This window comes from Aptenodytes patagonicus, chromosome W (assembly GCF_965638725.1).
Source record: "Aptenodytes patagonicus chromosome W, bAptPat1.pri.cur, whole genome shotgun sequence".
Classification (NCBI taxonomy): Eukaryota; Metazoa; Chordata; class Aves; order Sphenisciformes; family Spheniscidae; genus Aptenodytes; species Aptenodytes patagonicus.
The window spans coordinates 29,985,015-30,057,103 of record NC_134981.1 but is presented as its reverse complement, the minus strand read 5'-3'; the positions used below and the strand labels follow the sequence as shown (position 1 = coordinate 30,057,103).

The following is a 72,089-nucleotide window of genomic DNA, read 5'->3' as shown; positions in this document are numbered from 1 at the left end:
TGCCTACCTCGTGGTTGGCTTCTAATTCTTAACAAAGCCAGAGGTAAAGCTTGTGTCCAATTCATTGAGGTTTCCTGACATATTTTGCTTAACTGAGTTTTAAGGGTGTAATTCATTCTCTCTACTTTACCACTAGATTGAGGTCTATAGGGGGTATGTAAGTTCCAATTAATATCTAATAATCTGCTTATTTCAGTAATTACTTTGGCTATAAAATGTGGACCTCTATCTGATGACATCCCTAGAGGTACTCCAAATCTTGGAATTATTTCTTTCAACAATGTTTTTACTACATCTTTCGCCTTATTGGTGCGACATGGAAAGGCCTCAGGCCAACCTGTATATGTATCCACGAGGACCAACAAATACTTTAGCCCTCCTTTTCTTGGCAATTCAGTAAAATCTATTTGCCAATATTCCCCAGGTGCCTGTCCTTCAGCGGTTTTTCCAAATTGAATTTTATTCTGTGTTTTTGGATTATTCCTACAGCATATTTCACATCTTTGTGTGACCGACTTAATAATTTCTACCATGTTCCTGCTAATAACCGACTTCTGCAAATATTTTAGCAAATTTTCAGTTCCCCAGTGCACAGCGTTGTGTTCCTCCTTTACTAAATTATTCATGAGGGAATGAGGTATGACTACTAGACCTGTAGGTGTAATTTCCCATCCATCCTCTCGTCTTTCTGCTTGTAAAGTCTCGATTAATTTTAAATCTTGCTTATCATAAATAGGGTTTTTCTGGAGGGAGATTCTCTTCTCTGGCACTATAGCTAGCACTTTCTCCTCTATGCCTTTTTCTGCAGCCCGCTTTGCAGCTAAATCAGCCAGCTTATTTCCTTGCTCTTGAGTGGTTCGTCCTGACTGATGAGCTTTACAGTGCATAATAGCTACAGCAGCAGGAGCTTTTATACTTTCTAATAAACTCAAAATTTCTTCCTTATGTTTCACCTCTGCCCCTTGTGTGGACAATAGTCCTCTTTCTTTCCAGATCGCTCCATGCGCATGCACTATTCCAAAAGCATATTTTGAGTCAGTCCAAATATTTACACGCTTGTCTTTACTTAGCTGCAAAGCCCGAGTGAGGGCAATCAATTCAGCCTTTTGGGCAGATGTTTTAGTGGGCAATGCTTGTGCCTTTACCACCGTCTCAACAGCGGTAACTGCATATCCTGATACCCGCTTTCCTTTTTTTCATAAAGCTGTTACCGTCCGTGCATAGTTCCCAATCTGAATTCTGCAAGGGAACGTTCTTCAAGTCGGGCCTGCTTGAATAGACTTCTTCAATGGTCTGCAGGCTGTCATGTTCAAGTTTACCTTCTTGTCGAGCTAAGAGGAACATAGCAGGATTAATTATGGCAGTAGTCTTTAAGGTCACATCATCTGGTTCTATTAGTACCACTTGATATTTTAGCATTCTACTAGGAGACAACCAAAGTCCACCCTTTTGGTCCAATACTGTAGTTACCATGTGTGGAACATAAACAGTTATGTTCTGTCCCATGGTGAGCTTCCGAGCCTCTTGTATTAATACCATTGCAGCCATTGGTCTTAAACATCCGGGCCATCCCTGGCTCACTGGATCCAATTGCTTGGAAAAATATGCCACTGCTCGTTTACATTCTCCCAAGCGCTGGGTTAAAATACCTAAGGCCACTGCTTGTTTTTCATAAGTGAATAGTTCAAAAGGCTTTTCTAAATTAGGCAGCCCTAAGGCTGGGGCTTTCATCAAGGCCCTTTTAAGTTGAATATATGCATTTCGACTTTCATTTGTCCATTGCAGGGGACCTTTCGATGATTTCAGTAACTCATACATGGGTTTTACCATCAGTCCATAATTAGCAATCCATAAGCGACACCATCCCACTATTCCTAGAAAGGTTCTCAATTCATGAACGTTTTGAGGTTCTGGAAGTTGGCAAATAGCTTCTTTCCTTTCATTGCTTAACTGTCTCTGTCCCTTCAGAATTTCAAAGCCTAAATATGTTACAGTTTCTTGTGCAATTTGAGCCTTCCCTTTTGACACTCGATAACCGCTAAGTCCGAGGAAGTTTAATAGACTAATTGTCAGTTCCAAGCATTCTTCTCGGGAGTTCCTGGCTAATAGTATGTCATCAACATATTGTAACATTGCTCCATTTCTATTATTTTGCCTCCAAAATTCTAACTCTTTTGCTAGTTGATTTCCAAAGATCGTTGGACTATTTTTAAATCCTTGCGGTAATACTGTCCAGGTATACTGAGTCCTTCTTCCCATCTCAGGGTTTTCCCCCTCAAAGGCGAACAATTCCTGACTTCCGGAGTCAAGTGGGATGCAGAAAAAGGCATCTTTTAAATCTAAGACTGTAAACCATCCCTGATCTTCAGTGAGAGCAGTTAATCGTGTGTACGGGTTTGCTACCACTGGGTGTATATCCTGGACAATTTGATTCACTGCCCTTAGGTCCTGGACTAACCTATAAGATTTCCCGTCAGCTTTCTTAACAGGTAAAATTGGAGTATTATACTTAGATTCACATTCTCTTAATAACCCATATTCCAAAAACTTCTGTATAATAGGTACCAACCCAAGTTTAGCTTCTAACTTTTAAGGGATACTGTTTCAGTCTTACCGGTGCTGATCCTGGTATAAGGTCTATCCTTACGGGTTCAGCCCTCTTTGATTTTCTGGGTATTTCTCCTGCCCAGACGACAGGAATCACTGCATTCTCAACTTCAGCCGGGATTTTTCTTTCCACCTGCTCAATTTCCTGCAATAACAATATTGAAGCTTAGACAAATTTAGATTCTGGCATTGACACTTCTACTTCTCCATTTCTGAATTTTATTTCAGCTTCTAATTTTTCTAATAAATCTCGGCCTATTAAAGGTTTTGGTGCACCTGGTAGATACAAAAACTGATGCGTTACCCACTGTTTTCCAATTTTAAATTTTAAGGGTTTAAAGAAAGGTCGTGTCTCTGGCTTTCCTGTCGCACCAATAATTCTCACAATATCATATCCTAACTCATGTTTCTTCATGTTCAAAACTGAATAAGTGGCCCCTGTATCGACTAAACATTCTATTTCAGTTTCATCTTCCCCCAGCTTAATTTTAACCAGAGGCTCTGCTGGGGAAGATCCCTCCGGTCTTTTTCAGTCTCTCGCCTCTACAGCTAACGCGGGAGTGTCTTGTTCCCCAAATTTCTGCAAAAATGGGCACTCTTGTTTCCAGTGTCCCTTTCTTTTACAATAAACACACTGTGTCTCTCCTATTGGGAACCTTGGGAATCCTCTACCACGTCCTCTTCCTCGATAACCGCCTCTAAATCCTCCCCTGGGTCCTTCTCGAGGACCATAAGTTCCTCCTAGTACCGCAATCAGTCTAGCATTTCCCTTTTCTTTCTGCTGATCTCTGTTCCTATAAACCACCCAAGCCACATCCAACAATTTTCCCAGGTCCCTGGCATCTGCTCCTTGTAATTTCTGCAGCTTTCTTTGGATATCATCAGCAGACTGCCCGATAAACAAAGTTGCTAACTGATTCTTCCCTTCCTCTGATTCAGGATCCAGAGTGGTATACTTCTGAGCAGCTTCTTTCAATTTATTTAGGAAATCAGTGGGAGACTCCTTTCTGTCCTGCTTAATCTCATATAATTTTGACCAATTTATTGCTTTTGGTATAGCATTTCTTATACCATACAGGACCCACCTCTGATATTGTGTTAATAACAATTTCTGCCCATTATCATTAGGGTCCCAGCCAGGATCTGCCGAGGGAAAATTATGCTCCAACTGTCCTTGTAATGTCCCTGCCGCTGTTTGGGCTTCAACCTGAGTCCTTGTCGTTTTACGAATCATCTCCCTCTCTGTACTATCAAACAATACTTGCATGATAACTTCAACATCTTTCCAATCTGGATCCTGGGTTTTTATCATCATTTCAAAAGTATTAGCCACTAGATCAGAATCATCCCTATAACTACCGGCAGCTATTTTCCAATTATTTAGATCTACAATTGAAAAAGGCACTTTCACGATAACCGGACCATCATTCCCTACTGCTTCTCTCAACGGAGCTTGCAATGCGGTTCCCTGTCGATTACGAGTTCTCCTTGCCACCGGTGTGGCCCCTGCAGTGTCTCTCTCGGGCTCATCGTCCAATCCACCCTCTGCCCCTAAGGGTTCAAGTTCATGGTTCTGAGGCCTCTGTCTCAACCCTGGAGCCACTAACATCCCAAAATCCTCTTCCTGCTCATTCTGGGTCAACTTCAAACATCTCTGTCCAATACTGCATGCCGGACAACACCTCTTTAACCCTCTCCCTTTTTCTCTCTCTCGTTTCTCCTTTTCCAATGCCAATACCAGAGGATCAGTTGGGGCCAAATTAATTCCACACTCCTTTTGCCACTCAGGATGCTGCCTTAATGTAAAGAACATATCAGCATACAATACCTCATCCCATTTTCCTTCTCTCCTTAGAAACAGCATTAGTTGTAACAGAGTATTATAATTCAAAGTACCATTCCTTGGCCACTTTTCTCCATCTTCTAGTTTGTATAGTGGCCACCATTGATTGCAATACTTAATTAGATCATCCCTTTTTGCGACCCCACCAGAGGATCCTGCAATTTGTTTCCAATACTTTAAAATACAACCCAAAGGTGATTTCTTTAAAATTCCCCCACCAGTGGATGATCCAGCACCCATTTTATATACAGGGAATCACACAAACAAGTCTTTCGTACAACAACAACAATACAAATAACTACAAACAAATACTTACAATAATGGAATCACACACATAGACGAGCCTTTTGTACAGCAACAATAATACAAATAACTAATTACTATATGAGACAAATACTTAAAATAATAGACAAGTATTTACAATAACTGTTACCACGGTTGCTCTTGATGTTTATCTTGAGTGGGGACTCTAACCCCTAGTGGGGACTCTAACTCCTTCCAAGTGGGGACTCTAACCCCTAGCCCGGGTCTTATACCCAACCCTGCGGAGCTTTTGCTGCGTCTGACGGGCAGGTAGCGGGGACTCTAACCCCTTTGAGTGGGGACTCTAACCCCTTCCAAAATTTCTAAAAAGAATGCCTTATTACTCACAAAGCAGTGTTCTTCGCTCAGGGGCTCTTCGGTCCGGGGATCGGGAGAAGTCCTCTCCGAGAATCCCTCGGTGCCGGCTGAGGTTCCACGATCCCAGGATCCGTCGAGGCTCAAGAGCAGTGTCCCATCTGGGTCGCCAAAACTGTTGCCGTAAGTCGGCAGATGAAAAACTCTCTAAGACTCAATTTGGAGTTTTAGAAAGCAGGCATTCTTTATTGCGGCGCCGGGCGCGCAGGGGATCGCTCCACCTAGTGTGCGCGCCGGGCTGCTCAACTATGGGAGTTATGTACAATCAGAATATACATATTCATTAGATTTCTAAGAAATGATTAGCATATTCATGTTATTTCTTGGAACTCATTAACATATGCAAAAGTCTTGAACGCGTGCGCTCTTATGTTCATTGGTGGTCTTCCAGGGTCCTCTGGTGGTCGTCGATAGTCTTCCTCACTGTGTCCGCTAATTGAACTCAGTCTTTTCACCTAGTTGCAGTAGCTGATTTCAGCATAACTTCCTTATCCATTCCACCCCTGTACACAGAGCTTCAAGGATTCCTTTTATCTATGGAATGTCCAGTCTACGGAACATTTAGCTACTTCGCTTCGACAAAGAAAACCGTATGTCTCCTTAGTATTTCGGTATCACTTAAAAGTAAGTTTTGTTGCCAATTTGGCCAGCTAGATGTCTACTTTGTCAGGTTGTCAAATAACTCATCCTATATACAATAGAACCCAGGTGCTATATACAATAGAACCCAGGTGCTCTGGTTATGGTCTAGAGGGTCCAGAGAATAGGAACTTCAAGGAACTCAGCCCCGGATAACAAGTAGCACAGCACCCATACATAATGCTAACATAAAAACTAACTTATTAAAATCAAGATGTTCTTATAGTTGATTATTTCACAACCAAACATAGAAAGATTCAGTAAAAGTTAAGATAATCTTCAACAATACAAAAAAAAAGCTTCACTTGCATAGTTTTAGTTATTTGTCAATGGAGTTGATGGTGGGACATTTCGAAACATGTAACTTCTTGCCTGACAAGATTAAACAGGCCTTTAGATAGCTCGTTAAGCTTCCTGTGTCAATCACTGATAACAGGAACTCAGGACAATTGTGTCAAGATAAGTGCCAAAAAACTAGTTTAAACTGACCCCCTTGTCATCCTGGAGTGGAAGGACTGATAAGCTAATTCAATGACTATGGACAAAGGAAGCCCAAAGTTCAACTAGGGGACAGACTGAGGAAGACTATGGATGACCACCGGAGGGTGAAAAGACCCTAACCCTAATTTTACTGCGCATGCTTGGACTATGTAAATGAATTCTGGGAACTCATCACCATAAGATCACCTTTTCCAGGAAATCTGATGAATATATATGATTTTTTCATATATAAACTGATGTACTTTGCTAACCTGTTGGAGCACTCATGGCGGAGCTATCCCCAGTGCTGCCCAGCGCTGTATTAAAGAATGCCTGCTTAATAACAAACTAGTTGTTATTGAGTTATTTATCTTAGAAAACTGTCCCAATCGGGCCTCCTCCTGTGAGGAGCGTTGGAAGGTGCAGGCTGGGTACCGACTTTGTTTCAGTCTGACCCTGTCCTCTATGCAGTAAATAATCAAGTGTACCTTGCCATCGAATCTTGTTAAACCACTGTCACATTTACCATTGAATTTTGTTAACTCGCTGTTTTATATCAATAAAGTGTTTTGTTGCTTCTCTCTTACGAGTGAAGTGCAGTCTTGCTCCATCCGTGACAGAGGTATGGGGGAAGTAAGCAGTTGTGTAACTTATTTGCATCTTACTATTTCTTTTATTGGCATGAGCATCTGTGATAGCAAAGATGTCAGAATTTGTTTTTCTTTGAGGACTGGTATACACTTTATATGCATCAAATCATAATTCAGTATGTAAATAAATTCTTTTTCAAGCTTTTCCATACAGGTGTCATTTTCCAGTCCTAATATTTCTTTGCAACAAGTTGTTACACTATCAATAAAAGGCAAGCTGTTAACATACTTTGCAGTGTTATTACCTTGCATAATAACACTGTCCACCAAACTGAATATTCTTAGAAATATTTTTATCTTTTGTTTTCTCATGTATTATTTTATTACATGAAAATAATAATATGAAGGCATTTAAGTTTTCACACAACACACGGGGTTTCTGTTGCTGGAATTGCAGGATTTTTACTGAAGACAGGCTGGGGGAGTGGTACAGGATCAAATACAAGACATTTCCTTCAGGCTAGTTCAGTCAACTGTCCAAAAAGATGCTAAATTTGAATAAAGGTAGAGGCACTTGAAATTAGATTGTTGCTCTGATTTGTTTTTACTGCTGTTTCAGTCTCTTGATACTTTCATATACTATATAATCCTGTCTGATTGGTTCAGCTGAGTTTCTGTGCCTGCTCCTAGAAGAGCTTGATTGGGGTTTTGTTAGTGGTCTTTTTCCACTTGTAAGCATCCCAGGTTACTAACAAAGTTTCCTACACAGTACTGCTATTCTGTGGTTCCTTTCCACTTTTTTTGTTTTGCCATTAACTGTTGGCATCCATTGCCGAAGTCTTCCTCTTTACCTTTAGAAGTCCTTTCAGTACCAATTGGAAAGTTACCTACTCCACTTACAGATGATTGTCCTGCTCCCTTTCCCCATTCCCAAATCACAGGAATAATAGGATAGTATTTAATTGTAGACTGCCTTCACAGAATTCTCTGATTTCACACCCTTCTTAATCGGTATGATGCTAAGAGAGATTTAACATGTCCTGTTTAGAGGAAACAGCTCAGTCTTGCAGCAGCTTCTTGAGGTGACAGCATGCCAAAAATGTGTCACTCTGCCTAGACTGTTATGAGTTAGTGTTTCATTAGACTCTAAACCTTTACCCACTTTTTTCAAGTTGTTTTAGCCAAAATTTTCATAAGATTGTTTCACCACAAGCTAAATGTTTTCTCTAAGTCAGTTTTCCATTAAAACCATTATTACTTATCCTTACCAGTTTCTACACTGACATTTTGTTCACATTTTGCACAGTGTTTCAAACTGTGCTTCTCCTGTTTCCTTTAAATATTTCCATTTTCATTTTGTCTATGACAGATGATCCACTGGTTTTATCCGACAATGCTATATCTGTTGTCTTATTGTAGCTTCTGTGATTCATTTAAATATGCTAAATATTTTACATATATCTTTTCAGGTTGGTTACTCTGAAAACAAGATGATAATCTGATTCTGTTCATGTTAAGTGGCTGAAAAATGTATCAGTTGTTATTCATCTTTTCCCTTCTGTACACCTTTAAGCTTTGGTGGAGAGCTAATGTAATGTCCTCAAATAAATGTTTTCTTCTTAATTCCAACTAAGGTATTATTTTATATTTATACACTTTATCATCTGGTACTAGCAACGTATTTTGTTCCACACAAGAAGCTGAAAAGATAAAACACATTAGGGGAACCAGCATTTATGGGACTTTTTAAAGACTACTCTTTTTTTCATCACTGGTATCATCATGGTAATTTTTCTCACTGGATATATAACAGTGTGATAGAGAAGGCTTTTGACTGACATGAATTAGTGTTTAAAGCCCTTGCTATAAAATTGAGCCTTTAAGAGTGATCTGAATGAGGAGGGGGAAAGATTTGTATATGCTAGGGATAAAGACGCTTTTTCAGGAATGTGGAACAGCTAAAAATGTTGCTGTAAGGGACGAGGCCCACGTGGCTGTGCTGTAAGCACAGACAATGCCCCAGGAAAAGCTCCGGAAGCCAGCCATGGGGAGGGGCCCGGTGTCACTCTCCTTGACTGACTAATGTCTCAACCACTCCTGGAGCTGGGGTGAGAGAAGACTCTAGAAACCTTGGGCTGGAGCCAATAAATAGGGGCGCACGTGAGCCCCCGGGGACACTCTCCACACCGACCCCCCCTCCCGTTGGCAGGTCCGACGCTGGATCGGTGATTTCTTTGTCTCTCTCTCTACCTCTCTTCTGCTGCTCAGTTCTCTCTTTCTCTCTCCTCCTTCTCCTTCTTGCTCTCTGTTCTTGATGTTGTTAAGTAATACAAGGCCTACCTCAACTCACCACAAAGCCGCTTAACTTGTGTTATATATTAAGACATAGAGGGTTGATGCTTATAGAAGCGTTTGTGCCATTAAAGTTGGAGTTTGTTTTTGGACCTTGAGTGTTATTTCACCTTAATCCACACCAAGGGGATTTGCGGACCTTAGTCACTCTCCCCTTCCCGCAGGTGGGGCGTGACATATTAATTGGCATCATGAACAGGATCCCCTCAGTGTTGGAAGGTCCTAAGGGATACCGACTCTCCACCCGGTGAGTGCGGGCGGGGAGAGCCGGGAAGTGACTTCTCAGCTATAAGCCGGGAGAGGTTCGAGCAGTGGCAAGCCATGGCTGCCTGGGAAATGCCGGTGCTTGACTGTCTCCCTGTGGTTGAAAAGTTAAAGGAATGTAAGGCATGCCCTTCCCCACCAGGGATGGCATGGGCCTATACTAGTTGGTACGACCCAGAAGCTGTAGCGGACAAAATCACAACCCTCATGAAAGAACAAAAGGCTCGACCGGGAAAAGGGAAAGCCACGGTGTGTGCTGTGTTGGGAGCAGCACTAGTGGCAGCCCAGAAGGAGAGGCACCTGGTTAAGCGAACCAATGATGAAATGGTTGAATCTTTACAAGAGCAAATAAAAACCCTGCAGGGTCAACTAGCCGCTGAACGCAACACTACTCAGCGACTCCATGCGGCCCTGTCAGATGCACTGGACCGAGAAAAAATTTTGCGGTCCGAATTAGAGGAAGGGGGACAAAAATCTCCTGACCGGACAGATCTTGTTTCTGTTCCAGATAGTGTGCCAGGATTTACAAGCTTGGCACAGATGGCCGAAAAGCAAAGCCTAAGACCTTTGTACCCAAGTGAAGAGCTAGAAATCAAGCGAGAAATATTTTACCCCAAGAATGGGGAAGTGGTGATGAGGCCGGTGATTAAAACGGAGACCACTGATGACGGCCAAGGTGGGGGAGCTCCGCAAATCACCACCCGAACTGTGCCGTACTCGGTGGCCGAAATGTCAAAAATCCAAGAGAAATATACTAGATTGGCCCAAGAAACTGAAATGGAATATGTATGGAGGGTATCGCTAACCAGTGGTGACCGAATCCTGTTGTCAGAAGATGAGGCCCAGGGGTACTGGGGGCCAGGGGTTTTCCTAACTACCGATGACCCCAGGGAGCTGTGGTCATTAACTCAGCGAGCTGCCTATTGGGCAGGGGGTCTAGACCCCTTGGAAAGGGGAGATCCCGTGTGTATTGAAACCCCGACCACAAACCACTTGATCGAGAGTCTGCAAAAGGCTGCTTGTCTTCAATTAATGCATGATAGGCGTTTAGTCCCTCAACAGCCTTCCCCAATGTTATTAATTGCTAACCCCAACAGAATGACTCCCCTAATCCGAGGTTTACCTGATTCCTTGAAACTACATGCAGTGCAACTGCAAGACCGTTTGCGGGATGCACTAGCCCCACGAGGAGGGAGATGAGCCCGAGGAGGGCCCATGACTTGGGGCGAAGTAGCCCAAGAGTTGATAAATTATGGTAGGAAGATGGGAATCACGGGGGGAGCCACCAAATCGAAAACTGCAGTGCGGAGAGCGGAACAGCAGGAGGACCAACCCCCGCCCCCTGCATGAACCTTGGGGGCAAAGAGAAACCTATTGTGGGCTGAGGGAATCGAAAAGGGGATTCCCCGGGTCGTAATGGATGGTATGCCCACTATGGCCTTAGAAAAACTCATCTGAGCCTGGAAAGACAAAAAGAAAATGCCCCCCAAATTTGAACAGCCCACTCGGGGGAATATGAGGGCAGAACCCCAATTTGACAATAGGGCAATGATTGCCTCTAAGGCTCCTACCGCCCCCGAAAAGGATTTGATTGACCTGGGAGTGGGAAACTGGATGCGCCGTCCCCAGTAAGTGAGCTGGGGGACGGCCAGTGGGTCCATTTAAGAAGGCTCACAGAAAATAGTAAAGGGGACCTATTGATAACATTTCCCCTCAGTCCCTTCAAAACCCCCGTTACATTCCTAGTAGATATAGGTGCTCAAATGTCAGCACTTCAGGCGGACGTCGCTAACCGCAATGGTATAGTCACTGACAAAAAGCAAATCTGGGTCACGGATGTGTTCGGAAACTCCAAACCGCAGCCCACAGCTCGAGTCAAGTGCTGGTTGCCGGGGGACACATCCCCTATTGAGGTTACGATGATACTGGGTGTATTGCCTATGAATATTTTGGGACTTGATGTATTGAAGGGGTGAGCCTGGGTAGACTCGAAAGGGAGGGAGTGGAAATTTGGACTCCCCGCAGCTCTCATAAGACTTTTACAATCGGCACCCGTGCTCCCCCCCTCCAAAATTGTTAATGTAAAACCCTATGCCCTACCATTAGGAGCAAGGAAGGGAATAGCTCCTGTGATAGCCGAACTGCGAGAACAAGGGATAATCATCCCCACTCGCTCACCTTATAACTCCCCGGTATGGCCAGTCCGTAAACCCAATGGAAAATGGCGATTGACAATTGATTATCGGCGTTTAAATGCCAACATGGGCCCCTTGACAGCCGCAGTGCCTAACATGGCCGAATTAATCGCAACTATACAGGAGCAAGCCCACCAAATTTTAGCAACCATTGACGTGAAAGATATGTTTTTTATGGTCCCCTTACAGGAAGCAGACAGAGATCGCTTCGCCTTTACATGGGAAGGTGTGCAATTCACCTTCACACGCCTCCCCCAAGGATATCGCCATTCGCCGACCATTGCACGCTTCGCACTGGCACAAGAGCTTGCCCGAGTCACTCCCGGAGAGGGGGTCAAAATATATCAATATATCGACGATGTATTGATCAGCGGCTCTGATGCCACGGCGGTGGGACAAACCCAATCTAAGATAATTACTCACCTAGAAAATTTGAGGCTTCAGATTCCGGCGGAAAAGGTACAGCTCCCATCTTCCGAGGTAAAGTTCCTGGGTATTTGGTGGAAGGGAGGAACAGTGTGTATTCCTCCCGAAACCTTGACTACCCTTGAACAAATATGGATGCCGGGAAATAAAAAGGAGCTGCAACATGCCCTAGGCTTATTGGTATTTTGGAGAAAGCATATCCCAGGCTTCTCCATCATAGCCCGCCCCCTTTATGATTTAACTCGCAAAAGGGCCACCTGGGACTGGACCCCCATCCATGAAGAAGCCTTAAAGTTGTTAATCTTTGAGGCTGGGGTATATCAGGCCTTGGGGCCCATACACCCAACAGACCCGCTTTATATTGAATGGGGTTTTGCAATCCATGGACTATCTATACATATGTGGCAGCGTGGACCGGAAGGTCCGACCCGTCCCATCGGGTTTTACTCATGCAGCTTCAAAGACGCAGAAAAGCGTTACTCAGTTTGGGAGAAGGGTCTCTTTGTGGTGAGTTTAGCCCTACAGGAAGCTGAAAAAATCATACGGCAACAACCAATCATTCTTCAAGGACCCTTTAAGGTCTTGAAGCTGGTACTGGCCGGAACCCCACCCCCTGCGGGGGTTGCACAGCGAGAAACAATAAGAAAGTGGTATGCGCAATTAGATCATTACTGCCATACGCGCCAGATAGAGGAGGGAGCACCTAAAATGCTCCAAATACAAGAACCTCCTGACAACCAACCAAATCAGGGACCACCCCCCTCTCATATAAAACCTGCCCCTCCATTCAACCCCCACCAGAAAAACATGTGGTTCACTGATGCGTCCTCTAGGGGAGAGGGAAAGACGTGGAAATACCGGGCGGTAGCCCTACATGTTGATTCCGGGAACCGAATCGTAACAGAAGGGGAGGGAAGTGCTCAAGTGGGAGAATTGGTAGCTGTGTGGAGCGTGGTTGTTAAAGAAGCTGAGACTAAAGAACCAGTGTTTATTTACACAGACTCATACGCTGTATTCAAGGGATGCACCGAATGGCTCCCGTTTTGGGAACAGAATCAATGGGAGGTCAATCGGGTACCAGTGTGGCAACGAGAAAAATGGGAAGAAATCCTAAATATCACCAAGCAGAAACCCTTTCTAGTAGGGTGGGTTGCTGCACACCAAGCTGGGAATCACCCAGCTCACCTTCTGAATAATCAGGTGGACTCATTAACCTGTTTAGCAGGAATGGCTGTAGAAGGTGAGGGGGAAAAATGGGAACACCTGTTGGAATGGTTGCATGTAAAACAAGGCCATTTGGGAAGTAAAGATCTATTTAGGGAAGCAATTAGCAGAGGGTGGTCTGTAACCAGAGAGCTGTGTAACACTATTATTTCCGTGTGCAGCTTATGTTGCACCCGATTAGGGGAGCACAACCCCCTTAAGGACCCGCCTCTGCACATAAGAGATAATAAAGGGTTGTGGGACACTTGGCAGGTGGACTACATTGGTCCATTTCGGATGTCTGAGGGAAAACAATATGTACTAGTAGGAGTTGAAGTGGTGTCGGGATTGACCCAAGCAGAAGCAGTACGACGGGCGACGGGAGATAATACTGTAAAAGGTTTAAAGTTATGGTTCAGTTATCTACCTAAACCCCAATCAATCCAATCGGATAATGGAAGCCACTTTACTGCCGGGGTGGTTCAAGAGTGGGCACGAAGCGAAGGAATACAGTGGATCTTCCACACCCCATACTACCCCCAGGCAAACGGCATTGTCGAGTGCACCAACGGACTCTTAAAGCGAGCTCTGAAACCGCACAAACCTGGGTGGGCACAGCGACTATCAGATGCAGTATAGAAAGTTAATAGCCACTGGGGAATTAACGGGTGCCCACGACTCACCGCATTCTGCCCGAAGCCTCCGTCCATACTCCCTGGAAAAAGGGAGGCTAAAGACCCAGTGAATCCGCTCAATTATCCGGGACAACCCATCCTGGTGGACCTACCGATGGTGGGAGCGGTGCCTTTAACTTTAAAAAAACTGCTAAATCTCTATACCTGGGTGGCCACCGACGCACGTGGGAAGGGTCACCGAATCCATACCCGATGGATTGTTCCATCCTATTAATCATTGTTCATCTTTATGAATATATTTTGCAGGTTGTCAGAAGCCTGCCGTGGGACTTAAGCTTTCGGTTGTTGAGTGGGTCATTCTTTGCATTGTTTGTCTGATTTTACTAAGCTTGCTCTGTTTCTTTACTAGAGAGAGATGGTGTGGGAGAAGTTTATATTCTTACTTTGTGAATGTACAATCTTGTTTCAACCAACTGGGAATTTGAATGACCAACCCAACTTGGCATGGGAGTTGATTACTGGCTTTACCCGAATCTGGAATCGAACAGACCAAGGTCTTTGTGTGGACCTCCCCACATCTGCGTCAGCGGGATTTAAATTTGCCATTATCTGGTTAAATTTTTCATGAATTCTAAATTCAAAGCTAGAGATACTAAACCAAAAGTGCATCCAAAATCCACATGAGAAAGGAAAATGTTTGTGGGGAGCAGATCCATTCCCATTCCAAGAATATAGCGGGACAACTTGGTATACACCCTCTCCAGTGGCCTACCTATTTCCAATTAACAGGACCTGGAGAGACATGTGGAATGCTACCTGTTGGAAGCAACAACTTTGTAAGGGAACTACAAGCGCTGCCTTTGCAGCCCGAAAGAACTGGACATTATGTCCCCAGGAAGTGAAGATCCCTTGCATTCTTGTACTGGAATGGACATGGTGTCCCCGAGAGGTGGAGATCCCCTGTAATTTGGTATGGTGGTGGGACTCCCTGCCTCACGGTGAACCCCTAGACCACAAATATAATGTCCCATTTTCCCCCGGTTGGTGTATTCAAATTCCTAGTAAATGGGGTGGCTACGCCCACCATGATCGTTCTCGTTATGAATATGCTTGGTCCTTTAAACATTTCCTATCCAGCCCAGATAGTATAGTTGATACGCGAGAAATAGATCCCCTACCCTATGAGGATACTCCTCTAATGAACTGCTCACGAATAATTAGCTGTGATTCGTTATCATGGGATCCAATAGAAACCTGGTATGTACCAGAACTACGAACCTTTATCCGAGATATGTGCATTTGTTGGGGTTTCTCAGTACCAGGATTTAAGCCTGGAGACCCCATGTGTTATGGAAACATTATCAATCAAGAAACTGCGTTAAAATGTGGAGTTACACTTACCCATGAAACAAAGTGGAATCTTGCATGGGAAGGGGAAGCCAAACTAGCCAAATCTCACGACCCATCAACATGTTCCATTGCTAAATATCCAGCCCCTCAAGGTACCTTTTGGGCATGTTCAGATGGGAAGATGTACTCACACCTACATGTACACGAAATGGCAGGTTTACGCTGTGCCATCGGGATTCCATCAATGTGCCCTTCCAAAACATTTGATTTTATTAATTCTGGGTACAACCGAAAGAAATGAGATACTCAAACACCCCAATCTGCACCTGAGTGGGCAGTGCATGGAGTCCAAATACCTGACTATTATACTTGGGGCATGACAACATCTCTGATGTTAGAAAATATATTTACCCCATATGTAACTCTTAAAAGACACCAGTTTGTGTTAGAAAATTTAACCTGGCAAATGCATGTTTTAAGTAATTGGACCTCACACGCTTTTGGAGAATTGAACTTACAGGTTCAGCAGGTGTCGAAGATGGCCTTGCAAAACCGCTTAGCCTTGGACATGCTGCTAGTTAAAGAACAAGGTGTGTGTGGAGTACTAAACCATACGGCTGGAGAATGCTGCATTACCATACACAATGCTATGACCACGATCGAGAAAGCCCGTCAGAGGATGCAGGAAATCACAGCCAAGACAGGAGACTTGTTCCACTCAATGTTACCAAGTGATTGGACGGGAAATTGGAACCCAGCCTCATGGATTTAAACTTTTCTCAAAAGCCTCAGACTTACGGGATGGTGGGATTGGATAGTAGAAGCCTTAGTAATGTTTTTGTTAATATTAATCGGTCTAGCTATCGGCTTTGCTGTACTGAGGTGCCTGATTCGCTGCTCCTTTTCTTCTATCTCTTCCTCTCTGCGCTATGTTCAGATCACCACCATCGAAGAGGACCTCGGAGTGTTTGAGCCACGGGGTGGTGTAAGGGACGAGGCCCACGTGGCTGTGCTGTAAGCACAGACAATGCCCCAGGAAAAGCTCCGGAAGCCAGCCATGGGGAGGGGCCCGGTGTCACTCTCCTTGACTGACTAATGTCTCAACCACTCCTGGAGCTGGGGTGAGAGAAGACTCTAGAAACCTTGGGCTGGAGCCAATAAATAGGGGCGCACGTGAGCCCCCGGGGACACTCTCCACACCGACCCCCCCTCCCGTTGGCAGGTCCGACGCTGGATCGGTGATTTCTTTGTCTCTCTCTCTACCTCTCTTCTGCTGCTCAGTTCTCTCTTTCTCTCTCCTCCTTCTCCTTCTTGCTCTCTGTTCTTGATGTTGTTAAGTAATACAAGGCCTACCTCAACTCACCACAAAGCCGCTTAACTTGTGTTATATATTAAGACATAGAGGGTTGATGCTTATAGAAGCGTTTGTGCCATTAAAGTTGGAGTTTGTTTTTGGACCTTGAGTGTTATTTCACCTTAATCCACACCGAGGGGGTTTGCGGACCTTAGTCACTCTCCCCTTCCCGCAGGTGGGGTGTGACAGTTGCAAAGACTGGAATAGGAAATGGAAGCAATCTTGTGTTCATTCCAGCTTCTTGAAGGGAAAGAATGATAAAAGAACCAGGGGGAATAGTGGAGGAGCGTTTACCTTGAGCCAAGTATCTTCTACTTTTTGAAATGCAACAAGCTGGAGATAAATACAGCATTACTTACCTGATCTTTCATCTTCAGAAGACATCATAAACAAACATATTCCATTAATTCAGATTATTAAAATTGGGATATTTTTGTCAGAACGTTTTTTTAAGGATGGCTTTCTTTAATATCTGACTTCAGTTGGCAAGTATGTTTCAGGAGGAGATCTTCAGGAAAATAAGAACATTGCCACCGTTAATTTTAAAGTGTCACCCATGTGGTTCTTTAATAGCAAAAATTCAGCTCTAAATGCAAAAATACATAATGACCTTCTTCAGTTTGGTTGCTAATGAGTCCCACTTAAGTTCTGGAGTGGGAAAGTGGCATTTAAAGAAAAACTGTAACACTTTTAGATATGTGTAGTTTGTGGTTGTGTTTAATAGAGCTGCTGTATGTGCCTGAAAGGGTGTGGCTCCTCCAAACAGGAAGGGCTCCTGTCACAGGGAGCAGCTTGAAGGGGAAGTTTAGGAGTGAATGTGCTTCCTGCATGAGAGTAAAGCTGAAGTTGTTTACGAGTCAGCAGCTTGGGGTGGGAAGAAAGTACCTCTCTATGCTTTTCCAATAATAAATACATGTTAAGTAATTTATGCCAGTATCACACTTGGATTCTGCTTGTTTTAATCTGGCAAAAGTAAGACCACAGGATCATGCTACAGAGGGTAAAATTTGCTTTGTTTAGTTTTTTTAAGATCAATTTAATATCTAGACAATTTACCGTAAAATTAGAGCCTATTGAAGGGTTCAGCTATTTACTTTCATAAGCAACAAGGGAAGATGTCAGAAGTTCACATATCAGAAGTACCTGCATGCATAAGAAATTATTGATGGCAGTAATTGAGTAGTAAAAGCTTGGTAAGTTCTATTAGTTGGATGCCATGGCTCTACAAATTAATGGGAGGAAAAAAAAAGCATGAATTTTACCCTGAATTAAACAATAGGGTTTTATTCAAAGCTTTTAATTGAAGCCATCTGTTTCTAAAAGATGAGCTTTAACTCAAACAGAAGTTTTGAATTTGAGCTAGAAATTACTGTGAAAGATTCTATGGCTTGTCTCAAGCAGGAATGAGGACTAAATTAACAAGTCTTCTGCAATTTAAAAATCATTCTATTTCTTTTAATGTAATAGTCTAGTGAGCAGTATTTTGTGTTTAAGGCAGTATTGTTTCTTCTGACAGGATAACATACAGGCATAAATCTCATGTGCATGTGTAAGGTACTAGCCTTTACCTGAAGCTGGTGGTGTTCAATTATTTCTGTAAAGGAGCTTTTAAGAGAGTATGTTTTTAAGTTAATAAAAAAGTAAAATTTACTGTCTCCAAACACTGATGGAGTTACAGGTGGCTTTATTTTGTGAGTGTGGAAGGTCAACCACTTTATAGGAATATAAATCTTCACATTTTTGATAAGTATGTTGTTTTCTGAATAAGTATAAAATACTTATTAAATAAACACAGCAAATGAATTCCACAAATTATTTTTGTATTGTTTAGCTGGAACTTAGAAACAAATATATGATTTAAATTCTTTTTTTTCAGGTATTAAGTCTTACAAGAGGTACTTGTTTTCAAGAAGTACTATGGACAACATGAAAAAAGTTGATAACAGCTCTTGTAATGATGGAGTTCTACTTAGAATGGGCCTCAATGATAACAAAGCTGGAATGCAAGGTTTGGATAAAGAGAAAGTCAATAAAATCATCATGGAAGCTACCAAGGTTGGTTTGATTACTTTTTTTCCTGGTGCTTTATCTGTTGCCCAGTATCATAAGGCTCCCTTTCTCCCTTCCCCAATTTTTATCCCTCACATGTGTAAATGGAGAGCAGCTTTTAAGAAGAAATGCATGTGTGGGGAGGAAAGGGAGGGACTGTAGGTTAGGGTACCATAGGGTACTGTTGGATTCATCCACAGGGATATGGAGGAACCAACTGAATAGGTCCTTAGGTGCACCCTTTTTGCCCGAAGCAGTACATAAATAGCACTGCATTGTTCAGAGGTAACTGTGAAGGTTTCATTTTTCCCCCTTTGCATTCCTTTTGCCCGCCCCATCTTTAATCAACCAAGCAGAGCTACCTCTATTGGTCACCTTCCCATAACTGATGAAGTTGATGTGATCACATTTTTCTAATACTTTCAGTAGAATTCCTTTGTGCTTACTTACTGCTTGTTGTCTTGTCTGCCTTCTCAAAAGGTATTCAGAAGAGGTTACAAAGTTACACCTACAAACACTACCCACAATTGTATTACAACAAGATCTTATAGCATTTCAACTGTGAAATATTGCAAGAGATGTGTAAAAACAACAACAACAAAAAAAACCCCAACACCACCCCCCCAATCAAATAAAAAAACCCCCAAACTTCAAATGAAAAAAAAACCCCAACAAAACTGAAAAACAAACAAAAAACAACCTAGCTTAATAAAAATCTTAAATATTGGGTTGCTTCCCACACCAACATTTTGGTACTTATTTCTTTCAACAAGTCTCAACAAATCGTGTTTGATTGCAGAGGGGAGAAAAGATGAAATGCATGTCTGATATTCAAAGAAAACATACTCTAATTTCTTCTAATTAGATAGAACTGGGACTGTTCAGCCTGGAGAAAAGGAGGCTGAGGGGAGACCTCATCGCTCTCTACAACTACCTGAAAGGAGGTTGTAGCGAGGTGGGTGTTGGTCTTTTCTCCGAAGTAACAAGCGATAGGACGAGAGGAAATGGCCTCAAGTTGCGGCAGGGGAGGTTTAGATTGGATGTAAGGAAAAATTTCTTTACTGAAAGAGTGGTGAAACATTGGAACAGGCTGCCCAGGGAAGTGGTGGAGTCCCCATCCCTGGAGGTATTTAAAAGACGTGTAGATGAGGCGCTTAGGGACATGGTTTAGTGGGCCTGGTGGTGTTGGGTTGACGGTTGGACTCGATGATCTTAGAGGTCTTTTCCAACCTCAATGATTCTATGATTCTATGATTCTATGATTTCTTCTAAGCAATGAGACATGACAAGTTATAGTTTTTACATTAATCCTTTTTATCATTATTCTAAAAGTGGATATTTTTGCTTTTTATATAAATACCTGATTCTTATTTGACTATGGCTGAATTCTTGGCATCAGTGCCAGTTTGGTAGTCAGAGGCTTTGAACTAAAAATTTGTCTACTTTTGCTGATTTTTATCAGCTGGTTCAATAAAAGACATTACCTCTTTCTACAAATGTTATTTTTCTTGTAAGCTAAGCGGATGTTGCAAGAAAAATATTTAATTTCCTGGTCTTGAATTTTCCTCTCTTCCATTTCATTGTATGCCCTCTTTTCTTTGTTATGAGTCAGGAAGGGAAGTCACAGTGTGTGTTCTCTACATCATTGTCGTCTTTGTATGTTTTCATTACATCTCCTTTTATTCATTCCTTTTCTTGAAGGAGCAATTACATACTTGAGAGCAAGAGAGCTTTTTTTATGCCCATTTGCTTTTCATCATCCTCTTCCAAATGGCTTCTAATTCTACGATATCCTTCAATATTAAATGGTCAATGAAATACTCAACATTACAAGTGGATTTGACTTTTATAATGTCATTGTTTATTTCCATGTAGGTTAAACTACATGGAAGTCTGGCAAAATGCTTAAGGCATTTTTGTTTTTAAGAGTTTTATACTCCTTATCTTGGAGGGTAGTACAAAGAATAGTTTGACTTTTATCTACTATTTTGGAATTTTTATTGTCAAATGTTAGAATGAGTTGTTTTCTGTAACCATAGCAAGTAAGTTCTCTAAATAGTCCTCTATACTCATCTGAGTATAGGGGATCTGAGAAGGAGGAATATTATATTTGTGTCAGTTGAGGGGAGAGAGAGATGTAAAGCACCACTGGTCTCTCTTGATTATCAGTTATACGAAAATCCAAAGTATGCATTAGAAACCGTTACTGTGTTTTACATTTTCTGTATTTAAAGATCAAATGTGGTTGTTTATAGGAAAAGACAAATAAAAACCTTAGTGTTTTTGCAATTTTCTTCCAGGGTTCTAGATTTTATGAAAATGAACTTTAAGAAGGTCAACAAGTTAACCAATGAATTGAAAATTATGCAGCTAAAAGAGAAAATTACAGGACAACAGCTCTTGAAAGCACAGCTGCATGTTTTAATCTTGGAAAGACTTTTTGGAGTAAATGGCAAATAATAAACATTTTGGTGTGTTCTAGTTTATTGTATTAAATTCTGGTAAGCATAATGTTAACTGCCATTTTGATATTAGTCATGGAAGTAAAAATGCACAATGTTCTGATGATGTAAGCTTAATAAAAAATTGCTAGATTTTACAGTTTCTAATTGTAAAATCACTCTGAAATGTTCCCTATATGAGTAAAATGAAGCAAAGTAATTCCTGTTCTTCTAAGTCTGATCAGTTTAAAGGGATGTCATTATGGTTTATGTAAAAGTTATGTTAAATACCTTGTTAATAAGTATCATAGCAGTCTTGAGTTTACTTTCTGTTTTTATAATATATGTATATTTGTGTTAAATGGCCTGCAATGGGATGAGGGGGATCAGAGTTGCCAGCTCTTCTGGATATAATTTATTCCTTATTTATGCTAATTAATGAAAAAATCATCATGGCAAGCAGTCACAAGAAATACAAGTGTCCTGAACTAGAAAGATGAAGAGACTATTTCTCTTCTCAAATGTTAATGATAGTAATATTTTGGATACTATTATCTGTATATTGAAAGGTTGTTAAAACTACACCACCAAGGTTGCACACGAAGCATTCTTAGGCACAACAGAATTAAAGTTGCTTGTAGAGGCTTAATTCGTTTCCTTTTTCATTTGTACTGTGATTCAGTCTTTAATTACATGATTGCTTGCTATTTTTCCCTAACAGGGTTCCTGCTTCATTCAGTGCACAGTTCAGACAGTGTTCACTGAGTGGGCAATTATTCAGTATTTACTGTTGTCCTCATTGTTCAATGGGTGGCCCCAAGCCTTATTTGTTATACACTAGTCTAATCCAGCTTTGAATGCAGAATTACTGACTTCCTCATAGGCTTTTCTGTGTCGTACACCACATAGTGAGAATTCTTTAAATTATTCTTGCAATACTCCAGCAAAGTAGAGTGATATTTTTGTTTTGTAGATGAGGAGCTGAGGCATATAAAGATTAAACACATCCATTAATTTTGAATGCCATTGTGAGGATTATAGGTCCTGAGCTTTGGTGTACAATCTCTGTTCATTGCAGATTTGCAAAACACTTCTGTAAATTAGATGCCAGTGTCTCAAATTTGGGCCCAGAAAAGCTTGCAATTACTGAGTACCTCTGAAAAGTTTATTATAAGCCTGTATGCCTCACCTGTTTTTAGTTAGTCTTTAACATGAATCAGTTATGTCTCTGCTTGTCAGGTGGGGTTTTTTTTTTAGTTTTCTGGGGTAGCATTTAAGTCATTTAATTATGAAAACATACGTCCATTTCCATCCTTCTTCACCAGAGAACTTTTCGTTTTACAGAAAAGTCTTTCTTATAAAATGAATGACACAGATCATATAAAATTAGTGTATAGGTTATGTAATTAAAGACTATATAGTGCATATAGTGAAAGCCAACAAACTTGAATTGCTTTGACTACCTTCATGCTGTCTTTTTCTGAACTTGATTCTTTGATCTTGCAATATTCTTGTTTTCTTTTAATGTTTTGTATGAAAATTGCTTTCTATAAAAGAAAAAAGCTTAAAAAGAGAAATTCTTTCATGTGGGTCTTACTAAGACCTGCATTTCAAACCCCACGTTTGAAATCTTTATGCTACTTCCTCAAACAGCAGTAGTCTTTCTTTCCAATGGAGTAACTATTAAGTCAGCTGCCATGCTGCATGAGAACTGTCATTAGAGGGGGATGAGATGCACACTTTTTTGCTGGCTAATTTCAGATCTTTGCTGCTATAAACACATCTGGAAAACTTGAATTTTGGTTCTGTCCTCTGTATGCAGATGAGCTCTGGCCTATGATTGTTGTTGCTCTCATTTCTTCTTCACAAGTTCTGACTCTCTTGCTCTTTCCCATCTTTCTTTCAAATTATCCTATCCTAAACTTTCCTCTTTTTGTCCCATATCCCCAGATATTACCATCAGTCCTCTTTCCAAAGCAGTCCTTGTCTATGCCCCCAGGGTCCTCACTGAAGTCCCCAGTCTCCTGGCCCAGCCAGTCTTTATCTATGTCTGATATCCTAAATGCCTCCCCCATTTCCTGTCACTTCCCCAGGCCATTATCTCCACCTTTAACTTTGTAAGTCTTGTTTGTCCTATTTGGTTTTCTTAATATGTGCTGTGTATTGTTTAATTAGCTTCTCTAGGTCTTCAGATATGGATATAGTCAGCTCTCATTATCTTCTTTTTGTTGTTGTTGTTGTTGTCTATCAAGTTCTTTAACTCTTCTTTTTAGTACTACATTCTGATATACCATGAGAGAATTTACTCTCCTAAAATTTGTAAGTAAGTGGGAGGTACTCCAGAATTATAAAGGTATCCATATATATTTGCTTCTATGAATACTAAAAGTTCTCATCTTCAGATCAAGTCTTGTTTGTAGGATGGTTAGAGGCTGAAATACAGCTTCGTAAGCTGGCAGTCGATGCAAGTGCTGTAATGTAAAAACAAACCAACAAAAAAAATCCCCACTTACTGGATTTGTTGGACAAAATCCTGGTTACATGATGGAAACAATATAAATAAAACATAGAATCTTCAATTTAATGCTGTCTTTCTTGCCACTGGAGTGTGTGTATGCCAAGAAATTTGTGAGGGTATTTCTCATATTTTTACAGTTTTCCTTAGAAGGCCTTCTTTGCAGAAGGGCACTTGCCACAATTGATTTTGTGAATGCTGGGGATAAGATGATTCACAAGTACTTTCTAAAAACTGCCATTGCCATATAAAAAAAAATTTATTTATTTTTAAAATAATCTGACATGTCAAAGGTAGTTTGAAGTTTTCCTAATGAATGCCATTGTCATCTTATAAGGGAAATTATATATTGTACACTATCATGCAATTCTCTAATTTTTTAAAACTTGTCTGTAACAGAGTTAGATTATCCTAACAACCTAGAGTGGAATTGCTTGAAGTTCAGCAGTAATTAATGATACTTTAAAAAGTATCCAACCGCTACCAAATTTGCAACTGTTCTACTGATATTTGCTATTTTTATCCATGTGGGTTTTATCCCAGATGTTTATTCTGTAAACAGTTACTATTGTCATAAAAAGTGGTATCACTGTTTATTATCTCTTCACCTTGTCAGATGCTTTTACAAATATAGAAGAGACTTTGAATAATCTTTTCATATCTTACTTTGACAAAGCAATTTAAGACAGAAAACTTGTATTTTGCATCATGGGATAAGAAAGAATGAGAGGTTACTCTTTAAATTGTCTAAAAGTCACTATAAGCAAAATTAAACTTCTAATTACAATCTGTACTTTTTACGTTTTTTCATCTAGCTTAGAAATAAAAAAACTTGGTATCTCTTTATCTTCAAAGGAAAATTGAAAGCAGCTTTTAAAAGCTCAACCTGGCTTGCCTCTACGAAACTATTCTGTAACTATCCTTATCTTACTAAGGAAACATTTGTAGGTGCACAGGATTTTCTGAGTACATCTGGGTGTGTTTTGCTTTGGCATATTACTTGTATCAGTTGCTTCTGCTGAAGAGTTATCTTTGTATATTTCTGATTAGTTTAATTTAATTTTACTTCATTCTTTAGATGTTTGTCAGCTGATCAGTAAGTATCATGTTAGAAATACATTCGTGGAAGAAAAGCAAAAAAGTTTGTTATAAATATGATAAATTGAAATACAGAAGTTATGTAACTAGAGGAGCAATTGATAGTATTCATTAAAGTAATTAAGCAATTTGAATTTGAGAGTAACCTGAAAATGATTTGTAAAATATAGTTTATTTAAAAAAAAAAAGGATGCTTTTCATGATGATAGAGTGACTTGAACCCTTGCTGAATTAGTAGTGTAATGAAAATAAGCTTAGTTCAGAAGGATTTAAATGAAACTGTCTGTCTGTCTTCCATACATTGCATCATGTAAATTCCCCACTATTTTGGGGGGGTTGTTGTTTGAATGGCTTGCCTGCAACGCTTTCCCCCCATGCTCTTAATTTGTCTAAACCAGTTTTCTCGGCCTCAGGGAGCATACTGTGCTCTTTTATATGGAATAGCCTAGTTGGAGGCCCCATTCTAGTCTTTCATCCCTCAAATGAACTTGGAACAAACCAGAGAAGAGGCTTTGTAAATCATTACTCAGCAATTCAGTTGGAATGTTCATAGCCACCTGCCTTTGTTCAAGTATCTTCACCTCCAAGGATGGGGTTTTGAATAAAGTTTTTATGTTTTGGTTTTTTATTTTTGTTGTTAAGCAGCTCTGTCGAGGGGAAAAAGAGAGAAACTGTCTTCAAGTTTTATTTATTATGTGCAGATTGCACATAAATACTCCTCATCAGGACCATAAACCCATTGCAATCAAGCCAGAGACGTTTCTGTAATGGCACCTTGATGTCATGAATATGTGAATGTCCTTGTGCTTGCAAACAAAGTGAAACTTCGGTTCCTTTTCACTACTTGTATTTCTTGAGCTCTATTATGCCTGAAGCTCGTTGTTTGTTTTTTTTTTTTCCTAGCGGTAGCAACCTGTTGATGTGTAAATAGAGGTTAGTGTAGTCATTAGTGTGGTTAGATAATCATAGTTTGATAGCACTTCCTTTGTTCTCTCTTTTTTTTTTTTTTTAAATATTTTCGCTTTTGCTTCTAGAATGGTGTGGTACTGACAACATAGTCATCAGTAGGCCTTAAATATCACCTGTCAAGTAATGCACTTGTGCTTCCTGGTGACACTCATAGCTCATACTTCATTCATAGTTGAAAGGTATTTCAGAAACAAACACATGTCTGCAAGTCTTTTAGTAAAAGAATGCAAGCAAATTAAGAAGCACAATTAAAGTACTTCATGGAGAGATCTGTGTGCTTGGCTTCTGCCTCAGAACACCATGAACCTGATGAAGCAGGAGTACTGCTCACAGTCTACTATTAGACGATGCATCTTTAACTCTTGGAGTGAAACACACTATTTTCTATGTGTCGTGGTTTAATTTCAGTCGGCAACTAAGAAACACGCAGCCGCTCGCTCACTGGGCCATCCCTCTAAAATGTTCGGTGAGTTCATTTAGTCCATGACTTCGGGCTCCATCTGTCATAATAATCTTCCAGGGCAGGAAAAATGGAGATGGTATGTGGTGTTGGATTGTTTCATGTTGAAGTCAGTTCTGGTACCATCATCACTGTGCTTTGCTTGGTTTCACTGAAGTTATTCTTCATTAGTCTGGGTGATTCTTACTGTAATAACATTAGTATGGCATATAATATTATTAGTATTATTAGTATATCTGTGTATTATTAGTATAACTATTATAACTATAATTAGTACTTAACATCACATAATTCAGATCATTGGCTATTCTCACCCAAAATCAAATCCCTTTGAGGTACACATCGGACTTCCCCATCCTTCCGCATTATCCACCAAGTGCACCCAGGTCCTTGAGCAAAAGCAATCCCATGGATGGGTCTGCCTCTGCCCGAGGCAGGAATAACCCAGACTGTCTTCCCCAGCATATTTTTTATGTGCACTACAGGAACTTTATTCCCATCTACAGTACGTAAAAGTTCTGACTGGGCAGGGCCTGCTCGATTGGCAGATCCCCGAGTGTTGACTAACCAGGTGGCCTTTGCTAAATGCGTATCCCAATGTTTGAACGTCCTGCCACCCATTGCTCTCAGTGTAGTCTTTAACAGTCCATTGTATCGTTCAATTTTCCCAGAGGCTGGTGCATGATAGGGGATGTGATACACCCACTCAATGCCGTGCTCTTTGGCCCAGGTGTCTATGAGGTTGTTTCGGAAATGAGTCCCGTTGTCTGACTCAATTCTTTCTGGGGTGCCATGTCGCCATAGGACTTGCTTTTCAAGGCCCAGGATAGTGTTCCGGGTGGTGGCATGGGGCACGGGATATGTTTCCAGCCATCCGGTGGTTGCCTCCACCATTGTAAGCACGTGGCGCTTGCCTTGGCGGGTTTGTGGGAGTGTGATATAATCGATCTGCCAGACCTCCCCATATTTATATTTCAGCCATCGTCCTCCATACCAGAGGGGCTTTAACCGCTTGGCTTGCTTGATTGCAGCGCATGTTTCGCATTCATGGATAACCTGGGCTATAGTGTCCATGGTCAAGTCCACCCCTCGATCACGAGCCCATCTGTATGTTGCATCTCTTCCTTGGTGGCCTGAGGTGTCATGGGCCCACTGAGCTAGAAATCATTCACCCTTATGTTGCCAGTCCAGATCCACCTGAGCCACTTCAATCTTAGCAGCCTGATCCACCTGCTGGTTATTTTGATGTTCTTCAGTGGCCCGACTCTTGGGTACGTGAGCATCTACGTGACGGACTTTTACAACCAGGTTCTCCACCCGGGCAGCAATATCTTGCCACAATGCGGCAGCCCAGATGGGTTTGCCTCTGCGCTGCCAGTTGCTCTGCTTCCATTGCTGCAACCACCCCCACAGGGCATTTGCCACCATCCATGAGTCAGTATAGAGATAGAGCACTGGCCACTTCTCTCGGTCAGCAATGTCTAAAGCCAGCTGGATGGCCTTTACTTCTGCAAATTGGCTCGATTCACCTTCTCCTTCAGCAGTTTCTACAACTTGTCGCATAGGACTCCATACAGCAGCTTTCCACCTCCGATGCTTTCCCACAAGACGACAGGACCCATCAGTGAACAGGGCATATTGCTTCTCATTTTCTGGTAGTTCATTATACATTGGGGCCTCCTCAGCACGCATCACCTCCTCCTCTGGCGATATTCCAAAATCTTTGCCCTCTGGCCAATCCATGATCACTTCCAGGATTCCTGGGCGACTGGGGTTTCCTATTCGAGCCCGTTGTGTGATCAGTGTGACCCACTTACTCCATGTAGCATCAGTTGCATGATGTGTACAGGGGACCCTCCCTCTGAACATCCAGCCCAGCACCGGCAGTCGGGGTGCCAGGAGGATCTGTGCTTCAGTGCCGATCACTTCCGAAGCAGCTCGAACCCCTTCATATGCTGCCAAGATCTCTTTTTCAGTTGGAGTATAGCGGGTCTTGGATCCTCTGTATCCCCGACTCCAAAACCCTAGGGGTCGACCTCGAGTCTCCCCAGGTGCTTTCTGCCAGAGGCTCCAGGTAGGGCCATTCTCCCCGGCTGCGGTATAGAGTACATTTTTTACATCTTGCCCTGCCCGGACTGGCCCCAGGGCTACTGCATGAACTATCTCCCGTTTAATTTGTTCAAAAGCTTGTCGTTGCTCAGGGCCCCATGTGAAATCGTTTTTCTTTCGGGTCACTTGATAGAGAGGGTTTACAATCAGACTGTAATTTGGAATGTGCATTCTCCAAAAACCCACGACGCCTAAGAAAGCTTGTGTTTCCTTTTTGCTAGTTGGTGGAGACATGGCTGTTATTTTGTTGATCACATCCATTGGGATCTGACGATGACCATCTTGCCATTTTATTCCTAAAAATTGGATCTCCTGTGCAGGTCCCTTGACCTTACTTTGTTTTATGGCAAACCCGGCCTTCAGCAGGATTTGGACTATTTCCTTCCCTTTCTCAAAAACTTCTCCTGCTGTGTTGCCCCACACGATGATGTCATCAATGTATTGCAGGTGTTCTGGAGCTCCACCCTGTTCCAGTGCAGTCTGGATCAGTCCACGGCAAATGGTGGGGCTGTGTTTCCACCCCTGGGGCAGTCGGTTGCAGGTGTACTGGACGCCCCTCCAAGTGAAAGCAAACTGTGGCCTGCACTCCGCTGCCAAAGGGATTGAGAAAAACGCATTAGCAATATCAATTGTGGCATACCACTTGGCTGCCTTTGACTCCAGTTCGTATTGAAGTTCTAGCACATGCCAGACATGTGTCTGGCACAGCAGCACTCAGCGGTGGCGTGACTTCATTTAGGCCACGATAGTCTACTGTTAAGTCTTCACTCTCCATTAGACTTCCGCACTGGCCATATGGGACTGTTAAAGGGTGAACGAGTCTTGCTGATCACTCCTTGGCTCTCCAGTCGACGAATCAGCTCATGAATGGGAATCAGGGAGTCTTGGTTGGTGCGATATTGCCGCCGGTGCACCGTGGTGGTAGCGATTGGCACCTGTTGGTCTTCGACCTTCAGCAACCCCACAACAGAGGGGTCCTCCGAGAGACCAGGCAAGGTGGACAGCTGTTTAATTTCCTCCATCTCCAAGGCAGCTATACCAAAAGCCCACCGGTACCCTTTTGGGTCCTTGAAATACCCTCTCCTGAGGTAGTCTATGCCAAGGATGCACGGAGCCTCTGGGCCAGTCACAATGGGGTGCTTCTGCCACCCATTCCCAGTTAGACTCACTTCAGCTTCCAATACAGTTACCTGTTGGGATCCCCTCGTCACCCCAGAAATACAGATGGGCTCTGTCCCTATATAGCTTGATGGCATTAGGGTACACTGTGCACCGGTGTCTACCAGGGCCTTATACTTCTGTGGGTCTGATGTGCCAGGCCACCGAATCCACACAGTCCAGTAAACCCGGTTGTCCCTTTCCTCCCCCTGGCTGGAGGCCGGGCCCCTCTAATCCTCATCACAGTACTCATTTCTCATTTCTTGTACGTACGAGTCAGAAGTTTCTTCCTTAAGATCAGGAGTAAGATCAGCCCTTCTACTCTCTCTGGGGAACTGCCCGCTGGAAACTGGAGCAGCAATTTTCCTGGAAGAACCTCTTTCTGTGATTGTTTTCCCTTGCAATTCACGTACCCGTGCCCCTAGGGCTGCAGTAGGTTTCCCATCCCACTTCCTCATGTCCTCTCCGTGGTCACGCAGATAAAACCATAGGGTGCCCCGTGGTGTGTACCCTTTATATTCTCTCTCTTGAGCAAAAGAACGCTTACTTCTAATAGCCGAGATACTGGTCCGTACAGGTGAGGAGTAGGACCTATCCTCTCTGAGTTGCTGGATCTCCCGGGACAGTTTTTCGGACAGTTTCTCCACAGCCGAGACGAGGGAGGAAGAAAGACTTTCCTCGTATTGCCGGAGTTGACTAGCCAATTCATCCACTGTTTGTTCCTCTCCATCTTTCCAGGTTATCACTGCCAATGAATTGGCATATGACGATGGTGAGCTCCTTATAAACTTCTGCCACATGGGTCGTGTGCACTTGACTTCGTCTGGATCTTTGGATAGTTGTTCATTGTTCAGGTCATCATAAATCACCTCCAGCACAGCTAATTCTCTCAGAAACTGGATACCCTTCTCCATGGTGGCCCACTTGCTTGGGCGACATATGACATCTTCCTTAAAGGGATACCTTTCCTTCACGCTTGACAAGAGTCGCCTCCAAAGGCTGAGGACTCGTGTCCCTTTTCCAATCGCTTTATCAATGCCCCCTTCCCTAGAAAGGGATCCCAGCTGCTTGGCTTCCCTACCCTCTAATTCCAGGCTACTGGACCCATTATCCCAGCATCGGAGCAGCCAGGTGACAATATGCTCGCCTGGACGATGGCTGAAATCTTTTCGTATATCTCGCAGCTCACTCAGGGATAGAGATCGGGTGGTCACTGCCTCGTTTATGAGTTCTTCCTCTTCCTCCTCCCCGGTCAGCGGCCGGCTGTCCTCCTGCTGTTCTTGTGATGGCCCTTCTCCAGGGTAGTCGTACAGTTCTTCCTCCGGCTCCCTTTTAGAAGAAGCTTCTTCCTCCCTTACTAAACGAGCCAACTTCCGCTTCCAAAATTTCTTCTTGTTTACAGGGGCGACTGATACCGGCACAGGCTGGTTCTTTGGTTCAGCCACAGGGCCTGTTGCCGGGGTTGGAGTGGCTGCAGTGCATGTCGCCGGGGTTGGAGTGACCGCTGTGCAAGTGCATGTCACCGGAGACTGAGTGGCCGCAGTGCATGTCGCCGGGGTTGGAGTGACCGCAGTGCATGTTACCGGGGTTGGAGTGGCCGCAGGGCCTGTCGCTGGGGTCGGAGTGGACACAGGGCCTGTCACCGGGATTGGAGTGGCCGCAGTGCATGTCGCCGGGGTCGGAGTGGCTGCAGGGCCTGTCACTGGGATTGGAGTGGCCGCAGTGCATGTCGCCGGGGTCTGAGTGGCCTCAGTGCATGTCGCCGGGGTCTGAGTGACCGCAGTGCATGTCGCCAGGGTCTGAGTGGCCGCAGTGCATGTCGCCGGGGTCTGAGTGGCCGCAGAGCCTGTCGCCGGGGTTGGAGTGGCTGTAGTGCGTGTTGCCCGGGTTTGAGTGGCCGCAGGGTCTGTTGCCGGCGTCTGAGTAGGTGCAGTGCATGTTGCTGTGGTCGGAGTGGCCGCAGGGCGTGTTGCCCGGGTCTGAGTGGCCGCAGTGCGTGTCGTTTTACTGTCAAAGCCAGAGACCTTCCCTTCCCTTTGAGGGCACTGAATGGTGTTGAACAGGGCTCGGTAGGCATGGGCCAGGCCCCAGCACGTTGCAATGTTCTGCATCTCTCTGGAGTTGCCAGGGTGACAGCATACTTTGTCCAAATATTCCACTAACTCTTCAGGATTTTGCACTTGCTCAGGGGTGAAGTTCCAAAACACTGGGGGTGCCCATTGGCCTAGGTACTTGCCCATCTTGTCCCACACACCCTGCCACTCATAACTATTCAGCCTTGGGGCAGATCTCTGGATGATATTCTTAAATTGCTTACCAACTTTAGACAAAACCGAAACAATATTCCCAAGAAGTATTAATAGAAGTATCTTAACTGCCCAAGGATGTTCAAAATACTGAAAAGTTACTGTAATGAAGGAGGAAACATCATAGAAGAAGGTAGTGACCCTGCCATTCTGTATTTCCTCCGTAAAAAAACTCTCAGAAAAGTTACTGCAATTGCTAGTTGTCTCCACGAAATGGTCTCCGTGGTACAGTAACGGCTTCATTGCGAAGTTTACATACCACACTAAGGTCAAGGTCAATGTTCTAAAAACAAACCTCACAAGCGAGACATCACTATTCACTGCAGACCACAGTAAACTGCAAAACCCAACACCAATCTTTAACATGTACAGCAGGAAAAAGAGCGCGATGCAGATTATACAAATCAATATCGAGAACAGAGAAACCAACATTGTGACCCACAACTACTAACAGATACAATTTCTTTAATACAGTCCGGTTAACCTGTTATTATCTCAAACCCTTCGTGCCCCACGTTGGGCTCCAAAAAGGGCTGTCGTGGTTTAATTTCAGTCGGCAACTAAGCACCACGCAGCCGCTCGCTCACTCCCCCCACCCCCGGTGGGATGGGGGAGAGAATTGGAAGAGCACAAGTTAGAAAAACTCGTGGGTTGAGATAAAAACAGTTTAATAATTGAAATAAAATGATGATAATAATAATATGATAATAATAATAATACACAAAGCAAGTGATGCACAGTACAATTGCTCACCACCCGCCGACCGATGCCCAGCCAGTCCCCGAGCAGCGGCCCCCCTGGCCAGCTTTCCCCAGTTTATGTACTGAGCATGACGTCACATGGTATGGAATGTCCCTTTGGCCAGTTTGGCTGTGCCCCCTCCCAGCTTCTTGTGCACCTCCAGCCTTCTCAGTCGGTAGAGCATGGGAAGCTGAAAAGTCCTTGACTAGTGTAAGCATTACCTAGCAACAACTAAAACATGGGTGCGTTATCAACTTTGTTCTCATCCTAAATCCAAAACACAGCACTGTACCAGCTACTAGAAAAGAAATTAACTCTATCCCTGCCGAAACCAGCACAATATGTATGGGCTTTTCTTGAAAAGTCACCTTGCAGTTTTGCTAGCAATGCAGCCTTATATGATTCCTGTAACAAAAGTTGAGGAATTTTACGAAGGGATTAACGGTAGCTTATTAGCTGTATTGGGTTTGTGTGGCAAGGTTTTGGTAGTGGGGGGCCTACAGGGGTGGCTTCTGTGAGAAGCTGCTAGAAGCTTCCCCTGTGTCCAATAGAGCCAATGCCAGCCGGCTCCAAGATGGACCCGCTGCTGGCCAAGGCTGAGCCAATCAGCGATGGTGGTAGCACCTCTGTGATAACATATTTAAGAAGGGGAAAACACTGCTGTGCAACAGCAGCTGGGAGAGAGAGGAGTGAGAATATGTGAGAGAAACAACTCTGCAGACACCAAGGTCAGTGAAGAAGGAGGGGGAGGAGGCGCTCCAGGTGTCGGAGCAGAGATTCCCCTGCAGCCCATGGTGCAGACCATGGTGAGGCAGGCTGTCCCCCTACAGCCCATGGGGGCCCACAGTGGAGCAGATATCCACCTGCAGCCTGTGGAGGACCCCAGGCCGGAGCAGGTGGATGTGCCCCGAAGGAGGCTGTAACCCTGTGGAGATCCCGCACTGGAGCAGGGTCCTGGCAGGACCTGTGACCCTGTGGAGAGAGGAGCCCACGCTGGAGCAGGTTTGCTGGGAGGACTTGCGACCTCGTGGGGGACCCACACTGGAGCAGTCTGTTCCTGAAGGACTGCACCCCGTGGAAAGGATCCATGCTGGAGCAGTTTGTGAAGAACTTGCAGCCCGTGGGAAGGACCCATGTTGGAGAAGTTCGTGGAGAACTGTCTCCTGTGGGAGGGACCCCATGCTGGAGCAGGGGAAGAGCGTGAGGAGTCCTCCCCCTGAGGAGGAAGGAGCAGCAGAGACAACGTGTGATGAACTGACCGCAACCCCCATTCCCCGTCTCCCTGTGCTGCTCGTGGGGAGGAGGTAGAGAATTTGGGAGTGAAGTTGAGCCCAGGAAGAAGGGAGGGGTGGTGGGAAGCTGTTTTAAGATTTGGTTTTATTTCTCATTATCCTACTCTGATTTGGTTGGTAATAAATTAAATTAATTTTTCCCCAAGTCGAGTCTGTTTTGCCCATGATGGTAATTGTTGAATGATCTCTCCCTGTCCTTATCTTGGCCCCACGAGCCTTTCATTATATTTTCTCTCTCCTGTCCAGCTGAGGAAGGGGAGTGACAGAGCGGCTTTGGTGGGCACCTGGCATCCAGCCAAGGGTCAACCCACCACATTAGCAGGAAATGAACCTGTTTGAGACCTTATTTCTGACAAGACAAGATAAATGGATCTGCCCTTTGAGCTGTTGGTCTTCTCTTCACCTGTCTGAGCCAATTTTCTGAAGTATGATAGCTTCAGTTGGGAGTGTTGGAAACACACTCTAATAGCATGTTTTCTTTTTTTTCTTTTTTTTTTTTTAAATAACCTGTGTCACAGTAGCTAAAGCTGTATCTTCAATGGTCTTACCAAGTTTCTATCTGAATCAGGTGATGTATCTTCTCTCCCCCCCCCCCCCCCCCGGTTTGGGTTTTTGTTGTTGGGGGGTTTTTTTTTGTTGTTTTTTGGGTTTTTGTACCATTTGATGTAGCAGTGTTCTCTGAGAGTAAGTTTCACCAGAAACTTGGGGGTTTTGGGTTGGGTATTTTTGGGTGGGTTTTGGTGTGGGGTGTTATGTTTTTTGGTTGTTTTTTTTGGGGGGGGGAAGTGGGGTGGTGGGGGTTTTTTTGTTGTTTTTGTTTTTTTAACTATGTGCCAGATGCATTTGAGTTTTTAGGATCGTTTGTACTGTTGCACTTCTGCCAGGTTAATAGTTTTTCAGTTATTGGTTTATTCTGTTCAGGTTGACAAACTTGTAATAGAACTGGAACAGAGCCATAACCTTAGCAGTACTATTGTATATATTGACATGGATGCCTTCTATGCAGCTGTGGAAATGAGAGACAATTCAGAGCTGAAGGAAAAGCCTATAACAGTGGGATCAATTAGTATGTTGGTAAGGCCGAATGTCAAGCTAATACAGAAATCAATTACATGAATCTAAAGCATAATAAAACATACAATGATAGCATAATATAATGACACTGTTATATAAATAAATTTTATGAGTGTGTGGAAAAAATGACAAAAATAATAGAGGAAACACTTGTTCTTAGACTAGACCGTGTAAGCTGGATTTTATTTTTCAGTTAAAAGTGTACTGATGAAAGTTTAAAGGATGTAAACAGATTGAAGGGGTGGGGGGGCAGGGAAAGCATATTAACTCTCAGCCTTGTCAGTCTTTTCTATGTGGAGATATGTGATTAGAACTTGATTATTTAACTCTAAACTTCATTGAGTAAAACTTGATTACTGAACTCTAAACTTATTTCTTCTCTCTTAAGTCCACCTCAAATTACCACGCTAGGAGATTTGGTGTACGTTCAGCCATGCCTGGATTTATTGCTAAAAAGCTATGCTCACATCTAACTATAGTACCATTAAACTTCGAAAAATATGGCAAAGTGAGTAAAGAGGTAAGTCTGAAAAAAGTGCTCTCTAACCAAAAGTCTGTACTTTGTTTTAGACTTTATCAATACATCAGTTCTAGGTAACATGAAAAGTGGTAGTTTAAATGTTAAACTCTTCAGTGATGTGGCTTTGAACATAAGTTAAACAAAACATTTGTGCTTTTGGGCAAGGAGATGAAAAACCATTGCATTCACTCATGTTGCAGTTTTAATGAAGTCAGTAGTGATGCTGATTGATAGAGATTTTCAAAACTGTGTAATGAGCTAGTGGTACCACTTGAGCCTTATTATTATTAAAACTTCAAAACCATGGAGCATAATCTAATTATTAGGAAGCTGCAGGTACATAGGAAATGTGGAGATAATAATTGCATACAATGTATATTCATAATTTTGAATGCTAATTACTGGAGAGAGAGAGAGAAGCAAAGAGCATTAGTGAGTTCTAAATGCAGATTCATTTGTTTTAAAAGAAGAGACTTGAAATAAAGGGCAAACAGGGAGAAAAAAATAATTACATCTTGCTTTAATGGAAGTAATTTTATTTAGTGCTAGGAGAAATACTTAGGATACACAAAATCATGTTTAAAAAAAAAAATCTTTTGTAGATCTTAAATCAAACTCGTGCATGGCACAAGTCTCCTGACTTCAATAAAATTGTGCCAAGATTTATTTATTTATTTTTATGAAGCCTCAATCTCTCCACATAAATAAAAGGAAGCTAATTACTAATTTTGATCTTATTTGATTTTTCTCACTTCTGTCATAAAAAAGCATATATAAATATGAGTGTTTCAGAATGGGTTTGAACTTGTTAAGGATCTTGGATTTCATGATATGTATTTCATTTGTTGTTTGGGGGTAAAGTATTAAAGGTTCAAGTTGACTTGGGTTTTTTTATTTATGTTTTTCCCTTGGGATTTGGATTTAAAATATTTAAATTGATTTCATTTTGTCATTAAAAGTTGAGCAGTGAATCCTATCTTTATTCATTTTCAGAAAGATGAAGTGCACGTGACCAAATGTTGTGATACCTAAGAATTTGAACAGAACTGATAGAGAAAACATGACACGGTCAAATTTTCCTCCTTGTTTAAAAAAAAAAAAAAGAGGGGGGGGAGAGGAGAAAAGGTAGAGATTTTATTTTGACCATTTAATTTATTATGTTGCCTTTTGGGAAGATACACTTATCACTAAAGATTTTCTAATAAGTTTTGCCTGTGGCATTAACCAGTGCTCTAAACTATTGGCTATAACTTTAGTTTGAATGTAATTTAAAACTTAAAGGTTTCTTTTTTTAACCTTTGAATATCTGATGTCTGAGACACAGTGCGCAGAAAGGTACATCAGCTCGTGTGCTCATTCTGAGGTTCTGCTGAGTTCCCGGGTCCCCAGAGTTTTGTTCAGGTGGTTACTGCAGTGTCTATGAACCTAGTGGCTGTGGAGTCCTTATACACTGATCTTGGTGACCTCTGCAGTAAAATACACTGCTCAAAACCTCTGTTTAGTTCTCACTTATTATTGAGATCTTGCTACTTGTGAGAAGCAGTACTATAATTTTCCAATATCAATAAATAATTTGTTCTATAAATATCTTTAATATTGATTGGTCATCTTGAAGTGTCAGTACATTTGTTAACCTCATAATTGTGTGTCAAGATCTGCTCTTACAGCAACAAGGCTTTAAACTTTCACTATATGTTTGTCAAGGTTAGAGAAATACTGGCTGAATATAATCCAAATTTTATGCCTATGGGCCTAGATGAAGCCTACCTGAACATAACAGAGAACTTGGAAGAAAGACTGAACTGCTCTGAAGATAAGAGAAGATTCTTTTTTAACACAGAAAGCACTACAGAAAAAGTTAAGCAAATTACTCTCTCTTCATGCATATAACATGCTTCAGATAAGCTGCACCCATTGAAAGTGTAGATACTTAAGTCCTTGCATAATTTGTCCTCCCATATACTCTCTACCTCTGATTTGTTAGTTTATGGGTTAACTTTCTCTACTACTCAACTGTGCATAAAAGGAATGCTGCTGATGATTTGGACTTGGAGGATTTTTTCTTTTTAACTTGAATAAAATGTGTGAAAAGTGGTACTAGGTTTATTAAACCCAATTGCGTGCTTTAGATATGTATTTTTGCCTTTAGAATTCCACATGATAATTTTGCAAATAAGTAGTAATAATCTTATGACTTAAATTTATTTATTCTACACCTCCTTATTGTTCTAAAGGTTATTTGTATTTTGCAAAGATGTTTCCTAGAATACTATAATGAGTCTCGTACATGAGAAACATGAGAAATTGTCTGCAAAGACATTGTGCATAAGCTCTATTTACATGATTATTTTACAAGACTAAAACTGTATAAAGAAATGAGCACTGCAGGAGTTACAGTAATGCTTAAGATATGACTGGATTTCACTTGGCTCTAGAAGATGGAGTTGGAACCACATCCACAACTGTATACCCAATCGGGAATAATAAAAAAGGAGTCGTCATGCAAATGGTTGATTGATGCACAAACCGGAACATTTATATTATCAGTATTCAAAAATGATCCAAATAGCCATTAAGAGGATAATCAAGGATACGCTATACTGAAAAGCATTAGTAGAATAGAAAGAAACAAATTGGCATTGTCTCTACAAAACAGATATCACTGATGTGTAGTCATGTGCCTCTTCATACTTCTCTGATATCTGTGTTCTTTTGAAACAAGCAAGCACTCAGAATGTGAAACTTAATTAAATTTCGTAGAGTCAGACAAAGGGCTGCTGACATTACTTGTTCTACAATGACTGCAGTTGAAAACAAGAAGCTAATCAGGCTGACGGTTCTAGAACCAAATATTCCAGAACCCTAATTTCTTTGGAAAATATTGAAAAAACTTCTGCAAAGGATTTTTATTTCCACAAAAAAGAGAGCATCTGGCCTTCACTCTGATATGAAACAAAAATATTTCCTGCACTTCGGCCACGACAAGCCCATGTAGCACTACAGGCTTGGGGAAGAGTGGCTGGAAAGCTGCCTGGCGGAAAAGGACCTGGGGGTGTTGGTTGACAGCTGGCTGAACATGAGCCGGCAGTGTGCCCAGGCGGCCAAGAAGGCCAATAGCATCCTGGCCTGTATCAGAAATAGTGTGGCCAGCAGGACTAGGGAAGTGATCATGCCCCTGTACTCGGCACTGGTGAGGCCGCCCCTCGAATACTGTGTTCAGTTTTGGGCCCCTCACTACAAGAAAGACATTGAGGTGCTGGAGCATGTCCAGAGAAGGGCAACGAAGCTGGTGAAGGGTCTGGAGAACAAGTCTTATGAGGAGCGGCTGAGGGAACTGGGGTTGTTTAGCCTGGAGAAAAGGAGGGTGAGGGGAGACCTCATCGCTCTCTACAACTACCTGAAAGGAGGTTGTAGCGAGGTGGGTGTCGGTCTCTTCTCCCAAGTAACTAGCGATAGGACGAGAGGAAATGGCCTCAAGTTGTGCCAGGGGAGGTTTAGATTGGACGTGAGGAAAAATTTCTTTACTGAAAGAGTGGTTAAACATTGGAACAGGCTGCCCAGGGAAGTGGTTGAGTCCCCATCCCTGGAGGTATTTAAAAGACGTGTAGATGCGGCGCTTAGGGACATGGTTTAGTGGGCATGGTGGTGTTGGGTTGATGGTTGGACTCGATGATCTTAGAGGTCTCTTCCAACCTTAATGATTCTATGATAATGCCAAAATGTTGATGTTTTTCTGCTGTTACAGCAACAGGCCATTAAACCTTGATGTTTTTCTGGAAGTTAAGACCAGTCTCCTAGCCAATTCTTCTGATCTCAGCCAAGCTCAAATCATATTAAGAACAAAGCAGTTGTTTTGACTCAATAATTACATGCTTTTTTTTCCAAACAGAAAAAATAAAATTGCTAATGAAGTCTCTTCAGCCACTGCAGAAGGAAATCAATACAGTATATGTTGTATATGGATGGATTAATTGTGTTTCTATCTGTCGTGGTTTAACCTCAGTCAGCAACTGAGTACCACACAGCCGCTCGCTCACTCCTCCCCCCGCCCACCCCCCCGGTGGGATGGGGGAGAGAATTGGAAGAGCACAAGTGAGAAAAACTCGTGGGTTGAGATAAGAACAGTTCAATAACTGAAATAAAATAATAATAGCAATAATAATAATGTAATAATAATAATAATACACAAAGCAAGTGATGCACAGTACAATTGCTCACCACCCGCCGACCGATGCCCAGCCAGTCCCCGAGCAGCGGCCCCCCCCGGCCAGCTTTCCCCAGTTTATGTACTGAGCATGACGTCACATGGTATGGAATGTTTCTTTGGCCAGTTTGGCTGTGCCCCCTCCCAGCTTCTTGTGCACCTCCAGCCTTCTCAGTCGGTAGAGCATGGGAAACTAAGAAGTCCTTGGCTAGTGTAAGCATTACCTAGCAACAACTAAAACATGGGTGCGTTATCAACTTTGTTCTCATCCTAAATCCAAAACACAGCATTGTACCAGCTACTAGGAAGGAAATTAATTCTATCCCTGCCGAGACCAGGACACTATCTAATATAGATAAAGGTGATGTAAATATGTCTGCCAAATTCAATGGAGATGGATACTCTTCTTCATGGGTACTGTTTGAAGACAACACACCTCTAATGGATGACTACCCTGAACAAAGATCAATCAGTGGAAAATTTGGTTGCCTTTGGAACTTCTGCAGAGGAAGTTGTGAAGGAAATTTGCTTGATGTACAGAAAACTTGACTGACTGCTAGTGCAGGTATTCAGACACATATGAATGATAATGCTTTGTATTTCCACAATGTCTTCTACACTAATCTTAGAGGGCATTACAAGTATAAGAAATTAATATTGCCACAGCATTCTTGTGCTGCAAAGTAATGTACTCTCTTTGCAGGTCTGTAAAGACTGTGACTTTCAAATCTTTCAAGAAATGTTATGGCTATCAAAGCCACTCCGGGTTTTGTTTGGTTTTTGGTTTTTTTTTTTTTTTTTTTTTTTTTTAATTGTAAAAACAGTTATATCATTCTTTTTGCTTCTTTCTTCTTGAAATAAAGTAGTGTGGAAGAATGACCAGTGAGCTCAGGAGCTAATCTTAGCACTGGTGGCACTTGTTTTAGTGCTTCATGTAAATTGTTTTCTTAAGCCTTTGGTCATAGAGAAATCTCTCACTGGTTGCTAAATTGCTGTTAGCTTGAATAGCAGATCCATATTGTCAAGTATTTCTAACAGTTCCCCACACTGTTCCTTGCTTAAGACAATATTAAGATTCATTAAAAAGTTAGTTCTCAGAGAAGTAAATATGTGTTGACGTTAATAAATGATCTAGTAGCTTTTTAATATTTACTGTTCAAGTTTTATGTCTTTTAACTTCAGGCAATCTACCTGTAAGTCTCCACTGTTGATGTACATTTGTAAGGGGAATGACATTGATTGATGCCCAATTGTTTTGTTTAATACTTCGTTGAATAGTCAAGGTCATTAATAACCTGTGTTGCTAGTAAGGCCTTTGTTAGTAAAACCACAAAGAGTGGGTGGTGGCAGCCAGAACTTGAAATAACCGGGTCAGCAGGAACTGAGCAGTGATAAGTAAAACATGAAGCTAAAGGTGAAAGAGAAGTAATTCCGGCAGGGGGAGATCACGACCACCAACTCACGACCCACCGACTCAAGAAACCCTCTGTCATGCACCGTATAGTACCAAAAGAAGCGGGGGGAAACAACCACTACTCAGACTCCACAGTCAGGCGGGTACTATATGGTGACAGTTTATTATGAGAGCCAGAATCCTTAGCAAGCATACAGGTTCACGAAATAGTAACACATAACACGACACAACTACATACACAGGGAGGGTAATACGACCTGTCGATAAGGATCAAGCCAGTGGTCACAGATGGTTCGGGGATCTCGGTCCAGCTGAGAGGGAGCTCCGAAGAGCCTCCTCCAGTCCGCGTCCTTTATGCTTTTGTTGCTGCATGGTCTCAGTAGATAAGCCCTTGGTTGGGTCTTATCTTTCACTCAAATGCGTCGTCTTCTCCCCTTCCCTCTTATTTTAATAATGAGGAGCCGTAACTGCTATATCACTAAACTAAGTGCTCAGTATCACAAGTTGGTTTTACTTTTAACTTTATGTGGGCGAGGTTCTCCTGTTACTTCCCTGCCTGTCCTGGTTTCGGCAGGGATAGAGTTAATTTCCTTCCTAGTAGCTGGTACAATGCTGTGTTTTGGATTTAGGATGAGAACAAAGTTGATAACACAGCGATGTTTTAGTTGTTGCTAGGTAATGCTTACACTAGCCAAGGACTTTTTAGTTTTCCATGCTCTACTGACTGAGAAGGCTGGAGGTGCACAAGAAGCTGGGAGGGGGCACAGCCAAACTGGCCAAAGGGATATTCCATACCATGTGACGTCATGCTCAGTACATAAACTGGGGAAAGCTGGCCGGGGGGGGCCGCTGCTCGGGGACTGGCTGGGCATCGGTCGGCGGGTGGTGAGCAATTGTACTGTGCATCACTTGCTTTGTGTATTATTATTGTTATTATCATATTATTATTATCATTTTATTTCAATTATTAAACTGTTTTTATCAAAGCCCGCGAGTTTTTCTCACTTGTGCTCTTCCAATTCTCTCCCCCATCCCACCGGGTGGGGGGAGTGAGCGAGCGGCTGCGTGGTGCCTAGTTGCCGACTGAGGTTAAACCACAACAGTCCTTTTTGGCGCCCAACGTGGGGCTCGAAGGGTTGAGATAATAACAGCTTAACCGGAGTGTATTAAGGAACTTATATCTGTTAATAGTTGTGGGTCACAATGTTGGTTTCTCTGTTCTCGACATTGATTTGTGTAATCTGCATCGTGCTCTTTTTCCTGCTGTACATGTTAAGGATTGGTGTTGGTTTTTGCAGTTTGCTGTGGTCTGCAGTGAATAGTGATGTCTCGCTTGGGAGGTTTGTTTTTAGAACATTGACCTTGACGTTAGCGTGGTATGTAGGTTTCGCAATGAAGCCATTACTGTACCACGGATACCATTTCATGGAGACAACTAGCAACTACAGTGACTTTTCAGAGAGTTTTTTTACGGAGGAAATAGAAGAAGGTAGTGACACTGCCATTCTCTATGATGTTTCCTCCTTCATTACAGTAACTTTTCAGTATTTTGAACATCCTTGGGTAGTTAAGATACTTCTATTGGTACTTCTTGGGAATATTGTTTCGGTTTTGTCTAAAGTTGGTAAGCAATTTAAGAATATCATCCAGAGATCTGCCCCAAGGCTGAATAATTATGAATGGCAGGGTGTGTGGGACAAGATGGGCAAGTACCTAGGCCAATGGGCACCCCCAGTGTTTTGGAACTTCACCCCTGAGCAAGTGCAAAATCCTGAAAAGTTAGTAGAATATTTGGACAAAGTATGCTGTCACCCTGGCAACTCCAGAGAGATGCAGATCATTGCAACGTGCTGGGGCCTGGCCCATGCCTACCAAGCCCTGTTCAACACTCTTCAATACTCTCAAAGGGAAGAGAGGTAGAAGGTCTCTGGCTCTGACGGTAAAATGACACGCACTGCGGTCACTCAGACCCGGGCAACATGCCCTGTGGCTGAACCAAAGAACCAGCCTGTGCCGGTATCAGTCGCCCCTGTACACAAGAAGAAATCTTGGAAGCGGAAGTCGGCTCGTTTAGTAAGGGAGGAAGAAGCTTCTTCTAAAAGGGAGCCGGAGGAAGAACTGTACGAGACAGATGACCCTGGAGAAGGGCCATCACGAGAATGGGAGGAGGAGAGCCGGCCGCTGATCGGGGAGGAAGAAGAGGAAGAACTCATAAACGAGGCAGTGACCACCCGATCTCTATCCCTGAGTGAGCTGCGAGATATACGAAAAGATTTCAGCCGTCGTCCAGGTGAGCATATTGTCACCTGGCTGCTCCGATGCTGGGATAATGGGGCCAGTAGCCTGGAATTAGAGGGTAGGGAAGCCAAGCAGCTGGGATCCCTTTCTAGGGAAGGGGGCATTGACAAAGCGATTGGAAAAGGGACACGAGTCCTCAGCCTTTGGAGGCGACTCTTGTCAAGTATGAAGGAGAGGTATCCCTTTAAGGAAGATGTCATATGTCGCCCAAGCAAGTGGGCCACCATGGAGAAAGGTATCCAGTGAGAAAATTAGCTGTGCTGGAGGTGATTTATGATGACCTGAACAATGAACAACTATCCAAAGATCCAGACGAAGTCAAGTGCACACGACCCATGTGGCGGAAGTTTATAAGGAGCTCACCATCATCATACGCCAATTCATTGGCAGTGATGACCTGGAAAGATGGAGAGGAACAAACAGTGGATGAATTGGATAGTCAACTCAGGCAATATGAGGGAAGTTTCTCTTCCTCCCTCGTCTCGGCTGTGGAGAAACTGTCCCGGGAGATCCAGCAACTCAGAGAGGATAGGTCCTACTCCTCACCTGTACGGACCAGTATCTCGGCTATTAGGAGTCAGCGTTCTTTTGCTCAAGAGAGAGAATATAAAGGGTACGCACCACGGGGCACCCTCTGGTTTTACCTGCGTGACCACGGAGAGGACATGAGGAAGTGGGATGGGAAACCTACCGCAGCCCTAGGGGCACGGGTACGTGAATTGCAAGGGAAAACAATCACAGAAAGAGGTTCTTCCAGGAAAATTGCTGCTCCAGTTTCCAGCGGGCAGTTCCCCAGACAGAGTAGAAGGGCTGATCTTACTCCTGATCTTAAGGAAGAAACTTCTGACTCATATGTACAAGAAATGAGAAATGAGTACTGTGATGAGGATTAGAGGGGCCCTGCCTCCAGCCAGGGGGAGGAAAGGGACAACCGGGTTTACTGGACTGTGTGGATTCGGTGGCCTGGCACATCAGACCCACAGAAGTATAAGGCTCTAGTAGACACCGGTGCACAGTGTACCCTAATGCCATCAAGCTATATAGGGGCAGAGCCCATCTGTATTTCTGGGGTGACGGGGGGATCCCAACAGCTAACTGTATTGGAGGCTGAAGTGAGTCTAACTGGGAATGGGTGGCAGAAGCACCCCATTGTGACTGGCCCAGAGGCTCCGTGCATCCTTGGCATAGACTACCTCAGGAGAGGGTATTTCAAGGACCCAAAAGGGTACCGGTGGGCTTTTGGTATAGCTGCCTTGGAGATGGAGGAAATTAAACAGCTGTCCACCTTGCCTGGTCTCTCGGAGGACCCCTCTGTTGTGGGGTTGCTGAAGGTCGAAGACCAACAGGTGCCAATCGCTACCACCACGGTGCACCGGCGGCAATATCGCACCAACCGAGACTCCCTGATTCCCATTCATGAGCTGATTCGTCGACTGGAGAGCCAAGGAGTGATCAGCAAGACTCGCTCACCCTTTAACAGTCCCATATGGCCAGTGCGGAAGTCTAATGGAGAGTGGAGACTGACAGTAGACTATCGTGGCCTAAATGAAGTCACGCCACCGCTGAGTGCTGCCATGCCAGACATACTAGAACTTCAATACGAACTGGAGTCAAAGGCAGCCAAGTGGTATGCCACAATTGATATTGCTAATGCATTTTTTTTCAATCCCTTTGGCAGCAGAGTGCAGGCCACAGTTTGCTTTCACTTGGAGGGGCGTCCAGTACACCTGGAACCGACTGCCCCAGGGGCGGAAACACAGTCCCACCATTTGCCATGGACTGATCCAGACTGCGCTGGAACAGGGCGAGGCTCCAGAACACCTGCAATGCATTGATGACATCATCGTGTGGGGCAACACAGCAGGAGAAGTTTTTGAGAAAGGGAAGGAAATAGTCCAAATCCTGCTGAAGGCTGGTTTTGCCATAAAACAAAGTAAGGTCAAGGGACCTGCACAGGAGATCCAGTTTTTAGGAATAAAAGGGCAAGATGGACGTCGTCAGATCCCAATGGATGTGATCAACAAAATAACAGCCATGTCTCCACCAACTAGCAAAAAGGAAACACAAGCTTTCTTAGGCGTCGTGGGTTTTTGGAGAATGCACATTCCAAATTACAGTCTGATTGTAAACTCTCTCTACCAAGTGACCCGGAAGAAGAACGATTTCAAATGGGGCCCTGAGCAACAACAAGCTTTTGAAGAAATTAAAGAGGAGATAGTTCACGCAGTAGCCCTGGGGCCAGTCCGGGCAGGACAAGATGTAAAAAATGTGCTCTACACCGCAGCCAGGGAGAATGGCCCTACCTGGAGCCTCTGGCAGAAAGCACCTGGGGAGACTCGAGGTCGACCCCTAGGGTTTTGGAGTCGGGGATACAGAGGATCCGAGGCCCACTATACTCCAACTGAAGAAGAGATATTGGCAGCATATGAAGGGGTTCGAGCTGCTTCAGAAGTGATCGGCACTGAAGCACAGCTCCTCCTGGCACCCCGACTGCCGGTGCTGGGCTGGATGTTCAGAGGGAGGGTCCCCTGTACACATCATGCAACTGATGCTGCGTGGAGGAAGTGGGTCGCCCTGATCACACAACGGGCTCAAATAGGAAACCCCAGTCGCCCAGGAATCCTGGAAGTGATCATGGATTGGCCAGAGGGCAAAGATTTTGGAATATCGCCAGAGGAGGAGGTGACGCGTGCTGAGGAGGCCCCAATGTATAATGAACTACCAGAAAATGAGAAGCAATATGCCCTGTTCACTGATGGGTCCTGTCGTCTTGTGGGAAAGCATCGGAGGTGGAAAGCTGCTGTATGGAGTCCTATGCGACAAGTTGTAGAAACTGCTGAAGGAGAAGGTGAATCGAGCCAATTTGCAGAAGTAAAGGCCATCCAGCTGGCTTTAGACATTGCTGACCGAGAGAAGTGGCCAGTGCTCTATCTCTATACTGACTCATGGATGGTGGCAAATGCCCTGTGGGGGTGGTTGCAGCAATGGAAGCAGAGCAACTGGCAGCGCAGAGGCAAACCCATCTGGGCTGCCGCATTGTGGCAAGATATTGCTGCCCGGGTGGAGAACCTGGTTGTAAAAGTCCATCACGTAGATGCTCACGTACCCAAGAGTCGGGCCACTGAAGGACATCAAAACAACCAGCAGGTGGACCAGGCTGCTAAGATTGAAGTGGCTCAGGTGGATCTGGACTGGCAACATAAGGGTGAGTTATTTATAGCTCGGTGGGCCCATGACACCTCAGGTCACCAAGGAAGAGATGCAACATACAGATGGGCTCGTGATCGAGGGGTGGACTTGACCATGGACACTATAGCCCAGGTTATCCATGAATGTGAAACATGCGCTGCAATCAAGCAAGCCAAGCGGTTAAAGCCCCTCTGGTATGGAGGACGATGGCTGAAATATAAATATGGGGAGGCCTGGCAGATCGATTATATCACACTCCCACAAACCCGCCAAGGCAAGCGCCACGTGCTTACAATGGTGGAGGCAACCACCGGATATCTGGAAACATATCCCGTGCCCCATGCCACCACCCGGAACACTATCCTGGGCCTTGAAAAGCAAGTCCTATGGCGACATGGCACCCCAGAAAGAATTGAGTCAGACAACGGGACTCATTTCCGAAACAACCTCATAGACACCTGGGCCAAAGAGCACGGCATTGAGTGGGTGTATCACATCCCCTATCATGCACCAGCCTCTGGGAAAATTGAACGATACAATGGACTGTTAAAGACTACACTGAGAGCAATGGGTGGCAGGACATTCAAACATTGGGATACATATTTAGCAAAGGCCACCTGGTTAGTTAACACGAGGGGATCTGCCAATCGAGCAGGCCCTGCCCAGTCAGAACTTTTACGTACTGTAGATGGGAATAAAGTCCCTGTAGTGCACATAAAAAATATGCTGGGGAAGACAGTCTGGGTTATTCCTGCCTCGGGCAGAGGCAGACCCATCCGTGGGATTGCTTTTGCTCAAGGACCTGGGTGCCCTTGGTGGATAATGCGGAAGGATGGGGAAGTCCGATGTGTACCTCAAGGGGATTTGACTTTGGGTGAGAACAGCCAATGATCTGAATTATGTGATGTTAAGTACTAATTATAGTTATAATAGTTATACTAATAACACACAGATATACTAATCATACTAATAATATTATATGCCATACTAATGTTATTACAATAAGAATCACCCAGACTAATGAAGAATAACTTCAGTGAAACCAAGCAAAGCACAGTGATGATGGTACCAGAACTGACTTCAACATGAAACAATCCAACACCACATACCATCTCCATCTTTCCTGCCCTGGAAGATTATTATGACAGATGGAGCCCAAAGTCATGGACTAAATGAACTCACCGAACATTTTAGAGGGATGGCCCACAGGATAATGGAATGATATCTCTGTGTGTGTGTATAGAGAGAGAGAAAAAGGGGGTGGTGATTAATGAAAATGTACTGGAAAATATGAGACTTGAGCATGACGCAGATTGTATAGAATAAGGGGTGGATACTGTCCTGGTTTCGGCAGGGATAGAGTTAATTTCCTTCCTAGTAGCTGGTACAGTGCTGTGTTTTGGATTTAGGATGAGAACAAAGTTGATAACACAGCGATGTTTTAGTTGTTGCTAGGTAATGCTTACACTAGCCAAGGACTTTTCAGCTTCCCATGCTCTACCGACTGAGAAGGCTGCAGGTGCACAAGAAGCTGGGAGGGGGCACAGCCAAACTGGCCAAAGAAACATTCCATACCATGTGACGTCATGCTCAGTACATAAACTGGGGAAAGCTGGCCGGGGGGGCCGCTGCTCGGGGACTGGCTGGGCATCGGTCGGTGGGTGGTGAGCAATTGCACTGTGCATCACTTGCTTTGTATGTTGTTATTATTATTATCATATTATTATCATCATTTTATTTCAATTATTAAACTGTTTTTATCTCAACCCATGAGTTTTTCTCACTTGTGCTCTTCCAATTCTCTCCCCCATCCCACCAGGTGGGGGGAGTGAGCGAGCGGCTGTGTGGTGCTTAGTTGCCGACTGAGGTTAAACCACAACACCGCCTTATGTTTTCTCTCTCAGTGGGTTCAAATATGTTTCAGAGCCTGGGTCTTTAGGCCCTTGACTTAAGTTTAGGCCTCAGAACTGTGAGAGGTGTGGCAGAAGTGGACTTATCAAGGATGACAGTGTCTGAACAGGCGAGAGCTATAGGGCCTTCACTCCATCCTGTCCCCCGTTTCTGCACAGTCATTGCTCCCTTGTGTCCAGCTACATGGGGGCATGGGCATCACACCCTCCGACCCAAAAACAGAACTAATTAGCATAAGAGGCGAGAAAATCATTTGATAGAGACTATAAATAGTGAAATGTTTGGTAATCGGTGAGCTAGTCTTTTGTGGGCTACCACCTATCTCCCTGCTTTGCACAAACTATAATAAAGAAATGGCAATACCATGTCTCAGTGTGTCAATTGGCATTGCGCACCGGGCAACGAGCCTGCATTCGGGACAACACTGTTTTGATGATAATCTGGATTAGGTCACTGAAAAAAGTGTATGTTCCTAGCCACTTAGTTTGGATGCCATCCTAACTGCTTTGTGAACCAGGTCAGTTGAGGCATCAGGGAGTGCTGAGCTTTATGAAGGAGGTGTGGAAGGCCAGGGAAATGTTGAATGTAAGCAGAGGTAAAGGAACAGCTAGTAGGAAGAAGGAGAATGAGATCCCCAACACGTATGTTATCTCGTGAGTGGTAGCAAAATAATAATTTTGTTCTCCTGAAATTTTGCCTTCCTAAGGATAAGTTACTATTTAGAAAACAGATGTAGCTTTTATAAGTGCATCAGGGGTTTTAAGCCCAAAAAAGAAAAACAGAAGCCTAACTGAAAAATACTGATAAGCAATAATAAATAGAATTACTTCTACCATCTTGACGAATACGTTACACCAGTGAGCAAATAAAAATTTAGGCCACTAGGGCTGTAGTGCAGAATAATTATATTTTTTTTTCTTGCTAACCAATCCCAGAGTTCATCTGTAAAAACAGTTACTTAGATAGAAAAGAGCAATCCCTCCTTATCCCTACCAGTGTCAGTGGAAAAATAAATAAATAAATAAATAAAATATATATTTTAATTCTAAATGACTACATAGCAGTGGTAGTCCACAAAAGACTTCAGCTTGTTAAATTTTGTCAAAATTAATTTAGTCTTTTTGCTGAACTACAAGGAAGAAATATCTCCTTCACATTAGAGTTTATTATAACTGCTGTTGTAAGCATTTCCTTTTGTCTTACCATAATCACCATCATAAAATTGTTCAATCATGTAACTGATGTTATTTTTAAACACTTGATATTTAAAACCTCATGACCGATTAGTACATGTTATGTTACCCTGACTATCTCAAAATAGTAGGTACACTTTATCTGGCGCATCAATTACATTTAAACTACCATATGTATTTATATTCTGACATGCCTATTATAAAATTTTTTTTGGAGAATTGTAACAAATCTGGTTATCATCAGTTATCGTGGTTCTTTTGCTTATGTTAAGTCTCTACCAAATGTGTAGGCTACTCTTGTACTTTTAAATATTGGACAATTGAAATTAAACATTGTCTTGTATTTTTTTAAATATATTTTTTATTCATTGTTTTTTTAAGGAATAGCTCCAAATACAATGTTAGCAAAAATGTGCAGTGATCATAATAAACCTAATGGGCAATGCAGAATTGCTCCTGAGAGACAAGTAGTGCTAAACGTCCTAAAAGATTTGCCCATTAGAAAGGTAAGAGAGACCATGACATTTACTACTGTGGTGGGTTGACCCTGGCTGGATGCCAGGTGCCCACCAAAGCCGCTCTATCACTCCCCCTCCTCAACTGAACAGGAGAGAGAAAATATAACGAAAGGCTCGTGGGTCGAGATAACGACAGGGAGAGATCACTCAGCAATTACCGTCACGGGCAAAAGAGACTTGACTCGGGGAAAATAATTTAACTTATTACCAACCAAATCAGAGTAGGGTAATGAGAAATAAAAACTAAATCTTAGAAACACTTTCCCCCCACCCCTTCCTTCTTCCCGGGCTTAACTTTACTCCTGAATTCTCTACCTCCTCCCCCTGAGCAGCGCAGGGGAAAGGGGATGGGGGTTGCGGTCAGTTATCATAGAATCATAGAATAGTATTATAGAATAGTTTGGGTTGGAAGGGACCTCTAAAGGTCAGCTAGTCCAACCCCCCTGCTGTGGGCAGGGACATCTTCAACTAGATCAGGTTGCTCAGAGCCCCGTCCAACCTGACCTTGAATGTTTCCAGGGATGGGGCATCCACCACCTCTCTGGGCAACCTGTTCCAGTGCTTCACCACCCTCAGCGTAAAAAATTTCTTCCTTATATCTAGTCTAAATCGACCCCCCTTTAGTTTAAAGCCATTCCCCCTTGTCTTATCACAACAGGCCCTACTAAAAAGTCTGTCCCCATGTTTCTTATAAGCCCCCTTTAAGTATTGAAAGGCTGCAGTAAGGTCTCCCCGAAGCCTTCTCTTCTCTAGGCTGAATAACCCCAACTCTCTCAGCCTTTCTTCATAGGAGAGGCGTTCCATCCCCCTGATCGTTTTCATGGCCCTCTTCTGGACCCGCTCCAACAGGTCCATGTCTTTCTTATGCTGAGGGCTCCAGAGCTGGACGCAGTACTCCAGGTGGGGTCTCACCAGAGCAGAGTAGAGGGGCAGAATCACCTCCCTCGACCTGCTGGCCACGCTTCTTTTGATGCAGCCCAGGATATGATTGGCCTTCTGGGCTGCGAGCGCACATTGCTGGCTCATGTCCAGCTTTTCATCCACCAGTACCCCCAAGTCCTTCTCGGCAGGGCTGCTCTCAATCCCTTCATCCCCCAGCCTGTATTGATACTGGGGGTTGCCCCGACCCAGGTGCAGGACCTTGCACTTGGCCTTGTTAAACCTCATGAGGTTCACACGGGCCCACTTCTCGAGCTTGTCCAGGTCCCTCTGGATGGCATGCCGTCCCTCTGGCGTGTCAACCGCACCACTCAGATTGGTGTCATCTGCAAACTTGCTGAGGGTGCACTCGATCCCACTGTCTATGTCATTGATGAAGATATTAAACAGTACCGGTCCCAATACGGACCCCTGCGGGATGCCACTCGTAACCAATCTCCATCTGGACATTGAGCCGTTGACCACTACCCTCTGGATGCGACCATCTAACCAATTCCTCACCCACCGGACAGTCCATCCATCAAATCCATACCTCTCCAGTTTAGAGAGAAGGATGTTGTGGGGGACCATGTCAGAGGCCTTACAGAGGTCCAGATAGACGACATCTGTAGCCCTTCCCTTGTCATCTGATGTAGTCACTCCGTCATAGAAGGCCACTAGGTTAGTCAGGCAGGACTTGCCCTTGGTGAAGCCATGCTGGCTGTCTCGAATCACCTCCCTGTCCTCCACGTGCCTTAGCATAGCTTCCAGGAGGATCTGTTCCATGATCTTCCCAGGCACAGACGTGAGACTGACTGGCTTGTAGTTCCCCGGGTCTTCCTTTTTTCCCTTTTTAAAAATGGGGGTTATGTTTCCCCTTTTCCAGTCAGTGGGAACTTCACCGGACTGCCACGACTTCTCAAATACGATGGATAGTGGCTTAGCAACTTCATCCGCCAGTTCCTTCAGGACCCGCGGATGGATCTCATCGGGTCCCATGGACTTGTGCACCTTCAGGTGCCTTAGATGGTCTCGAACCTGGTGTTCTCCCACAGCGGGCGGCTCTTCATTCTCCCAGTCCCCGCCTTTGCCTTCTGCAGCTTGGGCGGTGAGGCCATCAAATGTTGTCTCTGCCGCTCCTTCCTCCTCACGGGGAGGACTCCTCACACTCTTCCCTTGCTCCAGCGTGGGATCCCTCCCATGTGCTGCAGTTCTTCACGCGAAGCAGTTCGTGGGCCCTTTCCACGGGGTGCAGTCCTTCAGGAAGAGACTGCTCCAGTGTGGGTCCCCTGCTGGGTCACAAGTCCTGCCAGCAAACCTGCTCCAGCGTGGGCTCCCCTCTCTCCATGGGTCCACAGGTCCTGCCAGGAGCCTGCTCCAGCGTGGGCTTCCCACAGAGTCATGGCCTCCTTCGGGGCACATCCACCTGCTCTGGCCTGGGGTCCTCCACGGGCTGCAGGTGGATATCTGCTCCACCGTTAACCTCCATGGGCTGCAGGGGGACAGCCTGCCTCACCATGGTCTTCACCAGGGGCTGCAGGGGAATCTCTGCTCTGGCACCTGGAGCACCTCCTCCCCCTCCTTCTTCACTGACCTTGGTGTCTGCAGAGTTGTTTCTCTCACATATTCTCACTCCTCTCTCTCCCCGCTGCTGTTGCTCAGCAGTTTGTCTCCCTTCTTAAATATGTTATCACAGAGGCGCTACCACCATCACTGATTGGCTCAGCCTTGGCCAGTGGCAGGTCTGTCTTGGAGCTGGCTGGCACTGGCTCTATTGGACATGGGGGAAGCTTCTGGCATCTTCTCACAGAAGCCACCCCTGTAGCCTCCCCACTACCATAGGAAGATGCTAATTTTTCATGGTGTTGTAGTTTAACCCCAGCCAGTAACTAAGCACTACACAACTGCTCGCTCACTCCCCCCCGGTGGGATGGGGGAGAGAATTGGAAGGGTAAAGGTAAGAAAACTTGTGGGTTGAGATAAAGACAGTTTAATAGGTAAAGCAAAAGCTGTGTGTGCAAGGAAAGCAAAATAAGGAATTCATTCACTGCTTCCCATCGGCAGGCAGGTGTTCAGCCATCTCCAGGAAAGCAGGGCTCCATCACGCATAACAGTTACTTGGGAAGACAAATGCCATCACTCCAAACATCCCCCCTTTCTTCTTCTTCCCCCAGCTTTATATGCTGAGCATGACGTCATATGGTGTGGAATATCCCTTTGGTCAGTTGGGGTCAGCTGTCCCAGCTGTGTCCCCTCCCAACTTCTTGTTCACCCCCAGCCTACTCGCTGGTGGGGTGGTGTGAGAAGCAGAAAAGGCCTTGACTCTGTGTAAGCCCTGCTCAGCAATAGCTAAAACACCCCTGTATTATCAACACTGTTTTCAGCACAAATCCAAACCATAGCCACATACTAGCTACTATGAAGAAAATTAACTCTATCCCAGCCAAAACCAGCACACATGGGTAACCGAAATTGCTTATGTTTCCTAACTTTTAAGTTTTTACTAATGTTAAGTTCCTTAAAAAGGTGGTGTATGTCATTTCCAAAAGTTCACTTTTAAAAAGAAAATACTGCAAAGAGAATCTGTAGAGAGCTGTAATAATTATCCCTACCCTCATGTGTTGTCTCTTAGAAAAGAAGATGAGAAAAGATTCTTATTCCAATTGATACTTAATAGTTGTGGGCATGTTAAGTAAGCCCTGTAAGGTTTGGTACCACCAGAGCTGAGAAATTTATGGCTTTAGTCTTGTGCTGCTTTGCAGGCAGACAGATAATCTGAGTAGCCTGTTGTACCTTTCTGTTTTTCTTTTCTTCCTTCTTTCTCTCCTTAGAGAGACAGGTCTAGACCAGAGACATCAATGGGCTTGCTGAGATCATGTAACTAGTTTATATGGGGGGAAGAGATGGGCCTGAAATAGCATTCTCCTTATCCTGCCCCTTCCAAACTTAGGAGTTTTACAGCTTTCCAATTACTGCAGCGTTGCCAGGATAACATCAGTTACTCCTTGGATAACGGCATAGGACCCACAGTAAAATATTAATCCCGTTAGTTTGGCAGCATGCAAACATTCTTAGGGGAATATGAATCATAATAGGGGATGATTTTCAATACGATCAGGTAAACCTGAATATAACTTAGAAATGTGAAACTCAGTGTATAACTATAGCGACTTTACACTCATAAATATAAAGCCTGGCATGAAACAATGGATATGTGATACCTTTCCAAAAGCATCTGACAGCTGTAAGTTTTCCTTCCAGCTTCCCTTAAAACCACTACTAACTGAAGGTCGCCTTTCCTCTCACGTTATTACTAAAAAGCAGATGCACAACAACAAAAAATAATACTGTAATTCCTGTGCTAAGAAGCTCTAGCAAAGGCAGTTAGTAACGTTTTTGGCAGAAAGCTAGTTTTTTCTCCTCTTATCCTAGCTGGCATCTTTTTCTTAGCATCTGCATTATTTATTTCTGATACTTGGCTCTGATGTTGACTTTCTAATCCTTTTTTTCCTCTGATGTTACACAGCACTGTACAAAGGAGATTACATACAAATAACTTGGCTGGCTCCATGAGTTCAGTTGGTGTTAGTATTCTCTCTTGCAAATATTTAAGCATTAATGACCTCAAAACTGATACATTTTTCAAATACTGCATGAAAAATTGAACGCCAAATTATTTCATTATTTGAAGGGTTTTGCAAACATTTTGAAACACATAAATGTGCATAAATCTTTCTGTATAATATTCATATTAATATCAATTTTTTCCTTTGAAGTAAACACTCAAACCCATACAACCTTTGTAGCCATATGCTTGGGTTAATACCTATCCTAGACTGTAGTCTTCATTGTACTAGCCTGATTACCTTGTATAAACAATGCATGCCTTACAACGACTATGCCCTTGAAGAAGAACTAGAAGACTGATAGAAGGGGACCATCTTGCCCTAGAAGGCGCTGGAGGCTAGATGATTGCCAAAGAAACAAGAAGTCAGCAAAAACCTGCGGTAACTAGGGGAAAGGTAAAGGCGGCAGGGGGAGATCGCGACCACTGACTCAATTCAAGACTGGAAAGACTTGCCCCCCCACACCTGCAAGGAGCATGTGTGCTAATTTACATGGCAAGCGAGGCTAATTTGAACATAACTAACCAATGAGCATGAACTTAGGCGGGCTTTTACTAATCATGTAACAATATAAACACGCTGTAGTTCTTTTGTGTGGTGTGCTAGCTTTGTGGAATTACCACCTAGCACCCATCTTTGCGCAAACATGAGCTAAATAAATATCTCGGCTCTGTGTGTAAGATTGGCTTATTGCACACCGGATACTGGACCCCGCTTGTGGGACAACACCTTCTTCTGATGTAGTTTTGTTTAACTGTACAAAAAATACTTTTAGATGGCAGTCACTGAACAAATTTTAGGACTCATACTGAAAAAAAGATTTTATCTTAGAACATTCATTGAAATTAACACAGCAGAAGATCAGTACAGCTTGCGTCAAGAACTCTGCAGAGACCTTGCTCAAGAGCTGCAGAAAGAGGGACTTAAGATATTTATATTATTCTGTGTTTACTTGCAGAAAGACAACACTCTGCACTCAAACTTATTAAATGCAGCATTAGCATCATACCATGCAATCTATCTTCAGAAGTTTCTATTCTTTAATTTACAGATGGTTAGAATGATTTAGGCAGCATTTTGATATTGTTCAGGTGGCTATCGAATAATATGTGTGAAAAAATTAAACTAATTAACCAAGTTATTTAGCATATAAGACATTTTATGCTAAAAGCAATGTTCATAAACAAATAATAGAGCTGCTGAAAAGAGTCGATTGTCTATGAGTTGTGCTCTGGTCAATCATGTAATTCTAATGTATTTAAAATGCTGTGTTTCTCTCCTGTATTCATACAGGATCCAGTCAATAGCCAGTAGTGTATTTTAAAAAGTTCACGTCCCAGACTTGCTGATGAGTTATTCATACCATTCAATGGTATGAATGGTATGAACAGTCCCTTTATTCCTTCTCCCCAAATTTCTGTTTATTCTCTGGAAAGAACAGTCCATATTTTCTATAGAAGTCTTTATGGTAAAGCAAGGAATAACATTCAAGACCTAAAAGAATTGTGATTAGTCTTCTTCAGCCATAAAAGACTGTCTCAAAAGATGACAGATTGAAAGGGAAATCATCAGCTAAGAAGGACAAAGGGATAAGCTTACAAAGACACCAGAACAAAAGGAGTGCCATTTATTTACATTTGGAAGGACATGCTAAATCACACAAATGGTTTTGAAGGTGTTGCCAGGGGAATCTCTGTGCCAAACACAGATGCTGTGTGTTGCTCCGATAGCACCATGTAGGAGGGAAGGAAGTTTTCAGCAAGTCCTTAGTACTTATGCATCCTTAGTAGTTTTCCCAGCAAAGTTAAGATATCTGGCACTGAAAGTTTCCAAGTGAAGAAATACTTTTTGGTAGACAGGGTAGAAGTTGTGACTGAAGCCAGAGCATGAAATCTATTGAACATGCACTGTTGGCACATGGTCTGCTGGGGACCATAGCTAAATGACCCAGTTTAGAGAATTTGATTTTGGCAGCAGTTTAGGAGCAAGTGCAAAATCTTACAGACAAATTCTTGGCAGTGCCCCTTGCTGTACACAGATAAGCACGCAGACTTGGCTATGGCTTTAGGGCCCTTCTATAGATGCTACATAATAATTGTTTCTGTGCCATATAGGATATGCTTAACTTTTTTTCTTCCCCCCCCCACCCCCAGTAAAACTGTTACCTTGAAGCTAAAGAATGTGAACTTTGAAGTAAAAACAAGAGCTTCAACTGTGCTGTCTTCTGTTTCTCCTGAGGAGGAAATATTTGCTGTTGCTAAAGACTTGTTAGGAACAAAAATTGATAGTGTTGCTCCTCGCCCTTTATGGATAAGACTTATGGGTAAAATATTTCAAACTCGTTCTTCCTTTTCAGAGTTACATCTTATAGTATATCAAAGTAATAGACTGTACTCTAAAGTAAAATTGGTATAAATGGATTTATCCTTTCTCCATTACCCTGGTAGTTTTTGCAAAGTGAAACAGCTCTGGAGTGCTGAATAGTGACTCAGGAATGTTTTACTAATTGAGGTTGTACTTTTCCTGCCACCTGTTAGCCCTGGAACAACATACACATCGACATGAGAGTAGAATCTTAACGCATAGCAGTGCTTAATTCTACTGCCTTAAAAGAGCTTTTAAATCTGCTTTGCACCACAGCAACAGGTAGTTTCTGTCCATAAACTCTTTTAGAAGCAAATGCTTTAAATAAAAATGCTTATAGATTTGAAGATGCTATGTTCTGCAACAAATTTGAAAATTTCTGTCAAAAGTAAATTCTGTGTTCTAAGACCTGTGTGTTTCAGGTGCTTATACATTCTGTTTGAACCATTCAGTGATATATAAAACTTATTTGTCTATGGTTTAGAATGTGCTGAAGGAAAAAATATTTTGATGGGGAAATTTCATGCAAAACTGTCTTTCAAACCAAATTCTACATAACTGTTAAATTTATAGCTTCATGTTATGGTACAGTCAGTTAACACTTCATGGATATTGAAATTAATAATATAGTTGGGCAAGTGTTCAGGTCTGATAAAATTGTATGAACCTTGTAATCCATTGTTATCATTTGCAGGTAGTATAGCCTCTGTTTAGAGATAAAATGCACTTCTATTGAGTGGATGTATACCTCAAAAGGTGTTAAGTATTAGTATCAAATTTTCATAAAATTGGTATTATAAATTATAACTTTGCTTTTCATCATTAGGTGCTATGAGTATCAGGATTTCTAAGCGAAGAAGAGAAGAAATACCAACAAAATGCATTACAAGTTTCTTAAAGTCAGGAAAAGAAATTGGTTTTCTTAGGCTTCAGCCAGGGAAATCCAACCAAGAATATTTCACGAAAAAATCAGAAGCATCTCCTAGAGGGAGTTTTTTTGATAAAAAGTGAGCTGCAAGGCAACTAAACAGTGAGAATCTCTCCAAATGAAACTATAGGTAAGCAACTCTTTCATGATAGGAAATCATCAGCAAATTTTCTGGAAGAAACAAAGAAAGTCACAGACTTAGAGAATTCTAATGTGTGTAAGATCTTCACCTGCCCTGTTTGCTTTGAGGAGCAAAGCAGCAATAATTTGGAAGAGCTTAATAGGCATATAGATAAGTGCCTTGATGGGACTCTTGTTAAAGATACTGTGGAAATATCCAAGAATGACAATTCAAGAGAAAATACACTTAACTTTTTTCCACGCTGTAAAAATGAAAATGTTGATGAATGAATGTCAAAAAAATAGAACAGATCAATTAGCAGGAACAGGCCAGTCTGCAAGTACATCTGACAACTGTGCTAGCAATAGCACAGAAAAATTCACTCAGATAATATCTGATAAACCTCACAGAGAAAGACAGCCTAGCAATCTCAGGGATATTGCTAGAAACGTGTGTATGAAACAGTGTCTCTTCCCCAAAAGAATTTCACAAGAGAATAGAGACCATTTTGAAAAGGCTGAACATACAGAAGAAACTAGATCATCCTGTTTCTTTGAAGCCAAAGACAATGTTCTTGTTTGTCCAGTTTGTAATTCAGAACAGAAAACCACCAGTCTTATGTCATTTAACAGACATGTGGATGTCTGCTTAAAGGCCTTATCCAGGAGCTGACAGAAAAAAATTATTTTCCTACTAAGACTCATAATACAGAAAATTCAAACAGAGTTGGTGAGTATGCACTTGAAGATATATTTGATTATTCAAATTATCTGCTTGTGTAATGAAAATATTTTGGTAATAGTATACTTGGAACTTTTCAGGGCTTTGAGATTTTTTGCAACAAGTTAATTTGAATAAGGCCTGTGTAAGAGTGAACGTTTTTATTTAAAAAATATCAAATCAGTTTTAATGACAAACTAGATTTATGAATGAGATGGTAGTTATACAGTGCATTCTCATTTGCAGCAACGGTGACATAGAAACTACTACTCATTTCTGTAAATAGCATGTTTGCTACCCCCCCAACCATGTTCAGAAAGGTGTTTGTAAGGCTGCTGAAATGTAAGTGAAAATCAATTAAAACATCTTCAACCTGGATTGTTTCAGAGATTTGGTTGATGGGAAAGTTCCATTGAGTTGTAAAGTGCAAATATTTAAAATACTCTGTTTAGATTTTTTTCTGTTCACACCAAATTGCTTAAATGTAGACATTTTATTATAATTAAATATTTATCAGGCAAATAATTTATGATGATAGCATATTTCTTATAAGTTATGCAAACAATGACAAACCCTTGATGAAATATAAACTGCTTTTTAATTGCAAGATCCTTAAAAGAAATGGCTACTATAGAAGCATCTGTTCTGTTGTTTAACTGTATTGGGATTACTTTGGGGTTTGCTTGTTTTTTAAACAAACAAATGTGTACCTGTTACGTTTTAGATGACCAGGCTAAGTCCAGAATGTGCTTTTTTGCTTCCAAACTTGCTGGAATGATTTCACCATCTCTACCTGCTCATCTGTTTGTTTGCCAGATGCCACTGTATCCACAGCTTTGTCATTGGTATTCATGTCAGTTCTCCCTAATCTGCTTTGGACCAAATAAGCTGGAGTAGTTCAGACTATGTAAATTGACTCAGTTGACTTGGTCTAAGCCAGGTCAGTTAGCATTCAGCATGAGCAGTTCTGCTGACAGTGGTGGGAGCTGGAAACTTCTGGTAGGAAAGATATAAAAGCTACTGAAGGAGCAATGACTTAAGCTACTACTGCTGTTTAGAAAGTGAACACCTGTCCCTTTATTAGTTTGCATCTGTCTGATTCAATAAAGTGTAGAATCTGAGTATTATCTTGTCATTGTGTGTATTTCTTTAAAATGTGTATTTTTGCATATGCATTACTTATCAAAAAAGGAAACTACTGTAAGTGCTTGAACAAATGAAGTTAGTTTGGCTTAGCCTTGGAAGTTGTCTTACCATCTGTTTAAAAAAACCCCAAACTGTCATAGAATTATCTTCAAGTGTCATGAAGTTAAAATCATGGAGTATGTTAATGTGGAAATAAAACTCACAATATGATTCTAAAGCCAGAAATTTCTGTCTTTTGAGATGTGTGTAAAACGTACCTTTTGGACAGATGATTCTCTATTTTTACAGAAAGTGCTTGGTGAGATTATTTTAATGTTTTCCATGTAAATTATTTACTGCAATTCAAAGCAGAAGCATTTTTTTCTATTCCTTATAGTTTCTTATACCACATTTATTACTTTTTTTATCTGAAGAAGGCCTTCGGTACAAGATTAAGTATTGTCATAAACTTCTGTGATATGATTTTTCATCTCAGTTCTTGTGGAGCGATGTAAGCGATGTTTTTGTTTTGCATTTTTCTCAGCACATGTGTGTGTTATATAACTGACCTTAACTTAAAATCTGCTTTCATTAGCATCTGGAAATTTCTTTATAGCTTGCCTGTGTTTAACTTAATGTATAAATTATTTCCTCTGTGTGAGCCATTCCATGCTTACTATATCCACAGTCTTGAAGCACATGAATGATATAGGATGGCAGCAGATGAGAATTTTTGTGTAGTGTAAATCTCTCTCATTTAAGGTAGATATTGATACTTTATCTTGAATTTCTCTTTTAGTTATGGATGATAGCGAAGGATGATGATAGATGGATGGATAGATGGAAGATGGATAGATGGATGATAGAAAAGGATGGTGTTTCTGTGATCTTAATGTTCTTCTCTCCACTACTTCTGAAGAAAGGAATGCAGAGAGCATATGCATGACCACAAAGCATTTATCTGTAATGAGTATGCTTGGCATAAGTGGGACATACATAGGGATGCCCTGCTAAGAACAAGACTTGCTCAAGTTTATCTTGTAAATCCTCAGTACCTAAAAACTTGGGTTGTAGAATAGCATTTTCCATTCAAATCTGTTTACTGCTATCTATAGTAATATCTTCATTTACTTTTGAGTTTTGAAATATCTTGTCTACAGAATGTCTTACTGTGGTTGGATATCATGGTGACCCATTTAGTTTATTAGTTGTCTGGCCTGTGTGTCTCATAAAATCTTTATTTCTAGAAACGTTCCTATTGGGAATATATAAATACTTTAGCTTATGCTGTTTTGTTCTCAAAGTTGCTGAAGTTCCACTTTGAAGTGGCAGTAATTCTACAGGCAGGAACATCAGCAGGACAGAGTTTGGGCTAGAATTGCTCTGCTTGTAGCTTGCTCTGTGTTGGAATTATTTTTCGTGATGGTTTATCACATCCCTGTTTCTCTCTCTTACACTGTAGTATGCAGATCCAAGCAAGAGATTGGAGCTGTCAAGAATCATACTGCCTACAAGTGAACCTAGGGAGCAGCCTGCAAGTGCCTCAGTTTGTTGTCCAGCTGGTGTTCTGGGGATCTCTGCCATATCTTTTCTGATTTCCATTTGTATATGTGAGCACCTGTTGAGATTGGGCCTCTCTATTTCAATGTTCTAATTAGTACTCCTAAGCAAAGGCGAGTGACAAAAGGTAGCTGTAATCATAAGGGATGAGGGGAGGAATGAGTGTAACTGTAAAGTGCTGTAGTAGCACAGGCTAACAATTCATGCACCACGGGATTCAGAATCCTACAGAGTTTAATACTTTCAATAAAAGTACACAGTTTAATACAGGTTAATACACAGTTTAATAAACACATAATACTTGCTACCTTGTCTTCAGTTTCAAATCTCACCTTCTTTTACAGGACATAATTTTTGCTTGTTCCTCTTTCTTCTTTATGCACTATTCAACATGCTTTTGTCTTACCTTACATTTTTTTCTCCATATTACTTCTATTTGTTTATTTATTTATTACTACTGATATTTTAAATAATAAAAAAAGCTCTTGAGTTTCTGCTATTCTCAGTTCCTGAGAGAGCGAGCTCTGTAAGGACAAGTGAGGATGTTCCAGCAGTCCCTTTCTCTGTGCTTTGCTCTGGATTCTGCATCTCTGTTAGTTTATGCATCAGTCTTTTCTGCAGGTTGCTGGGGTCCTTTGAAAGAGTCAATATGATGGGAAGTGGATCGAGAATGTGGTAAACTTGCTTTTTGCAAAGTCTGAGTGCATAAAGCATAGCTGTACTGGGAAAGTTAGTAAAGAGAACAGGGATACACTATGAAATAATATTGAATGATAGTAATTATAACCTGAAACTAACAGCTGGTGTTTCCAGGCTGAATATAAAATTATGATCCTGATTTAAAGATTTATGCTATAAATTGTGCTCTTGTCGTGGTTAAACTTACCCCTCAATGTCGTGGTTTACACTCAGTTGGCAACCGAGTACCACACAGCCACTTGCTCACTCACCCCGACCCCCGGTGGGATGGGGGAGAGAATTGGAAGAGAAGTGAGAAAAACTCGTGGGTTGAGATAAAAACAGTTTAATAATTGAAATAAAATAACAACAACAACAACAACAACAATAATGTAATAATAATGTAATAATAATAATAATAATAAACAAAGCAAGTGATGAACAGTGCAATTGCTCACCACCCACCGACCGATGCCCAGCCAGTCCCCGAGCAGCGGCCCCCCCGGCCAGCTTTCCCCAGTTTATGTACTGAGCATGAGGTCATATGGTATGGAATATCCCTTTGGCCAGTTTGGGTCAGCTGTCCTGGCTGTGCCTCCTCCCAGCTTCTTGTGCACCTCCAGCCTTCTCAGTCAGTAGAGCATGGGAAACTGAAAAGTCCTTGGCTAGTGTAAGCATTACCTAGCAACAACTAAAACATCGGTGCATTATCAACATTGTTCTCATCCTAAATCCAAAACACAGCATTGTACCAGCTACTAGGAAGGAAATTAACTCTATCCCTGCCGAAACCAGGACAGTATCCACCCCTTATTCTATACCATCTGCATCATGCTCAAGTCCCATACTTTCCAGTACATTTCCATTAATCACCACCCCTTTTCCTGGTTTGGGTTTTTTTTTTTATATATACACACACACACAGATATCATTCCCTTAGTCTATGGGCCATCCCTCTAAAATGTTCGGTGAGTTCATTTAGTCCATGACTTTGGGCTCCATCTGTCGTAATAATCTTCCAGGGCAGGAAAAATGGAGATGGTATGTGGTGTTGGATTGTTTCATGTTGAAGTCAGTTCTGGTACCATCATCACTGTGCTTTGCTTGGTTTCACTGAAGTTCATTCTTCATTAACCTGGGTGATTCTCATTGTAATATCATTAGTATGGCATATAATATTATGTAGTACTTAACATCACATAATTCAGATCATTGGCTATTCTCACCCAAAATCAAATCCTCTTGAGGTACACATCGGACTTGCCCATCCTTCCGCGTTATCCACCAAGGGCACCCAGGTCCTTGAGCAAAAGCAATCCCACGGATGGGTTTGCCTTTGCCCGAGGCAGGAATAACCCAGACTGTTTTCCCCAACATATTTTTATGTGCACTACAGCAACTTTATCCCCATCTACAGTACGTAAAAGTTCTGACTGGGCAGGGCCTGCTCGATTGGCAGATCCCCTAGAGTTGACTAACCAGGTGGCCTTTGCTAAATGTGTATCCCAATGTTTGAACGTCCCACCACCCATTGCTCTCAGTGTAGTCTTTAACAGTCCATTGTATCGTTCAATTTTCCCAGAGGCTGGTGCATGATAGGGGATGTGACAGACTGTCGTGGTTTAATTTCAGTCGGCAACTAAGCATCGGTGCATTATCAACTTTGTTCTCATCCTAAATCCAAAACACTGTACCAGCTACTAGAAAGGAAATTAACTCTATCCCTGCTGAAACCAGGACATATACCCACGCAATGCCATGCTCTTTGGCCCAGGTGTCTATGAGGTTGTTTCGGAAATGAGTCCCGTTGTCTGACTCAATTCTTTCTGGGGTGCCATGTCGCCATAGGACTTGCTTCTCAAGGCCCAGGATAGTGTTCCGGGCAGTGGCATGGGGCACGGGATATGTTTCCAGCCATCCGGTGGTTGCCTCCACCATTGTAAGCACGTGGCGCTTGCCTTGGCGGGTTTGTGGGAGTGTGATATAATCGAGCTGCCAGGCCTCCCCATATTGATATTTCAGCCATCGTCCTCCATACCAGAGGGGCTTTAACCGCTTGGCTTGCTTGATTGCAGCGCATGTTTCGCATTCATGGATAACCTGGGCTATAGTGTCCATGGTCAAGTCCACCCCTCGATCACGAGCCCATCTGTATGTTGCATCTCTTCCTTGATGGCCTGAGGTGTCATGGGCCCACCGAGCTAGAAATAACTCACCCTTATGTTGCCAGTCCAGATCCACCTGAGCCACTTCAATCTTAGCAGCCTGGTCCACCTGCTGGTTGTTTTGATGTTCTTCAGTGGCCCGACTCTTGGGTACGTGAGCATCTACGTGACGGACTTTTACAACCAGGTTCTCCACCCGGGCAGCAATATCTTGCCACAATGCGGCAGCCCAGATGGGTTTGCCCCTGCGCTGCCAGTTGCTCTGCTTCCATTGCTGCAACCACCCCCACAGGGCATTTGCCACCATCCACGAGTCAGTATAGAGATAGAGCACTGGCCCCTTCTCTCGGTCAGCAATGTCTAAAGCCAGCTGGATGGCCTTTACTTCTGCAAATTGGCTCGATTCACCTTCTCCTTCAGCCGTTTCTACAACTTGTCGCATAGGACTCCATACAGCAGCTTTCCACCTCCGATGCTTTCCCACAAGACGACAGGACCCATCAGTGAACAGGGCATATTGCTTCTCATTTTCTGGTAGTTCATTATACATTGGGGCCTCCTCAGCACGCGTTACCTCCTCCTCTGGCGATATTCCAAAATCTTTGCCCTCTGGCCAATCCATGATCACTTCCAGGATCCCTGGGCGACTGGGGTTTCCTATTCGAGCCCGTTGTGTGATCAGTGTGACCCACTTCCTCCACGTAGCATCAGTTGCATGATGTGTACAGGGGACCCTCCCTCTGAACATCCAGCCCAGCACCGGCAGTCGGGGTGCCAGGAGGAGCTGTGCTTCAGTGCCGATCACTTCTGAAGCAGCTCGAACCCCTTCATATGCTGCTGATATCTCTTCTTCAGTTGGAGTATAGTGGGCCTCGGATCCTCTGTATCCCCGACTCCAAAACCCTAGGGGTCGACCTCGAGTCTCCCCAGGTGCTTTCTGCCAGAGGCTCCAGGTAGGGCCGTTCTCCCCGGCTGTGGTGTAGAGCACATTTTTTACATCTTGTCCTGCCCGGAGTGGCCCCAGGGCTACTGCATGAACTATCTCCTCTTTAATTTGTTCAAAAGCTTGTCGTTGCTCAGGGCCCCATGTGAAATCATTCTTCTTCCGGGTCACTTGATAGAGAGGGTTTACAATCAGACTGTAATTTGGAATATGCATTCTCCAAAAACCCACGACGCCTAAGAAAGCTTGCGTTTCCTTTTTGCTAGTTGGTGGAGACATGGCTGTTATTTTGTTGATCGCATCCATTGGGATCTGACGATGACCATCTTGCCATTTTATTCCTAAAAATTGGATCTCCTGTGCAGGTCCCTTGACCTTACTTTGTTTTATGGCAAAACCGGCCTTCAGCAGGATTTGGACTATTTCCTTCCCTTTCTCAAAAACTTCTCCTGCTGTGTTGCCCCACACGATGATATCATCAATGTATTGCAGGTGTTCCGGAGACTCACCCTGTTCCAGTGCAGTCTGGATCAGTTCATGGCAAATGGTAGGGCTGTGTTTCCACCCCTGGGGCAGTCAGTTGCAGGTGTACTGGACGCCCCTCCAAGTGAAAGCAAACTGTGGCCTGCACTCTGCTGCCAAAGGGATTGAGAAAAACGCATTAGCAATATCAACTGTGGCATACCACTTGGCTGCCTTTGACTCCAGTTCATATTGAAGTTCTAGCATGTCCGGCATGGCAGCACTCAGCGGTGGCGTGACTTCATTTAGGCCACAATAGTCTACTGTCAGTCTCCACTCTCCATTAGACTTCCGCACTGGCCATATGGGACTGTTAAAGGGTGAACGAGTCTTGCTGATCACTCCTTGGCTTTCCAGTCGACGAATCAGCTCATGGATGGGAATCAAGGAGTCTCAGTTGGTGCGATATTGCCGCCGGTGCACCGTGGTGGTAGCGATTGGCACCTGTTGGTCTTCGACCTTCAGCAACCGCACAACAGAAGGGTCCTCCGAGAGACCAGGCAAGGTGGACAGCTGTTTAATTTCCTCCGTCTCCAAAAGCCCACCGGTACCCTTTTGGGTCCTTGAAATACCCTCTCCTGAGGTAGTCTATGCCAAGGATGCAACGGAGCGTCTCGGCCAGTCACAATGGGGTGCTTCTGCCACCCATTCCCAGTTAGACTTACTTCGGCTTCCAATACAGTTAGCTGTTGGGATCCCCCCGTCACCCCAGAAATACAGATGGGTTCTGCCCCTATATAGCTTGATGGCATTAGGGTACACTGTGCACCGGTGTCTGCTAGAGCCTTATACTTCTGTGGGTCTGATGTGCCAGGCCACCAAATCCACACAGTCCAGTAAACCCAGTTGTCCCTTTCCTCCCCCTGGCTGGAGGCAGGGCCCCTCTGGTACTCATCACAGTATTCGTTTCTCATTTCTTGTAAATACGAGTCAGAAGTTTCTTCATTAAGATCAGGAGTAAGATCAGCCCTTCTGCTCTGTCTGGGGAACTGCCCGCTGGAAACTGGAGCAGCAATTTTCCTGGAAGAACCCCCTTTTGTGATTGTTTTTCCTTGCAACTCACGTACCCGTGCCCCTAGGGCTGAGGTAGGTTTTCCATCCCACTTCCTCTTTTCCTCTCCGTGGTCACGCAGATAAAACCAGAGGGTGTCCCGTGGTGCATATCCACTATATCCTCTCTCCTGAGCAGAGGGACACTTACTCCTAATGGCTGAGATACTGGTTCGTACAGGTGGGGAGTAAGACATATCCTCTCTGAGTTGCTGGACCTTCCGGGACAGTTTCTCCACAGTTGAGACGCAGGCCTATAGGGAGGAAGAGAGACTTTCTTCGTATTGCCAGAGTTGGCCAGCCAATTCATCCACCATTTGTTCCTCTCCGTTCCAGGCCATCACTGCCAATGAGTTGGCATATGACAATGGTGAGCTCCTTATAAACTTCCGCCACATGGGTTGCGTGCACTTGACTTCGTCTGGATCTTTAGATAGTTGTTTATTGTTCAGGTCATCATAAATCACCTCCAGCACAGCTAATTCTCTCAGAAACTGGATACCCTTCTCCATGGTGGCCCACTTGCTTGGGCGACATATGACATCTTCCTTAAAGGGATACCTTTCCTTCACGCTTGACAAGAGTCGCCTCCAAAGGCTGAGGACGCGTGTCCCTTTTCCAATCGCTTTGTCAATGCCCCCTTCCCTAGAAAGGGATCCCAGCTGCTTGGCTTCCCTACCCTCTAATTCTGGGCTACTGGCCCCATTATCCCAGCATCGGAGCAGCCAGGTGACAATATGCTCGCCTGGACGACAGCTGAAATCTTTTCGTATATCTCAAAGCTCACTCAGGGATAGAGATCGAGTGGTTACTGCCTCTTTCATGAATTCTTCCTCTTCTTCCTCCCCGAGCAGTGGCCGGCCCTCCTCCTCCTGTTCTTGTGATAGCCCTACTCGGGGGTAGTCTGCCTCGTCCAATTCTTCCTCCGGCTCCCTTTTAGAAGAAGCTTCTTCCTCCCTTACTAAACGAGCCGACTTCCGCTTCCAAGATTTCTTCTTGTGTACAGGGGCGACTGATACCGGCACAGGCTGGTTCTTTGGTTCAGCCACAGGGCCTGTCGCCGCGGTCGGAGTGGCCGCAGTGCATGTCGTTTTACCATCAGATCCAGAGACCTTCTCTTCCCTTTGAGGGTACTGAATGGTGTTGAACAGGGCTCGGTAGGCATGGGCCAGGCCCCAGCACGTTGCAATGATCTGCATCTCTCTGGAGTTGCCAGGGTGACAGCATACTTTGTCCAAATGTTGTACTAACTTTTCAGGATTCTGCACTTGCTCAGGGGTGAAGTTCCAAAACACTGGGGGTGCCCATTGGCCTAGGTACTTGCTCATCTTGTCCCACACACCCTGCCACTCATAACTATTCAGCCTTGGGGCAGATCTCTGGATGATATTCTTAAATTGCTTATTAACTTTAGACAAAACCAAAACAATATTCCAAAGAAGTACCAATAGAAGTATCTTAACTACCCAAGGATGTTCAAAATACTGAAAAGTTACTGTAATGAAGGAGGAAACATCATAGAAGAAGGTAGTGACACTGCCATTCTGTATTTCCTCCGTTAAAAAACTCTCAGAGGAAGAACTGTAGTTGCTAATTGTCTCCACGAAGTGGTACCCAAAGTACAGTAATGGCTTCATGATGAAACTCACATACCAAATTTAGCCCAAGGTCAATGTTCTAAAAACAAACCTCACAAGCGAGACATCACTATTCACTGCAGACCACAGCCAACTGCAAAATCTAACACCAATCTTTAACATGTACAGCAAAAAAAGGAGCATGATGCAGATTATACAAATCAATATCGAGAACAGAGGAACCAACATTGTGACCCACAACTGTTAACAGATATAAATTCCTTAATACGCTCCGGTTAATCTGTTATTATCTCAAACCCTTCGAGCCCCACGTTGGGTGCCAAAAAGGGCTGCTGTGGTTTAACCTCAGTCGGCAATTGAGCAACACACATCCGCTCACTCACTCCCTGCCCTGCTCCCGGTGGGTTGGAGGAGAAAATTGGAAGAGCACAAGTGAGAAAAACTCGTGGGTTGAGATAAAAACAGTTTAATAATTGAAATAAAATAACAACAACAACAATAATGTAATAATAATAACAATACACAAAGCAAGTGATGCACAGTGCAATTGCTCACCACCTGCCGACGGATGCCCAGCCAGTCCCCGAGCAGCGGCCCCCCCCGGCCAGCTTTCCCCAGTTTATGTACTGAGCATGACATCACATGGTATGGAATGTTTCTTTGGCCAGTTTGGCTGTGCCCCCCTCCTAGCTTCTTGTGCACCTCCAGCCTTCTCAGTCGGTAGAGCATGGGAAGCTGAAAAGTCCTTGGCTAGTGTAAGCACTACCTAGGAACAACTGAAACATGGGTGTGTTATCAACATTGTTCTCATCCTAAATCCAAAACACAGCACTGTACTAGCTACTAGGAAGTAAATTAACTCTATCCCTGCCGAAACCAGGACAGCTCTGTAGCAGTCTGCAAATCTATTCCTCCTTGGTGCCGGCTGTGTGAGGTGAACCTAATCATTCCAAAGTTGTCCGTTGTCTCTCACTTCGAAAAGGAGCATTAATGTTGCAAACAGTGGATTTGTATTACTAGCCCAGTTACCATACAGAGATAAAACTCTTTCTCTTAAGAAGTTTCGCTGGAACATTTGAGTCACAGGAAGCAAGTAAAAGTGAAACCTCCGTGATTCAGCTACGGCTAAATCAGTTACTTGTTCTTCCCACTCTGGGTTTATTTTCACAGGTTTTTTTCAGCTGAATAACATTCATCTACTGTAAAAACAGTTGATGAAACTGTCTTATCAGACCAAGGTGTATCAAGTGTAAAGATTCTTATACATCACAGCCTGACTGTATCAAAGATGTTTAAAGGAGAAAAGAACCGTGAAATCCATTCATTGTGCAAATAGTTTTGTATCCAAATTTGCTAAATTTACAAACTTTTAAGTCTTTCAGATTAAATTTAATCATGGACATGTACAGTGTTAGTAATCTTGGATGTTAGGAAGACTGTGTAATTTAATTGCAAAGAAAAAATTATAGTGAAGGAACTCAAACGTGTCTACATCTGTAAGGCTGAAGACTGATAATCCTGTATTTTTGAGCTACTTTTCCAATATTTATTTTGAAATGTTAGCAATATCAAAGGCTATTTTTAAAGTAAAATTTAACCTAGTCACTTTAAACAATTTTTATGCCCTATCTCAGGTAATCATTGTCTATGTGAAATGAAATATCAGTGCTGGTTTAAGTAGACCAAAGTAACAGTGGAGTTGGAATTCAAGATAAATTGATATTTTCCTGATGAGATAGATCTCAATATGTCAGTGCACTAAAACTTGAACCTTTGGCAATGTGTGTATCAATTTTGACTGGACTTGGACAAAAGCAAGTGAAAGTATTGTCTACCTGAAAATGAACCAAGTCTTGTACTTGGATTAATACTACTACTACACATGCATATTTCTGCCCAAATTCACGCCAGAAGCACCTCAGTCTCTCTCAATGGGTTATTTGTGGAAACTGAATGGTAATTGTTAAACCCTGCCATGGCCCTGTCCTGTGATCTCAGCATGGCAGCCAGGAGCTCTTCTGGGCCGTGCTTCCTGTTTCCAGGCTGGCAAAGAGGGTAGATAAAGAAAAGAATTTAATAAAATATCACTGTTGGATTCAATAGGTAGTTTTTCCCATGACTTCCTGACACAGCTGGTGAGTGAGCCAACTAGGGAAGGCGCCCCACTGGACCTGTTGTTTGCAAACAGAGAAGGACTTGTGGGTGATGTGACGGTTGGAGGCTGTCTTGGGCATAGCGATCATGAAATGATAGAGTTTTCGATTCTCGGAGAAGTAAGGAGGGTGGTTAGCAGAACTGCTACCTTGGACTTCCAGAGGGCAGACTTTGGCCTGTTTAGGGGCCTGGTTGACAGAGTCCCTTGGGAGGCAGTCCTGAAGGGCAAAGGAGTCCAGGAAGGCTGGACATTCTTCAAGAAGGAAATCTTAAAGGCGCAGGAGCAGGCCATCCCCTTGTGCCGAAAAACGAGCCAGCGGGGAAGACGACCGGCCTGGCTGAACAGAGAGCTTTGGCTGGAACTCAGGAAAAAAGAGAGTTTATGACCTTTGGAAGAAGGGGCAGGCAACTCAGGAGGACTACAAGGATGTTGTGAGGCTATGCAGGGAGAAAATTAGAAGGGCCAAAGCCCAACTAGAACTTAATTTGGCTACTGTGGTAAAAGACAATAAAAAAAGTTTCTATAAATACATTAGCAACAAAAGGAGGGCTAAGGACAATCTCCATCCTTTACTGGATGCGGGGGGAAACATAGTGGCAAAGGATGAGGAAAAGGCTGAGGTACTTAATGCCGCCTTTGTCTCAGTCTTTAATAGTAAGACCAGTTGTTCTGGGGGTACCCAGCCCCCTGAGCTGGAAGACAGGGACAGGGAGCAGAATGAAGCCCCCATAATCCAAGGGGAAATGGTTAGCGACCTGCTACACCACTTAGACACACACAAGTCTATGGGGCCGGATGGGATCCACCCAAGGGTACTGAGGGAGCTGGCGGAAGTGCTCACCAAGCCACTTTCAATCATTTATCAGCAGTCCCGGCTAACCGGGGAGGTCCCAGTTGACTGGAGGTTAGCAAATGTGACACCCATCTACAAGATGCGCCAGAAGGAGGATCTGGGGAGCTACAGGCCTGTTGGTCTGACCTCGGTGCCAGGGAAGGTTATGGAGCAGATCATCTTGAGTGCCATCACACGGCACGTACAGGACACCCAGGTGATCAGGCCCAGTCAGCATGGGTTTATGAAAGGCAGGTCCTGCTTGACTAACCTGATCTCCTTCTATGACAAGGTGACCCGCTTAGTGGACAAGGGAAAGGCTGTGGATGTGGTCTACCTGGACTTCAGTAAAGCCTTTGACACCGTTTCCCACAGCATTCTCCTGGAGAAACTGGCTGCTCATGGCTTGGACGGATGTACTCTTCGCTGGGTAAAAAACTGGCTGGATGGCCGGGCCCAGAGAGTTGTGGTGAATGGAGTTAAATCCAGTTGGCGGCCGGTCACGAGTGGTGTTCCCCAGGGCTCAGTATTGGGGCCAGTTCTGTTTAATATCTTTATCAATGATCTGGACGAGGGGATCGAGTGCACCCTCAGTAAGTTTACAGACGACACCAAGTTGGGCGGGAGTGTTGATCTGCTTGAGGGTAGGAAGGCTTTGCAGAGGGATCTGGACAGGCTGGATCGATGGGCCGAGGCCAACTGTATGAGA

General features: G+C 43.3%; 1 protein-coding gene and 1 pseudogene across 1 annotated transcript; both read left to right on the top strand.

Annotated features, from left to right (window-relative positions):
• Positions 1–18,519: 18,519 nt before the first annotated feature.
• LOC143172222 (DNA polymerase kappa-like) lies at positions 18,520–50,102 on the top strand. The gene is given in 8 exon segments (XM_076361457.1): positions 18,520–18,671; positions 20,966–21,027; positions 21,029–21,083; positions 34,676–34,828; positions 35,217–35,348; positions 37,053–37,183; positions 41,818–41,840; positions 49,939–50,102. Coding segments are annotated over 8 exon segments (858 nt in total). The 5' UTR covers positions 18,520–18,533.
• Positions 50,103–55,394: 5,292 nt separating this feature from the next.
• Positions 55,395–58,814, top strand: LOC143172221 (DNA polymerase kappa-like; annotated as a pseudogene).
• Positions 58,815–72,089: the final 13,275 nt, after the last annotated feature.